Source organism: Anolis sagrei, chromosome 10 (genome assembly GCF_037176765.1).
Source record: "Anolis sagrei isolate rAnoSag1 chromosome 10, rAnoSag1.mat, whole genome shotgun sequence".
Classification (NCBI taxonomy): domain Eukaryota; kingdom Metazoa; phylum Chordata; class Lepidosauria; order Squamata; family Dactyloidae; genus Anolis; species Anolis sagrei.
In genome coordinates, this window is record NC_090030.1 from 24,335,295 (window position 1) to 24,407,383 (window position 72,089).

Genomic DNA, 72,089 nt, shown 5'->3' on the forward strand with positions numbered 1-72,089 from the left:
AGTATCTGGCCACTTGGAGTGCTTCTGGTGCTGCCACAAGAAGGTCCTCCCTTGTGCATGTGGCAGGGCTCAGGCTGCATTGCAGCAGGTGGTCAGTGGTTTGCTCTTCTCCACACTCGCATGTCGTGGATTCCACTTTGTAGCCCCATTTCTGAAGGTTGGCTCTGCATCTCGTGGTGCCAGAGCGCAGTCTGTTCAGGGCCTTCCAAGTCGCCCAGTCTTCTGTGTGCCCAGGGGGGAGTCTCTCATTTGGTATCAGCCACTGATTGAGGTGCTGGGTTTGAGCCTGCCACTTTTGGACTCTTGCTTGCTGAGGTGTTCCAGCAAGTGTCTCTGTAGATCTAAGAAAACTATGTCTTGATTTAAGTCGTTGATGTGCTGGCTGATACCCAAACAGGGGATGAGCTGGAGATGTCTCTGCCTTGGTCCTTTCACTATTGGCTGCTACTTCCCGGCGGATGTCAGGTGGTGCAATACTGGCTAAACAGTGTAATTTCTCTAGTGGTGTAGGGCGCAGACACCCCGTGATAATGCGGCATGTCTCATTAAGAGCCACATCCACTCTTTTAGCGTGGTGAGATGTGTTCCACACTGGGCATGCATACTCAGCAGCAGAGTAGCATAGCGCAAGGGCAGATATCTTCACTGTGTCTGGTTGTGATCCCCAGGTTGTGCCAGTCAGCTTTTGTATTATATTGTTTCTAGCACCCACTTTTTGCTTGATATTCAGGCAGTGCTTCTTGTAAGTCAGGGCACGGTCCAAGGTGACTCCCACGTATTTGGGTATGCTGCCATGCTCCAGTGGGATTCCTTCCCAGGTAATCCTCAGAGCTCGGGATGCTTGTGCGTTCTTAAGGTGAAAAGCACACATCTGTGTTTTAGATGGATTAGGGATCAGCTGGTTTTCCCTGTAATAGGCAGTAAGAGCACCTAGAGCTTCGGAAAAACTTCTTTTCAACCATCTCAAAGCTCCCTGCTTGGGTGGTGATGGCACGATCATTAGCATAGATGAAACTCTCCGTCCCTTCTGGCAGTGGCTGGTCATTTGTGTAGATGTTGAACATGGATGGAGCAAGCACGCTCCCCTGAGGCAGGCCGTTCTTCTGTTTCCGCCATCTGCTTCTCTGGCCCTGGAACTCAACAAAAAAGCTCCTGTTTTGTAGCAGGTTTCCTATGAGGCGGGTGAGGTGGTCGTCCTTTTTGATATACATTTTTCTCAGGAGGAGGCGGTGGTTTACAGTATCATAAGCCCTTGACAAAGGACTATGCTTAAAAGCCTCCAAAGAAGGAGCCTCCACCACACCTGGGGCAGAGAGTTCCACTGCTAAACAGCTCCAACAGTTAGGAAGTTCTTCCTGATTTTCAGATGTAATGAGATGGCTATGAGATCTGTATGTCATTATAAACACTCAAGAGAGTGAAAATGTGGCAAATCTAATTCCAGGACTAACTACAGCATCATACTCTCATAGAATCATAGAATAATACAATCAAAGAGTTGGAAGAGACCTCATGGGCCATCCAGTCCAACCCCATTCTGCCAAGAAGCAGGAATATTGTATTCAAATCACCCCTGACAGATGGCCATCCAGCCTCTGTTTAAAAGCCTCCAAAGAAGCAACCTCCACCACACTCCGGGGCAGAGAGTTCCACTGCTGAACGGCTCTCACAGTCAGGAAGTTCTTCCTCATGTTCAGATGGAATCTCCTCTCCTGTAGTTTGAAGCCATTGTTTTGTGTCCTAGTCTCCAGGGAAGCAGAAAACAAATGATGTCCTAAGGATTGCATTATTTTGTTATAGAGCAACTTGGGCCCTCCAGGTGTTTTGGACCACAACATGAGGAACTTCATTTAGGGGTCACAGCATTAGAAAGGTTGAGAGCCACTGATCTAGAGCAAACTTGCCCAACCAAACAAACTTTAAGCACTGATGGAGTTTTTTGGGTTAGCCTGGCATGATGTGAGTTGTAGTTCACCCACAACGTATTTTCAGTACGCTTTTGCTTTTAAAAAGCAGTAAGTTACTGTTTAAGCAACAAGCAACATTGTCTCCAGATTTAGAAAAAAAGGCAATTAATTGGTAACGAATTCCATCTAAAAAGCCAGATTTTGGACTCTGGACCGAGTAATTGAGAGTGAGGCTATTTCTCTCTGTCTGAACAGCAGGCCAAATGCAAGACCCTCCTGAAGGCCTCTGGAGCACAAAAGGAGACGGGCAGACCCCCAAATTGAGGGGAGGCAGAAATGGGGCCAAATGTATGCCAGGCAGCAATTCCAGGTAAGTCCTGTCAAGGTTGGGAGCGAAGTCTGGAAAGGACGGGAAGGTGGCTTCCCAAGAAAGAGAAGTTGGCTAGGAATTAGGATGGTGGATCCAAGCCTTCATAGGGACCCCACATCATCTCCCCACCTTTCCTTCCCTTGCCCTTCCTCTGAAGAAAGGAAGGGAGGATGAGAAAAGATAATTCCTTTCCCTTCCTTCCTTTCCACTTTCCCTCCCTTTCCCTTTCTTCTCTTGCTTTCCTTTTCCCTTCCCTTCCCTCCCTGTCCCTTTCCTTCCCTCTGAGGAAGCCTGCCACAGATGCAGGCAAAACGTCAGGAGACAATGCTTCTAGGACATGGTCATATAGTCCGAAAAACCTACAACAACCCAACAGGATCGTAGATAAACATTACTAGAGAAGGCTTGAAAAAGTTAGTCACTTCCAACATTCCCTTCCCTCCTTTTTCCTTTCTCTCCCTCCCTCCCCCTTCTATCCTTTCTTTCCTTTCCCTCCCCACTTTCTCTTTCTTCCCTTTCCCTTTCTTCCCCTTCTTTTTCCTTCCCTCTCTTTCTTCTCTTCCCCTTCCCTTATTTTCTTTCCTCTCCCTTCCCCTTCCTTCTCTTCCCCTTTCCTTCCCCTTTCCTCCCCTTTGACTCCTTCCCTCCCTCCCCCTTCCTTCCTTCCTTCCTTCCTTCCTTCCTTCCTTCCTTCCAAGTTCTTCCCCTTCTTTCCATTCCATTTCCTTCCCTTCCCCTTTCTTCCCTTTTTGTTCCTTCCCTTCCCTTTTTGTTCCTTCCCTTTCCTCCCCCTCCCTTCTCTTCCCCTTTCCTCCTTTCCCTCCCCCCTTCTCCTCCTTCCTTCCTTCTCTCCCTCCCTCCTTTTCCCTTCCTTCCAATTTCTTCCCCTTCCTTCCATTCCATTCTTTTCCCTCTCTTTCCGTTCCCTTCCTTCCCTCCTTTTCCCTTTCTTTCCCCATCCTTCCCTTTCTCTCCCTCCCTTCTCCTTCTGTCCTTTCCTTCCTTCCCCTCCCCCTTTCCCTTTCTTCCCCTTCTTTTTCCTTCCTTCCTTCTCTTCACCTTTCCTCCCTTTCCTTGCCCTTCACTTCCTTTCCTCTCCTTTCACTTCCCTTCCCTCCCCTTCCCTCCCTTTCCTTTATCTTGCCTTCCCTCCCCTTCCCTCCCTTCCTTTCCCTTCCTTCCAATTTCCTCCCCTTCCTTCCATTCCATTCAATTTCCTTCCCTTCCCCTTCCCTTCCTTCCCTCCCCTCCCTTTCAATTTCTTCCCTTCCCGTCTTCCCCTTCCTTAATTTCCCTGCCTTTTTTCTGCCTTCCCCTGTCTTGCCCTTCCTTTTCCTTCCCTTCCCCTTTCCTCCCTTTCTCTTTTTTGCCCTTCCCCTTCCTTCCATTCTATTTCCTTCCCATTCCTTCCTCCCTTTTCCTTCCTTCCATTCCCCTTCCTTCCTCTTCTTTTCCTTCACTTTCTTTCCCCTTCCCCTCCCTTCCTTCTCTTCCCCTTTCCTCCCTTTCCTTTCTTTTCCCTTTCCTCCCCTTCTACTCCTTCCCTCCCTTCCTTCCCTTCCCCTGTCTTCCCCTTCCTTCATTTCCTTGCCTTTTTCCTCCCTTTCTCTGTCTTGCCCTTCCTTTTCCTTCCCTTCCCCTTTCCTCGCTTTCTCTTTTTTACCCTTCCCCCTTTCCCTTCTTTCCTTTCCATTTCCTTCCCATTCCTTCTTCACTTTTCCTTCCTTCCTTCCCTTCCCCTTTCCTCACTTTCTCTTTTTTGTCCTTCCTTCCATTCTATTTCCTTCCCATTCCTTCTTCCCTTTCCCTTCCTTCCATTCCCCTTCCTTATCATTCCCTTCCTTCCCCTTCCTTTCTTTCACTTTCTTTCCCCTTCCCTTACTTTTCTTCCCCTTTCATTTCCTTTCCCTTTCCTCCGCTTCCACTACTTCCCTCCCTCCCTTTCCCTTCCAATTTCTTCCATTTCCTTCCCTTCCCTTCCCTCCCTTTCAATTTATTCTCTTCCCCTGTCTTGCCCTTCCTTTTCCTTCCCTTCCCCTTTCCTCCCTTTCTCTTTTTTGTCCTTCCCCTTCCTTCCATTCTATTTCCTTCCCATTCCTTCCTCCCCTTTCCTTCCTTCCATTCCCCTTCCTTCCCCTTATTTGCCTTCACTTTCTTTCCTCTTCCCTTCCCCTCCCTTCCCCTTTTCCTCCCTTTCCTTTCCTTTCCCTTTCCTCCCCTTCCACTCCTTCCCTCCCTCCCTTCCTTCCAATTTCTTCCATTTCCTTCCCTGCCCCTTCCTTTCCCTTCCCTTCCCTCCCTTTCAATGTCTTCCCTTCCCCTGTCTCCTCCTTCCTTCATTTCCTTGCCTTTTTTCCTCCCTTTCTCTGTCTTGCCCTTCCTTTTCCTTCCCTTCCCCTTTCCTCACTTCCATTCTATTTCCTTCCCATTCCCTTCTCTCCCTCCCTCTCCCTCTGCTTGGCCAGGCGGGGCTGCGTGCCTTGAGGGGCCCGCCAGGTGGCGCTGTGGCGCCCCTCCTCCTCCTCCTCCTCCGCCTCGCGGCCTGCGCGCTTTTCCGGCCGCCGTTTACCGTTGCTGCCGCTTCTCCTCCTTCTCGTTCCGTCCTCCTTCCCGCCTTCCCTCCTTCCTTCCTCCCCCTTTCCTTCCGCCATGGAGGCGAGCAACGCCGCCTTCAGCAACCACAGCAGCCCCGGACGAGGCGCCTGCATCGTGGTGAGTGAGTCAGACAGACAGAGAGAGGCATCACCCTTGCCATAGACACATCTCTCTCTATATATATATATTCTCATTCTTTTTGGGGGGAAGAAGCCAGCACCTTAGATTTACCCCTTTAAATAAAGAATAGGGGGGCCCACCTTCCCCTTCTTAAAAGGGCGACGAATCATTTGAAAGTTGGGGGGGAGGAATTTAGGGGTGCTTGACACCCCCCCCTTCTAATAATAGTGGGGTCTGTACTACTTCCATTGAAGGGATAAATAATAGAAAGTGAAGTAATAAGATTAATAAGTAATAATTGATAAATAATAAATAAGAAACAAATAATAATAATACTAATAAATAAACAAATAAGAAATGAAGTAATAAAAATAATAAAACTAAATAATAATAACAACTAAATAATAATAAATGATAATAAGTAGTAAGAAATAATAAAAGTAATAACTAAATAATAGTAATAATAATAATTAAATAATTAAATAAGAAGAAGAAATAAAAAACTAAATAATAGTAATAATAATTAGATAATAATAATGATAAAGAATAAAAATAATAACTAAATAAGAAACAATAAAAGTAATAACTAAGTAATAGTAATAATAATAATATAATACTAATAAGTAATAAGAAAGGAAGTAATAAAAATAATAACTAAATAATAATAAATGATAAGAAATAATAAGAAATAATAAAAATAATAACTAAATAAGAAATAATGATAGTGGGGTCTGTATTACTTACATTGAAGTAATAAATAATAGGAAGTGAAGTAATAATTAATAAGTAATAAGAAATAAGAAACAATAAGACAAATAATAATAATAATAGTAAATAAGAAACAATAAGAAATGAAGTAATAAGAAATATTAAAAGTAATAACTAAATAAATAATAACTAAATAATAAGAAATAAATAAGAAATAAGAAACGAATAAGACAAATAATAATAATACTAATAAATAAGAAACAAATAAGAAAGAATTAAGAAATGAAGTAATAAATAATAAAAATAATAACTAAATAAGAAATAATAATAGTGGGGTCTGTATTACTTACATTGAACTAATAAATAATAGGAAGTGAAGTAATAAGATTAATAAGTAATAATAAATAAGAAACAAGAAACAAATAAGACAAATAATAATAGTACTAATAAATAAGAAAGAATAAGAAATGAAGTAATAAGAAATAATAAAAATAATAACTAAATAAGAAATAATAGTGCGTTATGTATTACATTGAAGTAATAAATAAGGGGAAATAAAGTAATAAGATTAATAAGTAATAATAAATAAATAAGAAACGAATAAGACAAATAATAATAATACTAATAAATAAGAAACAAGAAATAATAAGAAATGAAATACTAACTAAATAAGAAATAATGAATAAGAATAATAAATAAATAATAAGAAATGAAGTAATAATAAATAAATAATAAATGATGTAATAGATAATAAGAAATGAAATTGCAAGTTTTTAAGGAAACCCTTAAAAAGATAGGGGATTGTTTCCCCTTTAAAAAAAGAATAGGGGGGCCCACCTTCCCCTTCTTAAAAGGGCAAGGGATACTTTGCAAAAAAGGGATCATTAGGGGGTGATGGCTTCCCCTTTCAAAGAATGGGGCTCAGTATTATAGAAAAGGGGGGAGGGATATAGGGTGATGTTTCCTCCCCTTTCCATTCATATTCCCTTCTTTTTCTATAACACTGGCCCTTTAAAAAAATGGGGGGTCTCTGCCTTCCCACTCTTAAAGGGGTAAATGATGTCCTAAGGATTGCATTATTTTATTACAGAGCAACTTGGGCCCTCCAGGTGTTTTGGACTGCAACTCCCACAATTCCTAACAGCTTAAGCCGCTGAGTGGGAAAGGGAAAGGGCCTGAGGCTGTTAGGAATTGTGGGAGTTGCAGTTGGTCCATGCGTGTTATATAGTATAATGATTCAGATGGTGATATGCCTCTGAGCATACGCAGAGGGCTTTCCTATCCTCGCCTTTCCCTCTCCTTGTCCTCAAATGACCTCCTTCCATGCTGAGCGTGATTTCTTGTTGTTGTTGTGGTTGTCTAGGTTTTAAATGCTTGTATGTGATTGTTTTATTGTTTATTTTTGTTTTGAGATTTATTTTACTGTTTTGTGTTGATTATTTTGTTATTGCCGTTGTTTTATTGATGTGTTGGTGGGGTTGGCCTCATGTAAGCCACACCGAGTCCCTTGGGGAGATGGTAGCGGGGTACAAATAAAGTATTATTATTATTACTATTTTTATATTATCATTATTATTATTATTATTATTATTATTATTATTATTATTATTATTGGTTTTTTGGGGCTGATGAGAAATCCCAAACCTGGGCTCCAGTCTTATGATGCTCAAGACTTGACCAGACTATTTGTTCTTAAGGTGAAAGGCACATGTCTGTGTTTTAGATGGATTAGGGATCAGCAGGTTTTCCCTGTAGTAGGCGGTAAGGGCTCCTAGAGCTTCAGAGAGCTTCTGTTCAACCATCTCAAAGCTCCCTGCTTGAGCGGTAATGGCACGATCATCAGCATAGATGAAACTCTCTGTCCCTTCTGGCAGTGGCTGGTCATTTGTGTAGATGTTGAACATGGTTGGAGCAAGCACGCTCCCCTGAGGCAGGCCGTTCTTCTGTAGCCCCCAGTGGTGCAATGGGTTAAACTGCTGAGCTGCTGAACTTGCTGACTGAAATGTCAGGTGTTTGAATCCAGGGAGCGGGTGAGCCCCCACTGTTAACCCCAGCTCCTGCCAACCTAGCAGTTTGAAATGCAAATGTGAGTAGATCAAAAGGTACTGCTGTGGCCCACATGGGGGTTCTGTGTGGGAGGTTTGGCCCAATTCTAACGTTGGTGGGGTTCAGAATGCTCTGTGATTGTAGGTGGACTATAAATCCCAGCAACTACAGCTCCCAAATGTCAAGATTCTATTTCCTCCAAACTCAACCAGTGTTCACATTTGGCATATTGAGTATTCGTGTAGAGTTTGGTCCAGATCCATCATTGTTTGAGTGCACAGTGATCTCTGGATGTAGGTGAACTACAACTCCAAAACCAAAGGACACTGCCCACCAAACCCTTCCAGTATTTTCAGTTGGTCATTGGAGAACTGTGTGCCAAGTTTGGTTCAATTCTATTGTCGGTGGGGTTCAGAATGCTCTTTGATTGTAGGTGAACTCTAAATTCCAGCAACTACAACTCCCAAATGACCTATCCTTCTTGCCTTGTCATGCCCAGCACTTTTTAAAAATTTTAACTACTACATTTGGCCCTGCCTCAGATTTTAATGTGTTGTGATGTTTTGTTAATGTTTATTGCTTTGTTTTATGAGTTCATTTATTTTGCTTTATTGTTGTTGTTGTTGTTGTTTTGTTGATGTATTTGGGCTCGGCCTCTTGTAAGCTGCACCAAGTCCTTCGGGAGATGGTAGCAGGGTATAAATAGAGGATTATAATTATTATAATAATTATTATTAATGACAAAATCATAATTTTTTGAGTGATGGTCACTCCTTGTGTTGTGAGACGTTTTGTTGCCAAATTGGGTGTGATTTCGTTCATTGGTTCTTTTGTTTTTAAGGAACTCATTATGCACAGATATATATATATTTATATATATAGATTGGTAAATAAACAAAAACATTAAAACCAAACTTATTAAAAACATATACGTCCTCAAAATGAAAATGCAACAAGATACATTATAAATACCTTGTGGATACAATTTGAAGGGTTTGTTTAGGTTTGTTTTAGAAGAAAGGATGTTACCGGTTTGCGGGAACATGGCCATTCAGCCCTGAAAACTCTCAGCAACCCATTGACAATAAGATCCAGGATTTGAGTGTCGTCTGAAAGGCTTTCCTTTGAGCCTTGTGTCTCATAACCCTGAGGTTTGGCAGTTGAATGCAAACGGGTGGAACAAAGGTGTCAGCGGCCACGTTGTGTGCGAAAGTCTCTTGTTTATGAGACTTTGGAAAGGAAACTCTGAAGCATTGCAAATGTCACCTTGTTACAAAATGGTATTTGGATTAATTAATCTGTAATATCATTTTGCACGCTTTTTCGCAAGGCACACAAACACAGAAAGCATAACCGTGCTCTTGAAAAAGCACAGAAGGAAAATGCTCATGCGTGCGTTGGCCAGGCGGTGCATCTTAACCCGTCACAAATCAGTGGAACTTTTCTCCAAGTCAGTGCATTTGCATTCGGAAGAACACCACGTTGGGAGGGGGAACTTCCTGCTCAGGAAGGCCTCCGGGCACGTGTTTGCATTCGCGAGGCTTTTGCGAGGCTGAAGCGGCTTTGGCTGCAGTGAGTTTGCTAAATCCGAACGTGGGAAGAGCGTGAGAGGCTAGAAAAGGCAACGCCATTTAAGCTTGAGCTTTTCTCCCCATTTGGTTCAAACAATATTTTGCCTTATCTTCCTTCAAAAACATGGGTTTGCAGGGCCAGCTCTTCCTTATATCTCAGTCTAGGGCAGTGATTCCCAACCTTTCTAAATATGGTTCCTCATGTTGTGGTGACCCCTAACCATAAAATTATGTTCGTTGCTCTTTTACAACTGTAATGTTGCTACTGTTACGAATCATAATGTAAATATCTGATATGAAGGGTGTGTTTTAATTGTTACAAATTCAACATAATTAAAGCATTGTTGCAACCCAGAGCAGGAAACTGGACCCTAAGACAACAATCCACCACACTTGACTTCAGGAAAAACAATCCTTTTTATTGATGAGTACAAAATTAGAGGAAAATATGCAAGATAAAAAGCCACAGTAAAAATCAGCAACAAGAAATGTCCATGAACAAGATCAAAAACCCACAGTAACACTGCTAAATACTGGAACCTGTTAGCAATCCACTAACTTGAAGCACTAGAAAAACTCCTTGGAACAAAGCCACTGGAAGCCGGAGAACTGCAAGAGTCTGCACGTGAATCTGAAACGATGCCTGGTCTGAAGATGCATCCAGGCGGGAGGCACTTAAAGCCAAGAAATCTATTACGTGACATGCCTGAAGGCTTTGAAGGCCTTGTTTGCATTTCTCTCAATCTAGCTGACCTTTGTAAACTTTGAGATTCCCCCCTGCTCTGCCAAATCTGCCCTCTCCTATCCTCACTAGAGAGCCCAGGTGTCAAATTCTCTGAAGAGCCAAAAGGGAGTGAAAATTCACCACTTGGCTCTGAAATATTCTCATGGGAATTTGGACTTTCGCTTTCCAAGGCTGCAGAAGTTTCTTCTACATTGACCTCAGAATCAACATCCTCATTGGCATCAGGAAATACATTAGCATCAGGAAATACAATCAGAGAACCAGGTTCAGGTTCAGGTACACACACAGGCTGAACCCCAACAAGCATCATGATTAATCAGAAAAAAATATGGATTTGCAGTACGTTCAGCCGATTCAGCGCTGACTTCCACAGACCACTGAGACCGCCACACAGAACTCCCATGTCAAACTAAATATGTTGGAGGGGTTTGGGAGGAATTAACAGTGATTTAGGGGAGATGTAGTTCACCTACATCTGGAGAGCATTGTTAACCCAAACAACTATGGATCTGGACCATCCAATGCTAGTGACCAAGATGAATGGGCACTGGGGGTTCTTCTTTTGGGATGTCATATTGAATACGGTTTTTCATAGGGAAATGGTTCCCGAGAGACTGCCATCCCATAAGAAATCTCTATTTGGGGCTTAGTAGCAGACAGAGGCGGCCCTAGGTAATTTTCCATGGTAAGCAAACAGTATTTTGGTGCCCCCCCCCCCCCAACCAATCACTGATATATATTTTCTGTTCGTCGTGGGAGTTCTGTGTGCCATATTTGGTTCAATTCCATCATTGGTGGAGTTCAGAATGCTCTTTGATTGTAGGTGAACTATACATCCCAGTAACTACAACTCACATATGTCAAGGTCTGTTTCCCCCCAAGAGCGCCTCAAGAGCGCCCCTGGGCAAAATCAAATATACTGCAAAGGCTTACTTTGTGTAATGGTTGAGCCGCCCCTGGTAACAGATCAGCGCAATTCGAAAACCAGCAGAAGTATGTCCGTCTCCTTTTGATGACTTAGATGAAGAGCTCAAAGGCTTGATCATCAAGTTTGCAGACGACACCAAATTGGGAGGGATAGCCAATACTCCAGAGGACAGGAGCAGGATTCAAAACGATCTTCACAGATTAGAGAGATGGGCCAAAACTAACAAAAACATCCTCATTTTTCCTACTTCCAACAGACCTCACTAACTCTGAGGATGCTTGCCATAGATGCAGGCAAAACGTCAGGAGAAAAATTGCTTCCAGAAGATGGCCATATAGCCTGGAAAAACCTACAACAACCCAGTGATTCCGGCCATGAAAGCCTTCGACAATACATTTTAACAAAATGAAGTTCAACAGGGACAAATGCAAGATACTCCACTCAGGCAGGAAAAACGAAATGCAAAGATACAAAATGGGGGACGCCTGGCTCGAGAGCAGTACGTGTGAAAAAGTTTTTGGAGTCCTCGTGGACAACAAGTTAAACATGAGCCAACAATGGGATGTGGCGGCAAAAAAAGCCAATGGGATTTTGGCCTGCATCAATAGGAGCATAGTGTCTAGGTCCAGGAAAGTAATGCCACACCTGGAATATTGTGTCCAATTCTGGGCACCACAATTCAAGAGAGATATTGACAAGCTGGAATGTGTCCAGAAGAGGGCGACTAAAATGATCAAGGGTCTGGAGAACAAGCCCTATGAGGAGCGGCTTAAGGAGCTTGGCATGTTTAGCCTGAAGAAGAGAAGGCTGAGAGGAGACATGATAGCCATCTATAAATATGTGAGAGGAAGCCACAGGGAGGAGGGAGCAAGCTTGTTTTCTGCTTCCCTGGAGAATAGGACGCGGAACAACGGCTTCAAACTACAAGAGAAGAGATTCCATCTGAACACGAGGAAGAACTTCCTGACTGTAAGAGCCGTTCAGCAGTGGAACTCTCTGCCCCGGAGTGTGGTGGAGGCTCCTTCTTTGGAAACTTTTAAACAGAGGCTGGATGGCCATCTCTCAGGGGTGCTTTGAATGCAATATTCCTGCTTCTTGGCAGAATGGGGTTGGACTGGATGGCCCATGAGGTCTGTTCCAACGCTTTGATTCTTTGATTCTATGATGTTGCTGCTGTTGTTACTAAGGGAGTGACTGCTATTTCTTAAATCATATCGAATACCTGAAAGGTGTTTCTTTTTTTTGGTAGGCCCCTTTCCAGATTCTGCAGGAAAAATGTTCCTTTTTTGACTTTGGAAATGCTAAAAATGAATAGAATTTTGCAGCATGGTAGAAACTGTGAATGGCTCTGCGTAAGCCCCAATTGGCAACGATTGTGTGTCCTTTTTGGAGATGGTTCCTGCACAAGGATGGTAGCCAAGTGGGATTAAGAGGGCTGTTCTCTTCGCTGGAGAGGGTATTTTCCCCAGCCCAGTGACATTTTTCCATAGACAGGAAGAAAAGAAGCAAAGAGAAACACACACAAAGGGAAGCTGCTTCAATGGGGTTTCCTTCACCGAGTTTAATATAGATTTCATGGATTCAGCAGGAAGATTTGTTGGAGAAGCCACCTGTCATCATCCTCTGCTGATGCATTTCTCCATAAGCAATTCAGAGTCAGAAAATATGACTCCCTGCCATGAACATTTCTCTCAACCCCTGCCAATGTCCTCCCCAAATACCATCCTGCCCAACACCCCAGGAATGTTTTCACTCGGGGACAATTTCATCCTAGATCAGTGTTTCTCAACCTTCCTAATGCTGTGACCCCTTAATACAGTTCCTCATGTTGTAGTGACCCCCGACCATAACATTATTTTCATTGATACTTCATAACTATAATTTTGCTACTGTTATGAATCGAAATGTAAATGTCGGACATGCAGGGTATATTTTCAGTCACTGGACCAAATTTGGCAAAAATACCCAATACGCCCAAATTTGAATACTGGTGGGGTTGGGGGGATTGATTTTGTCATTTGGGAGTTGTAGTTGCTGGGATTTATAGTTTACCTACAATCAAAGAGCATTCTGAACTCCACCAACAATGGAATTGAACCAAATGTGGCACACAAAACTCCCATGAAACTGAAAACACTAGAAGGGTTTGGTGGGCATTGACCTTGAATTTGGGAGTTGTAGTTCACCTATATCCAGAGATCACTGTGGACTCAAACAATGATGGATCTGGAACAAACTTGGCATGAATACTCAATATGCCCAAATATGAGCACAGATGAAGTTTGGGGAAAATAGACCTTGACATCTGTGAGTTGTAGTTACTGGGATTTCAGAGCCTTCTGAAATCAGAGCCTTCTGAAGCCCACCAATGACAGAATTGGGACAAACTTCCCACACAGAACTCTCATGACCATCAGAAAATACTTAAGACCACCCAGTCCAACTCCCTTTACCAGGGCAAGAAAACGTAATCAAAGCCCTCCTGACAAAAGAGCCATCCAGTCATAGATATAGGAAGATAGATAGATATGATTCACACACACACACACAGATATAGTATCATAGATTTGAAAGGGACCCCTAAAGAAGGACAATTATGTGTTGCGTGTTCCAGAGTAGGTAAACAAGACACTCTCCACATCAACACTGACAAAGAAACAGCAAGAAATACTGTTTACCCACAAGCAGAAATACATTACATAGATTAGAAACCAACACTTTCTCATTACTTTATTTTCCAGATCACCAGACTGGGCCACAGCAACGCCTGGCAGAGGGGCAGCTAGTATGTGTATGTGTGTGTGTGTATGTGTATGTATATATACATATACATATATACACACACACATACATACACACATATACATACACACACATACACTTACAAACACACACACATATATAAAGCTTTGGATGACATGGTGAAGGGCCAACACTCCTGTGGCATTTGTTTTGCTGTCTGTGCCCTTGTTCAGAAGATTTTGCCTCACTTTTTGTCCCTATGAGAATGGGATTTTGCAAAATGTGGCATGTTGTGGAAACAAGGTTGGGGGGTTAAATTTGAGCAGAGACCCCTTTTCCCCAGGATCATAACTCTTCCAGGAATGGGTTGTCCTTCTAAGGGGAGATTCCTCTCCCTCTTGTCTCAGCCCCATACTTCACTGTGAGTTGTTTGTAAGTCAGAACTGGGGGTGCCCTATATTCTTTTGTCCCGGCAGCAACAACAATGCCAGTCAATTAGAGCATAATCACCCTATTTGCTCTAACAGGAAATGCCAAGGACTGAGCCCCAGGGGTATGAGGAGTGTTCCCAGTGCCAATAGGATGTCAACACTATGTAACATAAGTTGATAAAATATATTCTGTTCCTGGTTTGAAAGTGTTATTTCCTGTTTAGTTGTGCAGTCCTTAATTTGAAAGTAGTTGTTCTACTCCAGAAACTTCGTTTTTGTGGTTGTCACAAACTATTGAATTGGTTGAGACTCTATGAGTAAAGGTAAAGATTTCCCTGATATGGCTGATATAAGCGGGGTAAAAATGATATTATATATATATGTATATGTATATGTATATGTATGTGTGTGTGTGTGTGTGTGTGTGTGTGTGTATATATATATATATATATATATATATATATATATGTAAAGGTAGTCCCCTGACATTAAGTCCAGTCATGTCTGACTCTGGGATGTGGTGCTCATCTCCATTTCTAAGCTGAAGAGCCAGCGTTGTCCATAGACACCTCCAAGGTCATGTGGCGGGCATGACTGCATGGAGCGCCGTTACCTTCCCACCAGAGTGGTATCTATTGATCTACTCACATTTGCATGTTTTCGAACTGCTAGGTTGGCAGAAGCTAGGGCTGACAGCGGAAGCTCACGCCGCTCCCCAGAATCGAACCTGCGACCTTTCGATCAACAAGCTCAGCAGCTCAGTGCTTTAACCCACTGCGCCACCAGGGGCCCTATCTATCTATCTATCTATCTATCTATCTATCTATATTGTCAAAGGCTTTCATGGCCGGAATCACTGGGTTGTTGTAGTTTTTTGGGGGGCTATATGGCCATGTTCTAGAGGCATTTTCTCCTGACGTTTCGCCTACATCTATGGCAAGCATCCTCGGAGGTAGTGAGGTCTGTTGGAAGTAGGAAAGTGGGTTCATATATCTGTGGAAAGACCAAGGTGGGACAAAGGACTCTTGTCTGCTGGAGCTAGGTGTGAATGTTTCAACTGACCACCTTGATTACAGGTGATTAGATGTCCCTGATTGTTTCCTCTCTGTTGTTTTGCTGTTGTAATTTTAGAGTTTTTTAATACTGGTAGCCAGATTTTGTTCATCACAACCAACATGTCAGACTACACAGAGAAGCCATTGAAATCCACAAGCATGTGAACAGTTTCAACAGAAAGGAGGAAAGCATGAAAATGAACAAAATCTGGCTACCAGTATTAAAAAAAAACACTCTAAAATTAAAACAGCAAAACAACAGAGGGAAAACAATCAGGGACATCTAATCACCTCTCAACAAAAGATTGCCCCAGGCACTGCCAGGCTATCAAATGCTAATCAAGGTGGTCAGTTGAAACATTCACACCTAGCTCCAGCAGACAAGAGTCCTTTGTCTCACCCTGGTCATTCCACAGATATATAAACCCATTTTCCTAATTCCAATAGACCTCACTACCTCTGAGGATGCTTGCCATAGATGCAGGCGAAACGTCAGGAGAAAATGCCTCTAGAACATGGCCATACAGCCCGAAAAAACCTACAACAACCCAAATAAAAAAAGTAAATAGTTGTGATGCTCATCTCCATTTCTAAGCCGAAGAACTGGCGTTATCCATAGACGCCTCCAAGGTTATGTGGCCGGCATGACTGCATAGAGCGCTGTTACCTCCCTGCCAGAGCGGTACCTATTGATCTACTCACATTTGCATGTTTTCAAACCGCTAGGTTGACAGAAGCTGGGAGCTCACCCTGCTCTCTGGTTTCGAACAACTGACCTTTCGGTCAACAAGTTCAGCAGCTCAGCAGTTTAACCCGCTGTGCCGTCAGGGACTCTGACTCTATGAGGCATTCATTGAGAAACGATCACAAAATGTGCTGCAGTTTTTGCAGTCTGATACACTTTTTTCATGTTTTGATGATAGAACCAATTAGGAAATGAGATTTATAACCCAGGAAGAGACATCACGTTACATAGGGTACTTACTTACTTAGGCGATCCCTCGTTGGACGAGTAAGATGGTCTTCCATGATGGGTTTCCTTGTGGATCCGAAGGTGGCTGTGGAGCCCTATTCTTGACCCTCATCTTCTCCCACAGTGAAGGCATTGGTTTCCAGGTGGAAGGCGGTCTCGGTCGGGATTGGCTTGACGCGCCTTCCTCTTGGCACGTTTCTCTCTTTCACCCTCCACTCATGCCTCCTCGAATTCTGCAGCACTGCTGGTCACAGCTGACCTCCAGCTGGAGCGCTCAAGGGCCAGGGCTTCCCAGTTCTCAGTGTCTATGCCAGAGATTTTAAGGTTGGCTTTGAGCCCATCTTTAAATCTCTTTTCCTGTCCACCAACATTCTGTTTCCTGTTCTTGAGTTCGGAGTAGAGCAACTGCTTTGGGAGATGTTGGTCAGGCATCTGGACAACGTGGCCGGCCCAGCGGAGTTGATGGCAGAGGACCATTGCTTCAATGCTGGTGGTCTTTGCTTATTCCAGCACGCTGACGTTTGTCCGCTTGTCTTCCCAAGAGATTTGCAGAATTTTCCGGAGGCAGCGCTGATGGAATTGTTCCAGGAGTTGCATGTGACGTCTGTAGACCACGTTTCGCAGGCATATAGCAGGGTTGGGAGGACAATAGATTTATAGACAAGCACCTTGGTATCCCTACGGATGTCCCGGTCCTCAAAAACTCTCTGCTTCATTCGGGAAAATGCTGCACTCGCAGAGCTCAGGCGGTGTTGTATTTCGGGTAACCTTGCCTTGTGGGGCTGGTTTGTTTCTTTCCTCTCACCTTCTTCCTGACCCTTTTTCCTTTTTGCTTTCCAGATTGGAGACGACGAACAGGGCTACGATCTTGACTTATTCTGCATCCCCAAACATTACGCGGACGACTTGGAAAAGGTCTACATCCCGCACGGCCTCATTATGGATCGGTCAGTTGGAGCAGCGTTCAGAACATGACTCTCTTTCAGGACTAGATCTATGCAGTCATATAATGCAGCTCACATGGCATCACGTGTTGTCAAAGGCTTTCATGGCCGGAATCACTGAGTTGCTGTGAGTTTCTGGGATGTATGGCCAATGTTCCAGAAGCATTCTTTTCTGATGTTTCTCCCACATCTATGGCAGGCATCCTTAGAGGTTGTGAGGTCTGTTGGAAACTAGGCAAGTGAGATTTATATATCTGTGGAATAATGTCCAGGGTGGGAGAAAGAACTATCGGAACACAAGTATGAATGCTGCAATTAAACTTTAATGGCCTTGTAGCTTCAACGCCTGGTTTATTGCTTTCTGGGAGAATCCATTGCTGGGAAGTATTTGCTGGCCCTGACTGTTTCTTGTCTGGAATTCCCCTGTTTTCTCAGTGTTGCTTTTGATTTACTGTCCTGATTTTAGAGGGTTTTTTTCAATACTGGTCGCCAGATTTTGTTCATTTTCATGGTTTCCTCCTCCCACTATTCTTAACTTGTCCACATGCTTGTGGATATCAGTGGCTTCCATGTGTAGTCTGACATGGTGGTTGTGAGAGTGGTCCAGCATTTCTGTGTTGTCAGTTAATATGCTGTGTCCCGGTTGGTTCATCATGACGGACTTCTCTGGTTGTGTTAGCCTACAGTGCCTTTCATGTTCCTTGATCCGTGTTTGGGCAATGCTGTGTTTGGTGGTCCCTGTGTAGACTTACAGCTCAAATTCATGGCCATAATCACTATGTCCACATCTATGGCAGGCATCCTCAGAGGTTGTGAGGTCTGCTGGAAACTAGGCAAGTGGGGTTTAATTATCTATTATTAATTATTATTATTAATTAATTATATTATTATTATTAATTATTATTAATTAATTATCTGTGGAATAATGTCCAGGGTGGGAGAAAGAACTCTTGTCTGTTGGAGGCAAGTGTGAATGCTGCAACTGATCACCTTGATCATCTTGTCTGAGTTTTTAATTAGTTGTTTTTAATAATTACATGTAGCCCTCCCATTGTCTCTGTGTCTGTTGTAATTCTTATATTGTTATGTATTCATATCCTCTATGTAATTCTGATGTTGTTTATTGTTTGCGTTTTCGGTTGTGTTTTGGTTCTTTTTATTGTAATTGTTGTTCGGGCCTGGCCCCATGTAAGCCGCTCCGAGTCCCCATTAGGGAGATGGTGGCGGGGTACAAATAAAATTTATTATTATTATTATTATTGATTAGTCCCCGGTGGCGCAGTTGGTTAAACTCCTGTGCCGGCAGGACTGAAGACCGACAGGCTGCAGGTTCAAATCCAGGGGGAGGCGGATGAGCTCCCTCTATCAGCTCCAGCTCCTCATGCGGGGACATGAGAGAAGCCTCCCACAAGGATGATAAAACATCAAAAAATCATCTGGGCATTCCCTGGGCAATTTCCTTGCAGACGGCCAATTCTCTCACACCAGAAGCGACTTGCAGTTTCTCAGGTTGCTCCTGACATGACCAAAAAAAAAAAAAAAAAAGCATTGCTGCAGTTGCATCATGCAGTGATGCAGTTTCGAACTGCAGCATATGGCAGTGTAGATCCAGCCTCAGTCAAGGAAGCCTCAGACTTGGATTTACCAAACTTGAGCCGGTCATTCTAATAAGGCGATTCGGAGGTCTTTCATTCTTAAAAATCAACTCAGTGGGAATTAATATCAGGCAATGATGCCTTTATGACAGCCATAAGGCAATGCAATATTTATATATACATCTGACACACATATACAAGAAAGAAATTTTGGGAAATACAAACAGGCCATGTTGGGAGGCCTGGGCAAACTTCAGTCCTCAAGGTGTTTTGGACTGCAACTCCCACTCTTCTAAACAGCCTCCGACCCTTTTGCTTTTCTCCCTCAGCTGCTTAAGCCACTGATGTTAATGTTTAAAACGTTTCGAACCTCTGGTCTGAGACCATAATAGGATTCATTCATATCTTTCGCAAGTTGTCCAGTAACTAGGCAAAGGCCGGGCTTTGTTTTGGCAAAGGAAGCTTGGCAGCCGCAGCTATTAGATTAACCTTGACAAGTGAGAAAAACCAGAAATGTCACTGACCAGTATATATAGCCCTATTCACTGGCAGATGGGCACCCAATGCACACTGCTCAATGAACGGGCCGTGTTTGTCTTGGCCTGTTCATTTCCTAGCATTGGGCCTAGGCCTCCATATGAGTCACGGATTATGAAGAAAGCACTAGATGTAATACAATTTCTGCTCCTGATAAATAAATAAATAAATTAATAATAATAATAATCTTTATTTATACCCCGCTACCATCTCCCCAAGGGACTCGGTGCGGCTTACATGAGGACGAGCCCAAAGTACAAAAGCCAAAGACCATCAGAAAATATAGTATTTTCTGTTGGTCATGGGGGTTCTGTGTGGGAAGTTTGGCCCAATTCTATCCTTGATAGAGAACAGAATACTCTGATTGTAGGTGAACTATAAATCCCAACAACTACAACTCCTAAATGTCAAGGTCTATATTCCCCAAACTCCACCAGTATTCACATTTGGGCATATGGAGTATTTGTGCCAAGTTTGGCCCAGATCTATCATCGTTTGAGCCCACAGTGCTCTCTGGAGGTTGGTGAACTATAACTCCCAAACTCAAGGTCAATACCCACCAAACCCTTCCAGTATTTTCTGTAGTTCATGTGTACCAAGGTTGGTTCAATTCCATCATTGGTAGAGTTCAGAATGCTCATTGATTGTAGGCGAACTATAAATCCCAGCAACTACAACTCTCAAGTGACAAAATCAATCCCCCCAACCTCATGTATTGGGTATTTGTGCCCAGTTTGGTCTAGTGAATGAAAATAAATTCTGCATGTCGGATATTTACATTACAATACATAACAGTAGCCAAATTAGATGTAGGTGAACTACAACTCCAAAACTCAAGGTCAATGCTCAGCAAACAATTCCCATATTTGCTGTTGCTCATGGGAGGTCTGTGTTCCAAATTTGCTTCAATTCCGTTGTTGGTGGAGTTCTGAATGCTCTTTGATTGGAGGTGAACTATAAATCCCAGCAACTACAACTCCCAAATGACAAAATCAATCCTCTCCACAACCCCACCAGTATTCAAATTTGGTTGTATTATTGGATATTTGTGCCCAGTTTGGTCCAGTGAATGCAAATATATCCTGCATATCGGATGTTTACGTTACGATTCATAATAGGAGCACAATTACAGTTGTGAAGTAGCAACGAAAATAATGTTATGGTTGAGGGGCACCACAACATAAGGAACAGTATTAAGGGGTCGTGGCATTAGGAAGGTTGAGAACCACTGAATCCTCATATTTTATTAGGCTCCAATGGGCTTTACGTCCGTCTTGACATGACATCAGTGTGTCTACTCAATCCTCGGAATTATATTATTTTTCCCCTCCAACAGGACAGAAAGGCTGGCGCGGGACATCATGAAGGGCATGGGAGGACACCACATTGTGGCCCTCTGCGTCCTGAAAGGCGGCTACAAATTTTTCGCGGACTTGCTGGACTACATCAAGGCCCTGAACCGGAACAGCGACAGGTCCATCCCGATGACGGTCGACTTCATCCGGTTGAAGAGCTACTGCGTGAGTAGACGAGCGCTTATCTTATTGTATGTTCACACTCATGCATATGACATAACCCATCTTGGATCGAGTCTCATGCGCCATCTAATCTGATGCGTATATGTGGCTGGAGTGACCACTTTCACAGACATGCTCCTGCCTCCACATATAGCTATAGCTATATTGGGAGGGATAGCCAATACTCCAGAGGACAGGAGCAGGATTCAAAACGATCTTGACAGATTAGAGAGATGATTGGCCAAAACTAACAAAATGAAGTTTAACAGTGACAAATGCAAGATACTCCACTTAGGCAGGAAAAACGAAATGCAAAGATATAGAATGGGGGACAATGCCTGGCTCGAGAGCAGTACATGTGAAAAAGATCTTGGAGTCCTCGTGGACAGCAAGTTAAACATGAGCCAACAATGTGATGTGGCGGCAAAAAAAGCCAATGGGATTTTGGCCTGCATCAATAGGAGCATAGTGTCTAGATCTAGGGAAGTCATGCTACCCCTCTATTCTGCTCTGGTCAGACCGCACCTGGAATATTGTGTCCAATTCTGGGCACCACAATTCAAGAGAGATATTGACAAGCTGGAATGTGTCCAGAGGAAGGTGACTAAAATGATCAAGGGTCTGGAGAACAAGCCCTATGAGGAGCGGCTTAAGGAGCTGGGCATGTTTAGCCTGAAGAAGAGAAGGCTGAGAGGAGATATGATGAGGGCCATGTATAAATATGTGAGCGGAAGCCACAGGGAGAAGGGAGCTTCCCTGGAGACTAGGACGTGGAACAATGGCTTCAAACTACAAGAGAGGAGATTCCATCTGAACATGAGGAAGAACTTCCTGACTGCGAGAGCCGTTCAGCAGTGGAACTCTCTGCCCCGAAGTGTGGTGGAGGCTCCTTCTTTGGAAGCTTTTAAACAGAGGCTGGATGGCCATCTGTCAGGGGTGATTTGAATGCAATATTCCTGCTTCTTGGCAGGGGGTTGGACTGATGGCCCATGAGGTCTCTTCCAACTCTAGGATTCTATGATTCCACTTCTCAGAAGACACCAAAGGCCCTCTTTCCAATGACATTGCCAGTTATAGTGAGGGCCATGGACATGTCCAAGACCTTGCCAACAAGGTCATGTGGCCGGCATGACTGCATGGAGTGCCATTAACTTCCCACCGGAGCGCTACCTATTGATCTACTCAGGGGCGGCCCTAGGTAATTTTCAACATTAAGCAAACAGTATTTTGCCCCCACCCCAACCAATCACCGATATATATTTTCTGTTTGTCGTGGGAGTTCTGTGTGCCATATTTGGTTCAATTCCATCATTGGTGGAGTTCAGAATGCTCTTTTGGATTGTAGGTGAACTATACATCCCAGTAACTACAACTCGCATATATCAAGGTCTATTTTCCCCCAAGCGCACCTCAAGAGCGCCCCTGGACAACATCAACTATACTGCAAAGGCTTACTTTGCATAATGGGTTGAGCCGCCCCTGCCAATATCCTTCACCATCACCATACTGAAGGCTTCCATATGGGGACAATTTCATCCTAGTGTTGCAACTCAGAGCAGGAAACGAGACCCTAAGATAACCATCCACCACACTTGACTGTAGGAAAAACTATCCCTTTTTATTGATGAAAATGGTTACAAAATAGAGGAAAATGCACAGTCAAAAAGCCATAGTAAAAATCAGCAACCAGAAATTTCCATGTACTGGATCAAAAACCAAAAGCAACACTGCAAAATCCTGGAACCTGTTAGCAATCCACTAACCGTACTTGGAGCACTAGAAGCCTCTTGGGATGAAGGCCATGGGAAACGGGGGATCTGCCAAGGTAATGCCTCAGTTTAAAATGATGCCTGATCTAAAGAGTCAACCCGGCGAGAGGCACTTAAAGCCGAGGAAACTGTTTCGTGACACGCCTCCAGGCTTTGAAGCCGTTGTTTCTCTTTCTTTTAATCTGCTTGACCTTCGCAGACTCTGCGATTCACTCCTGCTTTTCCAAATCTGTCCTCTTCTCTCCTCATTAAGGATCCCAGGCGTTAGCTTCTCTGGAGAGCTATCACCACTTGACCCTGAAACATTCTCAGGAGAATGTGTACTTTCAGTTTCCAAGCCTTCCAAGCCTGCAGGAGTTTCTTCTACACTGGCCTCAGAATCGACATTTTCATTAGCATCAGGAAATACATTTTCATTAGAATCATTTTCAGTAGCATCAGGAAATACAATCGGAGAAGCAGGTTCAGGTTCAGGTTCACACCCAGGCTGAACCCCAACACCTAGATATTATGTGTTTCCTCCACCACAGACATCCCAGTGTTTCTTATTCTCTCCGTTGGTGTGGAATTTACATGACCCCGTGCACTGCCTCTCCCTTAACTCTTTCCCGTTCTTTCCTATGGCACGCAGCAAACAGAGGAATTGGACCTGGACCAAACTTGGCACACAGAACCCCACGACTAACTCAGTTACTGGAGAGGTTTGAGGAGACTGACACACTATAGTGGGAGTTGTCGTTTACTCTACAGCCAAAGAGCACACTGAACCCCACCAATGACTCGCCCAGAGCAAACTTGTCCAACATAACAAACTTTATGTACTGATGGAGTTTCTTGGGGTTAACCTGGCAGGATGTGAGTTGTAGTTCACCCACAACCTTATGCATTTTGTACCCAAGATGATGATAATAATAATAATAATAATAAGAAGAAGAAGAAGAAGAAGAAGAAGAAGTTGCTGGGTGTCAGGATCTGGTCTTTGAGCTTGTCAACAAAAGCTGGAATCCTCCCTCCTGACCTGATAAGGGCCATCTGGCCAGGAAGTAATGCTTTGTGTTCTTTGGGAATGGAATGTAGTCATAAACCAAGATAAGGGGGGAGGAAAGAGGGGTGTGAATCGGGTGGGTAATATACCACTGGTTTGGAAAGAAACATTCAGATCTAACTTCGTTTCATCCTGGCAAGACTGAATAATAAACATGTATCCAAGGAATCTCCCTTGTGAGCATGGTTTTGTTCTAAGATCTGCCTGGAGCTGACATAAAGTTAGATCTCACAAAATTCCTGCTCACCCCGTGAGCAACCTACTGTCCGGTGAGAGCACCATGTCGGATGAGGAATCCCAGTCACCCATGGGGGCTGACGTCTCAGGGAGTCCAGAGGCCAGCGTGCAAGTGACCTCGGTGTCGGGGCTCGAGGAGGACCTATATACAAGAGAGTGACCTGGAGGAAGGGCACCCCACCACCTGGCCGCAGATGACGACCACCCAGATGCCTTCCCAAAAAGATATAATGGTGAGACGGAAATTGCCCATGTCCGAGGGGTGGGAGATGCTAGGAGAACCCTCTTCGGAAACCAGGCGGTTGGAGAAGAAAGTCAACGCGATGGAGCATATGTTGCAAACTTTCTCCTTCCAACTGGGAGAAACGAGGAAGGAAGTGGCAGAATCGTGGAGAGCCACCGTGGAGGAGAGATAGCAGAGGCGATCGCACATGCAAGGAACTGCCTATCGGCCTTCAGGCCAAGTGGGTTTTGTGGGAGATGGGGACTACCCGCCACCCCAAGGTACGTCAGCTTTCACCATGGGACTGTTGGGGAGAAATCAGATGCAAGTCGCACCCGGACGGGGAGAACTGTGCGTCAAATTTAATGGCGACCCGAAGGAGCTGTCTTACTTCATTACTAATGTGAAGCATTATATGGAGGACTATGGTGATACCTTCCCCTCAGAGGGGGCAAAGATCCATGCGGTGGGGGCAAACCTAAAAGAAGCTGCTGCCGACTGGTTGATGCAGATGTACGACACTCGAGCACCTGAGCTGAGAAGATTGAACAATTTTCTCAGGGCCCTCCGAGAAAGATTCCAGGACCCCTTAAGCGAAGAAAAAGCCAAGGGACAGCTAAAAAGGATATACCCGGGAATCAAGACTGTGTCTGAGTATGTCCTGGAGTTTAAGGCAGTAGCTGGCCGAATACGAGACTGGTCAGAGACTACCAAACTAGAATATTTCCGTGCTGGGTTAAGAGCGGATGTGCTGGACTGAGCCATGCTTCGGGGCAACCCAGACAACCTAGATGATTGGATCATACTGGCCAGGAGAGTCGAATGTGACAAGGAGCAAATGCCATGACTTTCCTGGCAAACAAACTAGTCCAATGTAGGCTAGGCAAAACTACGGTGAGGTGGATCTGTGATTGGTTAAATGGACGAACCCAGAGGGTGCTCACCAATGCTTCCTCTTCATCCTGGAAAGAAGTGACGAGCGGAGTGCCTCAGGGTTCCGTCCTGGGCCCGATCCTGTTCAACATCTTTATTAATGACTTAGATGAAGGGTTAGAAGGCAGGATCATCAAGTTTGCAGATGACACCAAATTGGGAGGGATAGCCAATACTCCAGAGGACAGGAGCAGGATTCAAAACGATCTTGACAGATTAGAGGGATGATTGGCCAAAACTATCAAAATGAAGTTCAACAGTGACAAATGCAAGATACTCCACTTAGGCAGGAAAAATGAAATGCAAAGATACAAAATGGGGGACAATGCCTGGCTTGAGAGCGGGACATGTGAAAAAGATCTTGGAGTCAACAAGTTAAACATGAGCCAACAATGTGATGTGGCGGCAAAAAAAGGCAATGGGATTTTGGCCTGCATCAATAGGAGCCTAGTGTCTAGATCTAGGGAAGTAATGCTACCCCTCTATTCTGCTTTGGTTAGACCACACCTGGAATACTGTGTCCAATTCTGGGCACCACAATTCAAGAGAGATATTGACAAGCTGGAATGTGTCCAGAGGAGGGCGACTAAAATGATCAAGGATCTGGAGAACAAGCCCTATGAGGAGCAGCTTAAGGAGCTGGACATGTTTAGCCTGAAGAAGAGAAGGCTGAGAGGGGATATGATATCCATGTATAAATATGTGAGAGGAAGTCACAGGGAGGAGGGAGCAAGCTTGTTTTCTGCTTCCCTGGAGACGAGGACACGAAACAATGGCTTCAAACTACAAGAAAGGAGATCCCATCTGAACATGAGGAAGAACTTTCTGACTGTGAGAGCCGTTCAGCAGTGGAATTCTCTGCCCTGGAGTGTGGTGGAGGCTCCTTCTTTGGAAGCTTTTAAACAGAGGCTGGATAGCCATCTGTCAGGGGTGATTTGAATGCAATATTCCTGCTTCTTGGCAGAATGGGGTTGGACTGGATGGCCCATGAGGTCTCTTCCAACTCTTTGATTCTATGAGGTCGAACCAGGCATCCTGCAGCAGAACATCCCAGGGGGACAAGGCGCCCTTCCCCGAGAGGGAGGTCAGCCAGCCGAGAGAGGAAGGGAAGGCGAGGAGCGTGTTTCACTTGTGACCGTGAGGGTCACCGAGCGGCCGAATGCCCAAGAGGGTCCAGCGTGACCAAAGCTGACAAGCCTCCGCCGCAGAAACCAACGCCCCCGACCAAAGCCTCCACGGCCATGGAGACAGCATTAGCCCCAGCCGGTTTCCTGCCGAAGAGGTTGAGCTGGAAGAAGGAGAGAATTGTACCCTTCTTCCTGCAAGTGGATTTATGGAATTTTGTATAACTTGTTAATATTATGTTACATCCCCAAAGTTGAAAAATCTTGCTTAAATTTTAACTTACTACTATTTGCCATATAAATAAGGCAGAAAAAGGATGCTTTCTTAACACCGGGTGGCCCAGTTCATCTCTTGGCAGCCACAATGTGAGATGGAAAGCCTTGCCTTAATTACAACTCGGATTTAATTTTCACTCTTAAGGTTTTATTTCAGATGCAGAATATTTATTTCTGCTTGAATCATCAGAGTGGGTATTGATGACAATTGTAGCCAGGGTTTGTTTGCGTGTTCTAGGCATTTATGAGCTGTCCCACAGCAACCCATTTGCCACTGGACCAAAACAAATCGCTCCAACCCCAAAACTGTAAGGGAAAAAAAAACCCCTAATTGTTGCAAGGCACTGTCTGGAAAGCATTATTTCTCCAATTTGGGGCATTTTACCTCTACGATTTCTCTCTCCCCTTCACCTATGGACCTGATTACAGTATTGGGCAAAGGAAATGATTGGAGGAAACAGACAAATTGGAAACATTATTCCATAATATGACTGAATTGACTGTGAAATAAGCAATTACTGGTAAGTTGTTTATTGGGGAATCGGGTATCGATGTTCCGTGAACCACCAATCTTTGTTTCTTTTGGACTTTATGGAACACAGGATATGTTTTCAAAAGAGTCGCTTTGTTTTTAGTAAATGTTGGCTGGAGAGCTGGAAATGAGCGCTTTAACTTGGTTGTCCTTCCTTTCTCAAACCAGAACGACCAGTCAACAGGTGAAATAAAGGTCATTGGAGGGGACGACCTCTCGACCTTGACTGGGAAGGTAGGTGCCCTTCTTTCATTCCTCCCTCCTTCCCTTTTTCCTTTTCCTTTCCTTCCTTTCCTTCTCCTTTCCTTTTTCTTTCCTCTCCATTCTCCTCTTTCTCTCCCTTTTTCCTTTTCTTTTTCCTTGCTCCTTCCCTTCCATTCCGTTCTTTCCCTTCCCTTCTCTTTCCTACCCTTTCTCCTCTCTTCCCTTCTTTTCCTTTCAACTTCTTTCTTCCTTCATTTCTTTTCCTTTGCTCTCCTTTCTTCCTTTCATCTCCCTTCTTTCCTTTCTCCTTCCCTTTCCTTTCCTCCCTTTCCTTTCCCATCCCTTCCCCTCCCATCCTTTCTCTTTCCCCTCTTTTTCCTTTCTTTCCTTTTCCTTCTTTTCTCTTTCCCTTCAATTCCTTTCCAATCTTTCCCTTCCTTCCTCCCCCTCCCCCCTTCCTTCCCTCCTTTTTTCCTCTCCTTTATTCCTTTCATTTTCTTCCTTTGCCTTTCCTTTTCCTCCCCTTCCTTTCTCTTTCAGTTCCTTTCCTTATCCATTCCTTTCCCTTCTTTCCTTTCTTCCTTCTCTTTCTTTTTCTTTTTCTTCACTTCCCTTCTCTTTCCATCCCTTCTCCTCCCGTCTTTTCTCTTTCCCTTCTTTTTCCTTTCTTTCCTTTCCTCATTTTCTCATTCCCTTCCTTTCCCTTCCTTTCTCTTTCCTACCCTTTTCTTTCCTTTCTCCTCTCTCCCTTTCTTCCTTTTCTTTCCCTTTCCCTTCTTCCTTTCATTTCACTTTCCTTCCTCTTTCATTTTCCTCCCCCTCCTTTCTCTTTCCCTTCCCTTCTTTTCCCTTCTTTCCTACCTAATACTCTTCCTTTCTCATTTTCTTCCCTTCTCTTTCCCTCCTTTCTGTCACCACCCTTTTCTTTCCTTTCTCCCCTCCCTCCTTTCTTCCTCTCCCTTCTCTCTCCCTCCCTTCTTTCTTTCCTTCCTTTCTCATCCCCTTCCTTTTCCTTTCCTCTCCCTTCTTTCCTTCTGCCCTTTTTGTCATTCTTTTCCTCTCTCCTTCCCTTCCTTTGTCTTTCCTTTCTCTTCTCTCTTTTCTGAAAATTGTACTGTGTCTTACATTAACATCATAGGGTTTTTTTTAAACTGATATAATAAACATTTTGCTCAGAGCCCAAAAGCATGCACTAATGAGCATTCGAGCGATTTAACCACAAGGCTCTGTTTGAAGCCATTTTTTTCTGTTTTTTTTTTTTTTGCTTCCTGAACTTCCCCCTATATTTCTATACCGGGCACAATTCTATAAAGCTTTGGCCTATAAAGCACTAAATGGCCCTGGCCCAGTTTACCTCCTTTTACAAACCACTATGGAAGCTAAGATCTTCTGAGGAGGCCCTGTTCTCAGTCCCGCCACCATCACAGGTTCATTTGGTAAGGACAAGAGACAGGGCCTTCTTGGTGATTGCCCCCCGGTTATGGAACTCCTTTCCTGACAATATTAGATCAGCCCCCTCCTTCAGAAGGATGGTGAAGACCTAGCTGTGTCACCAAGCCTTTGGGGCAGTGCAGTGAGGCAAAATGGCATCCTGAGATTGTTTTTAAGCAACTTTTAAGGTGGATATAAGTGATTTTAATGTTTGTATATATTTATGGTTATATGTCCCGGCATTGAATGTTTGCCGTATATATCTTCAGGCTCTTACGAAAGGAGGGGAGGGATGGGGCCTGTCTTATTTCTCTATGGCAGATATAAATGGAAAGCCACATTTGACTTCAAAAAATTCATCAATGTTTTTCTTTCTTTCTTTTAGAATGTCTTGATTGTAGAAGTAAGTATGTCTTTCCTTCTTTAATGTGGTAGTTAATTACTGTGTATTGATTCTTATGACATCCTTGGCTTTATTCAAGAATAACAACAATTTCTAAGCTGTAACTTGGATTTATTTCCTGTATTTTTGTTGTTGAATAGACTCTGTTAAACGCCATTCATTTGACTGAAGCTGATAATATTTTCTAAGGAAATTCTTTCCTTCTTGCGAAGGCCACGTTAAGAGATTGTTTAGCTTGTATCCCTTTCTATATTTATGATTACTTTATTTACCATTTGTTCCAATGTGAGTTCCGTGTGTGTGTTTCTCCATCAGGATATAATTGACACTGGGAAGACCATGAAAACCCTCCTCTCGCTGCTGAAGCAGTACAACCCAAAGATGGTGAAGGTGGCCAGGTAGGTTTGCGTTGGTTGGCTTTTTCAAGAAGAGACCCATCTACACTCATTTAACTTACTTCCTTACTTAGGCGATCCCTCGTAGTCCGAGGATGATGGGCCTCCAAGAGTGGTAACCTGGAGGTGGGTCCGGAGGTGGCTGTGGAGCCCTATTCTTGATCTGCATCTTCTTCCACAGTGAGGACATAGGTTTCCAGGTGGGAGGCGGTCCCGGTCGGGGTTGGCTTGTCACGCCTTCCTCTTGGCACATTTCTTTCTTTCACCCTCCATTCATGCCTCTTCAAATTCTGCAGCACTGCTGGTCACAGGTGACCTCCAGCTGGAGCAGTCAAGAGCCAGGGCTTCCCATTTCTCAGTGTCTATGCCAGAGTTTTTAAGGTTGGCTTTGAGCCCATCTTTCAATCTCTTTTCCTGTCCACCAACATTCCATTTTCTGTTCTTGAGTTCGGAGTAGAGCAACTGCTTTGGGAGACGGTGGTCGGGCAACCGGACAACATGGCCAGTCCAGCAGAGTTGATGGCGGAGGTCCATCGCTTCAATGCTGGTGGTCTTTGCTTCTTCCAGCACGCTGACGTTTGTCCGCCTGTCTTTCCAAGAGATTTACAGGATTTTCCAGAGGCAGCGCTGATGGAATTGTTCTAGGAGCTGCATGTGACGTCTGTAGCCTGTCCACGTATAGCAGGGTTGGGAGGACAATAGCTTTATAAACAAGCACCTTGGTATCCCTACGGATGTCCCAGTCCTCAAACACTCTCTGCTTCATTCAGAAAAATGCTGCACTCGCAGAGCTCAGGGAGTGTTGAATTTCGGTGCCCATGTTGACTTTGGTGGAGAGGTGGCTGCCAAGGTAGCGGAAATGGTCAACATTTTCTAATGTTACACCATTAAGTTGTATTTCTGGCATTGGAGAAGGATTAGCCGGAGACTGCTGAAACAGCACTTTGGTTTTCTCGATGTTCAATGACAGGCCGAGCTTCTCGTAAGCTTCTGCGAAGGTGTTTAGAGTGGCTTGCAGGTCTTCTTCTGAATGAGCACAGACGTTGTCATCAGCATACTGGAGTTCGATAACCTTGGTTTTGGCTTTCAGTCTGCTGAGGTTGAATAGCTTGCCATCTGTCCAATAGATGATTTCCACTCCAGTGGGTAGCTTCCTGTCAACAAGATGAAGTATCATAGCGATGAAGATGGAAAATAAGGTTGGGGCAATAACACATCCCTGTTTGACACCTGATTCCACCTTAAATGGGTCACTTTGGGAGCCATTTAACCTAGTTTGGAGCTAGCTTCAAAGTGTAGTGGCCAGACAACAGGGTTGGACTAGATACTCTCTGGGGATCCCTTCCTGCCCAAGCCTCTTCTGCGGACGATGCAGGAGTCCGCCAGCTTCACCTGGTCCTGTCTCTTTCACAACTAAGTGAGGGTCAGAGGACAAAGTGGCTCCTTGAGTGTTCTGTTGCCATAACAGGGGCCCTTGGAAGCGATGTTTGGCCTTATCAGCCTGACCTTGAGAGGTTGATCAGGGTCCTTTGTGCCTGAAATCAACCAAATGCTTTCAGAGGAGGTAGCCCTGCCCTTTGCATGTTTCATGGGAGGATAATCTTCCAGACACAGAAGGGAGACAACATGGCTCCTTGGCTGAAGGAAGGAGGGTAGATAAGGTCGGCTCAGAAGCAGGGCTCCACCTCATAACATGAATCAGTGGGGAGAAAAAGAGATGTAGTCTCCCCCTTTGTCATGCACAAAGACAGGAAGAGGATTCCTCCTGACGCTACCTAACCATCCATTTACCACACTATCAGAGGTGGCCCTAGGTAATTTTCAATGGTAAGCAAACAGTATTTTGCGCCCCCCCCCCCCCAAACCAATCACTGATATATATTTTCTGTTCATCGTGGGAGTTCTGTGTGCCATATTTGGTTCAATTCCATCTTTGGTGGAGTTCAGAATGCTCTTTGATTGTAGCTGAACTATACATCCTAGTAACTACAACTCGCATATGTCAAGGTCTATTTTCCCCCAAGAGCGCCTCAAGAGCGCCCCTGGGCAAAATCAACTATATTGCAAATGCTTACTTTGCGTATGGGTTGAGCCACCCCTGCATACTAAGTTCACTTTTTGGCTCTGTTTTCTGGCAGCTTGCTGGTGAAGCGGACGCCTCGAAGTGTCGGATACCGGCCTGACTGTAAGTGGATTTTATATGCAATATCCTAAAAGTATTTTATAGATCTCACACATCAAAAAAAAAAAAAAGGTGAAGATGTTTCTTAAATGGAGAAGAAAGGAATGATGGAAGAAAGATGGAGAAATATCTCCTCTGTCTCCAAAGTTTGTTGTACTTTGAGTTGCAAGGAAAGACGGGTAGCAAATTATTATTATTATTATTATTATTATTATTATTATTATTATTATTATTTTACTGACACCAAAACACAGTTTGTCACAGCAAACAAGATCTATATGCTGGATTTCGTATCACAAAATCACAAGTCAAACGCTTCCCAAGCATCTAGGACTGTGTGATGTATTTTCGAATGATACGTGCAGATCCAAGTCAGGTGGCCCTTTGCAGTTGACAGATCGTTATTTTGTCAATGTTTATTGTTTCCAAATGCCGGCTGAGATCTTTTGGCATGGCACCCAGTGCGCCCATGACCACTGGGACCACCTGTACTGGTTTATGCCAGAGCTTTTGCAGTTCAATATTGAGGTTCTGATAACGGCTGAGTTTTTCCTGTTGTTCTTCCTCAATGCGACTGTCACCCGGTATGGCGACATCAATAATCCAAACGTTTTTCTTTTCCACAATTGTGATGTCTGGCGTGTTGTGTTCCAAAACTTTGTCAGTCTGGATTTGAAAGTCCCACAGTATTTTTGCGTATTATTTTCCACTACCTTTGCAGGTTTATGATCTCACCAGTTATTATTATTATTATTAAGTTTATTATTATTATTATTATTATTATTAGTGTACTTCTTTATGGCATGCTGTAAAATGTAGTACAGATTGAGCATTCTGGAATTCCGAAACACTCCGAAAGGAGGCCTTCATTTCCTGATCGTTCCTGCAAACTTTGTCTCGTGCACAAAATGATTTTGAACATTGTGTGTAAAATTACTTTCGAGCCATATGTACCCAAAGTCTGTGAGGTGGGACTTTGTTTGTGTTTAGACTTGGTCCCCATCTGCAAAATATCTCGTTAGGTATATGCAAACGTTCCTAAATCCAAAGAATGAAGATAAGCATTTCGGATAAGAGATACTCAACTTTTAGTACAGGCAATCCCCAAGTTACGAACAAGAGAGGTTCTGTAGGTTTATTCTTAAGCTGAATGTAAGTGTAACGTCAGCCATATATACGCACGCGCACACACACACACAGGTCCACTGGTGGTGCAGCGGGTTAAACACTGAGCTGCTGAACTTGCTGACCAAAAGGTTGGCGGTTTGAATCCAGGGAGCAGGGTGAGCTCCCACTGGTAGCCCCAGCTTCTCCCAACCTAGCAGTTTGAAAACATACAATGTGAATAGATCTATACGTACTGCTTCTGCGGGAACGTAATGGCACTCCATGCAGTCATGCTGGCCACATGGCCTTGGAGGTGTCAACAGACAACGCAGGCTCTTTGGCTTAGAAATGGAGATGAATACCACCCCCCAGAGTTGGAAATCTTTACCTTATATCAGTGGTTCTCAACCTGGGGTCCCCAGATGTTATGGGCCTACAACTCCCAGAAATCCCAGCCAGTTTACCAGCTGTTAGGAGTTCTGGGAGTTGAAGGCCAAAAACATCTGGGGACCCCAGGTTGAGAACCACTGCCTTATATAAATATATATATATACACACACATATACATACATGCATGCAAGCTTTGGATGGCATAGGTAAGGCTGAACGCCCCCTGTGGTGTTTCCTTTGCTGTCTGTGTCCCTGTTTAGAAGATTCCAACTCACTTTCTGTCCCTGTGGCAATTGGACTTTGAAATATTTGGCTTGTTGTGAAAACAAAGATTGTGATAAAGCTTCAGCAGAGACCCCTTTGCCTTCCTTGAATTTTTCTTCCTTCCAAGGAGCAGATTTCTCTCACTTCCTGTTGTCTCAGACCCATTCTTAACTTGGAGTTGTTTGTCAGTTGGATGCTTGTAACTCGGGGACAGCTACATTTAAGTGGCAATAACTTAAAAAGCAGAGTGACCCAAGAGTGTCATCCTATCTACCGAGACCAGGGGTGTCAAACTCATTTTCATTATGGTTGCCTTGGTGGCGCAGCGGGTTAACCCCGAGCTGCTGAACTTGCTGACTGAAAGTTTGGCAGTTCAAATTCGTGGAGTGTGGGGAGCTTCTGCTGTTAGCCCCAGCTTCTGCAAACCTAGCAGTTTGAAAACATGCAAATGTGAGTAGATCAACAGGTACTGCTCCGGCGGAAAAGTAGCGGCGCTCCATGCAATCATGACCTTGGAGGTGTCTACAGACAACGCCGGCTCTTTGGCTTAGAAATGGAGATGAGCACCAATCCTCCAGAGTCTAACACAATGTTAGGGGAAACCTTTACCTTTACCTTACTGCCTTCCATTGGAACCATGGAAGGAGAACCCATGGAAACAGTGGGCCAACTATATATATTTGTAACAATGTCTAGTTTTTCCCCAAGTTTGGTCCTCAGCTATTATTGAACGACCACTTGCATCATTTTGGATTACCCAGCGTATGGACTGGGAATAATGGAAATTGCAACACAACAGCCCTGATGGTGCTGAGGATCAGAAGAAAGGGCATAGGATCAGAGGTCATATCCACAAGCCTTATAGCTCAATCTAAACTCTACTCCATCTTGTAAATGTGACTATCCCAGCTCTACATCTCTCCTGCTCCTCGTTTTCCTACATTAAAAGGCGCTGTCATGGGTATTTGTGATTCCAAATAAGGTGTGTGGTGCAGTATTGACAGAGAAGGGTTAAGTCAGTGGCCAGTTGTCGATGTTGTTCCTTTAACACTCTGATGAATTCTTGGTGTGTGTGTGTTTTTTTTTCAGTTGTCGGATTTGAAGTGCCAGACAAGTTTGTGGTGGGATACGCTCTAGATTACAATGAATACTTCAGAGATTTAAATGTAAGTATTGGTTAAGGTCAAGGGTCTAGAAGCCAGGAATCCCCTGAGGAGCTGGATCTGTTTAGGCTCCAGAAGGCCGAGAGAAGAAGAAACAGGTTTATATATCCACCTTAATATTAGGAAGAACTTCCTGACATTTAGAGCTTTTTGATGTGCTGCTTCCCTGGGAGTCTAGTGGAGTCTCCTTCTAGGGAGGCTTTCTAAGCAGAGGCTGGATGGCCATCTGTTGGGAGGGCTTGGATGGTGTCTTCCAGCCTGGCAGAAGTGAGTTGGACTGGATGACATTTGCGGTCCCAACTCTAGGATTCCATGATTCAATAATCTGTCTATCTACCAGGGTTGGATGATCCTTGTGGTCCCCTTCAACTCTAGGAATCTATGATCCATCCTTCCAATCTACCTATCTATCGGACTGAATGGCCCTTGGAATCCATTCCAACTTCAGTATTCTATGGTACAACTATCCATCTATCTATCTACCTATCTATCAGTTGGACTCAATGGACCTTGGAGTCCATCCCAACTTCAGTATTCTATGGTTCAACTATCCATCTATCTATCTATCTACCTATCAATTGGACTGAATGGACCTTGGAGTCCATCCCAACTTCAGTATTCTATGGTTCAACTATCCATCTATCTATCTATCTACCTATCAATTGGACTCAATGGACCTTGGAGTCCATCCCAACTTCAGTATTCTATGGTTCAACTATTCATCTATCTATCTACCTATCTATCAGTTGGACTGAATGGACCTTGGAGTCAATTCCAACTTCAGTATTCTATGGTTCAACTATCCATCTATCTATCTACCTATCTATCAGTTGGACTCAATGGACCTTGGAGTCGATCCCAACTTCAGTATTCTATGGTTCAACTATCCATCTATCTATCTACCTATCTATCAGTTGGACTGAATTGACCTTGGAGTCCATCCTAACCTTAGTATTCTATGGTCCGTCCATCCATCCATCCATCCATCCATCCATCCATCTATCAGCTGGACTGAATGGATCTTGGAGTCCATCCCAACTTTAGTATTCTATGGTTCACCCATCTATCCATCCATCCATCCATCCATCCTTCTATCTATCTATCTATCTATCTATCTATCTATCTATCTATCTATCAGTAGGACTGAATGGACCTTGGAGTCCATCCCAACTTTAGTATTCTATGGTTCACCTACCTATCTATCTATCTATCTATCTATCTATCTATCTATCCATCCATCCATCCATCCATCATCTATCAGTTGGACTGAATGGATCTTGGAGTCCATCCCAACTTTAGTATTCTATGGTCCGTCCGTCCGTCCGTCCGTCCGTCCGTCCGTCCATCCATCCATCCATCCATCCATCCATCCATCTATCTATCTATCTGTTGGACTGAATGGACCTTGGAGTCCATCCCAACTTTAGTATTCTATGGGTTGGACTGGATAGCCTTTGGAGCTCCTCCAACTCGGGGATTCTATTATTCTAGTCTGTGTTTTGCCGCATTATGACCGCTGTGCCACTTTCGGTGAGGCCTGAGTGGACATGGATAGATATTTGCCCTTCTTTCATCTAGCAGTTTTGCCATTTGCTTATATGGGAGAAAGGAAGGCAACATGTTCCAGTGTGCTTAGACGTTGGGAACAATGTGACTCAGAGCTGCATTTTAGTCTTCTGCTTTCCCTCCAATGGCATCCGGTTCGTTTGCTCCCTGTGTCCCACAAGTAGACGATGACATGACTTTGAGAACAAACCTCTGAAAGGCCGGCATTCTCATGTGCACTTTGTGTTTCCTGTCTTTTCAGCACATTTGCGTGATAAGCGAGACTGGGAAGCAGAAGTACAAGGCGTGACGAGCACTGGTTTCTCCAGCCGACTTCCACGGCGTCCATCTTCCATGGCCTTCGGCTCCGGTCACCTGCTTCCCGTTGTGGCGTGTCATTTTGCTTGCTCTAATTTATTGCGTGTACAGTATGGGAACCGTGTCTTTCTCATCCACATCTGAGAAACAGACAGAGTGCAATTGTTTGCCCCTTTCTTCCTTCCTTTCTCCCTTCTATCCATCCTTCCTCTCTCTCTCCTTCCTTCCTCTCCTTCCTTCTTTTTTTTTTTTAAATTTGCACTAAATGAGGCTCCTGGTTCTCACTCCTTTCCTTTTGAAAAATTTGCTCCAAGTTCAGCTCTCCAAGGCATCCTCACCCTTTCTTTCAACCTCATCAGCTCAGAACTGAAATAGTTATATAAGTACTGTAAATGTATAAGGCATTTTAAGATGGGAAAATCTATATTAGTAATATTTTTTTAAGGAAAAAACACAAATAATTTAAGTTTTATATATTGCAGTGAATGCAGGAATCAGGGGTGAATAGGGGATGGCTGCTATGCCCTTTGAAAGAGGGAGTCGCCGTGGTTTTGGAGGGAGTCTGGACACTGTTCTGCTCGACGGCTTTCCCGAGAGTTGCCTTACTTGCCTCTTAAGTGGAGTATATATCGAAAGAACAAGTGACGAAACTGAATGTTTTCCAAGCAGTTACCAAGCTTTAGGAATAATAATAATAAGAATATTAATAAGGGCACAGCCCACTCCTGCAAATCCTGTAGATGGAAACGGGCATTAGTTCCCCCACTTTGGTGGATTGTGTCTTAGTGTCTCCTCGTTCCCTGCCTCTGTCAGCTTTAGCAGAGATGCCTTTCACATCTAAGAACCACCTTTCCGTGTGAAAAAAAAAAGTGATTGTAATGTCGTACAAAGTGCACCGAAAACAACGCACTTTAACAATAAAGCCTGTCTCTCCAACGGTTTGTACTTGAGAGTTGTGAAAGCCTCTTCATACACAATGGATGAGCCTCTGCAGATTTGTCCCCTTCTCAACTTCTCCTTCCTTCCAACCTTCCTTCCAGACCTACATTCAGATGAGGTCTTGGCCTTCTGGGGAAATGACACTGTTTGTTTTGCTCTGATCAGGTCCGTCGCAAAGGCGTTCATTAAACGCAGTTGTGCGGATGAGCAAATAATTGGCCCCATGGCTCTCTTTTTATTTATTTGAGTGGGTTTTTTTTTCAAAATTAGTAGGTGTGTTCCCTCCTGGGCAAGGCGGCATTCCTTGGCAAACAGTGCTGTGAGATATAGTCGGACAGTCATTTCTCTCTCTCGCTCCATTTTTACAGGGAACATTGCCCTCTGCTGACCAAGCAGCTTGCTACAAAAGCAGTTTTTATTTATTTATTTATCGTGTCAGGAGCAACCAGACATTTGTATTACATTTTTAACAAAACAAACAAACAAAAAGACAAAACAGCAGCAGAGTAGCAAAGTGCAAGGGCAGATGTCTTCACTTTGTCTGGTTGTGATCCCCAGGTTGTGCCAGTCAGCTTTCGTATGATATTGTTTCTAGCACCCACTTTTTGCTTGATATTCAGGAAATGCTTCTTGTAGGTCAGAGCATGGTCCAAAGTGACTCCCAGGTATTTGGGTGTGCTGCAATGCTCCAGTGGGATTCCTTCTCAGGTAATCCTCAGAGCTCGGGATGCTTGTCTGTTCTTAAGGTGAAAAGCACATGTCTGTGTTTTAGATGGATTAGGGATCAGCTGGTTTTCCCTGTAATAGGCAGTAAGAGCACCTAGAGCTTCGGAAAACTTCTTTTCAACCATCTCAAAGCTCCCTGCTTGAGCAGTAATGGCATGATCATCAGCATAGATGAAGCTCTCTGTCCCTTCTGGCAGTGGCTGGTCATTTGTGTAGATGTTGAACATGGATGGAGCACGCATGCTCCCCTGAGGCAGGCCGTTCTTCTGTTTCCGCCATCTGCTTCTTTGGCCCTTGAACTCAACAAAAAAGCTCCAGTTTTGTAGCAGGTTTCCTCTGAGGCAGGTGAGGTGGTAGTCCTTTGTGATATTATACATTTTTCTCAGGAGGAGGCAGTGGTTCACAGTATCATAAGCCGCTGACAGGTCTATGAAGACAGCTCCTGTGATCTGCTGCCTTTCAAAGCCATTTTCTATGTGCTGAGTCAGGTTCAGCACTTGCGATGTGCAGCTTTTGCCTTTCCTGAAGCCAGCTTGCTGTGGAATCAGACATTCCTTATTACAAGAGAAAACTACACTTTTTTCAATGTGCTGGTTTTCAACCCGTTGGTTGTTTCCCTCTGCTCCTCTTAACAGCAAGGTGCAGTACTTTTTAGTGTTTGATTGGGATTTGAATCTGTCCTTTGGGTTTGAATCTCTGCTTGGCCATGGCAACCCCATTAAGTCTCCTAGCCCATATACAGGAGGGAAGGGAAACAGGAATCTGGATTGTTGTGAATTGTATGTCCTAGAAGCATTCTCTCCTGACATTTCTGTCTGCATCTATGGCAGGTACCCTCAGAAGTTGTGAGGTCTGTTGGAAACTAGGAAAATCTATCTATATATATAAATATAAATGTTCTGTGCCTCGTGAGTACATTAAAAACAAAAGAAACAATGAATGAAATCACACCAAATTTGGCAACAAAACGTCTCACAATGCAAGGTGTGACCAACAATAATAAAAAGAACTTAGGTAAAGGTAAAGGTTGTCCCCTAACATTAAGTCCAGTCATGTCTGACTCTGGGGTGTGGTGCCCATCTCCATTTCTAAGCCGAAGAGCCAGCGTTGTCCATAGACACCTCCAAGGTCAGCATGACTGCATGGAGCGCCATCACAAAGAACTCACAAATCCTAAAAAAGAGAAGATGCCACTGGGCATACGTACAGGGATGGGGATGTGTGCACGCACACACAGGAGAGCTCCTCCATCGTCTGGTGGCGGAGCCTGTGCCATCAACGGCTTCTAGGCCACCTGGAGCCAGCCTCGGTTCCTCACGGTTGTCCTGGAGAGGAAAGGCATGCACCAGCCTGACCAACGGAGGTGGAAGCAGAGGGGCCTCTTCCCTACTCCTCCTCCCTTGCTCAAGGTCTGGCGGAGCAGTGCCAAGGCTTGAGCCACAGAGCAGAACCAGGAAGAAGCTTCTCTGCCTCTGCCGTCGTGCTGCTGGTGCCGGCACTGGTTGTCATGTTGACTGTGCCTGGGCAAGGCCTGGCCCGCCTTTCCCAGGCACAGTTGCAGGCAGAGAAGCTCCTTCTCCTCCTCCCTGGCACAAGGGAGCAAAAAGGAAACACGTGTGGAAGGAGAGTGAAAGGCCCGCCACTCCCCCAGCTGAGTTCAGACTGCGCTTTGATTACAGGTGAACTATAAATCCAAGCAACTCCCAAATGTCAAGGTTGTTCCAAAACTCCATCAGTGTTCAAATTTCTTTGTTTCGGTTCACAGTGCTCTCCAGATGTAAGTGAACTTTTATTATTACTACTACTACTACTATTAAGCAGAGGCTGAATGGCCATCTGCCAGGAGTGCTTTGATTGTGCTTTTCCCTTATGGCAGAAGGGGCTGGACTGGATAGCCCTTGGAGGTCTCTTCCTAATCTAGGATTCTGGTACTACTATTCTTATTGGGTTGTTGTAGGTTTTTCACAACCACCATGTCAGACTACACAGAGAAGCCATTGAAATCCACAAGCATGTGAACAATTTCAACAGAAAGGAAGAAACCATGAAAATTAACAAAATCTGGCTACCAGTATTTAAAAACTCTAAAATTACCACAGCAAAACAACAGAGAGTAAACAATCAGGCACATCAAATCACTCAACAAAAGATTTTCCCCAGGCGCTTCCAAGCCATTAAATGCTAATTAAGGTGGTCAGTTGAAACCACCAAGAAAATCCAACAAATGCTACGTTCAGCAAAGGACAAGAGGGATCCTCTCACCTCTGCAGGAGTCTACCGTATACCATGCAGCTGTGGACAAGTCTACAGAGGGACCACCAAACGCAGCATTGCCCAGACACGCATCAAGGAACATGGAAGGCACTGCAGACTACTTCAACCAGAGAAGTCAGCCATAGCAGAGCACACGATGAACCAGCCTGGACACAGCATATTATTTGAGAACACAGAAATGCTGGACCACACCAACAACCACCATGTCAGGCTACACAGAGAAGCCATTGAAATCCACAAGCATGTGGACAATTTCAACAGAAGGGAAGAGACCATGAAAATGAACAAAATCTGGCTACCAGTATTTAAAAACTCTAAAATTACAACAGCAAAACAACAGAGAGGAAACAACCAGGCACATCTTAACACCTCTCAGCAAGAGATTTTCCCAGGCTCAGGCAGGCCTTCAAATGCTAATGAAGGTGATCAGCTGAAACATTCACACCTAACTGCAGCAGGGAAGAGCTCCTTGCCCCACCCCAGCCATTCCACAGATATATAAACCCATTGTCCTAATTCCAACAGACCTCACTACCTCTGAGGATGCTTGCCATAGATGCAGGCGAAACGTCAGGAGAAATGCCTCTAGAACATGGCTCTATAGCCCGAAAAAACCCACAAGAACCTAGTGATTCCAGCCATGAAAACCTTCGACAATACATTATTATTATTATTAAGCAGAGGCTGGGTCGTAATTTCATGAGAGGGCTTTATTTGTGTTCCATTATGACACAAGGATGGTGGATTGGGTGGCCTTTGAGGATCCCTCTCAACTCTAGGGATGCTTTTCCAGCATGAGGGCAGAAGAAGAGGGTTGGACTGCATGGCCTTCAGAGGTCTCTTCCAACTCTAGGTTCCTAGACCTCCCAAACCCATCCAGTATTTTCTGTTGCTCATGGGGGTTCTATGTGCCACGTTTGGTCCAGATCTGTCATTTGTAGGGGTCTCAATAGTCTGTGGAAGTCAGAGCTGAATCTGTTGTAGGTACTGCAAATCACATCATCCGTCATCCATACCCTTCCAAACCTATTATCATGTTGAGAAACAACAACCAGCCAAAACTATGCAACAGCACACACCTTGCAGTCAAACAATCTCATTGAAGCAACAATCCTAACGGGACCATTTAAAGAAGACATCCTCATCCCACACATTCCAATGATTCCTACAGATGAACTCTTGTCTGTTGGAGGTTGGTGTGAATGTTCCAATTGACCACCCTGATTAGCCTTTAATGGCCTAGCAGTTACGGGAATCTCCCAGATCCCAAAAGCAATCCTGTACATACACCCTGCCGTTTATATTCTCATTGCAATACTCTTTTGAGTCAAGTGTAATGGCAAATCTGTGAGGGTTGGTAAATGTGAATAAGCCGAAGCTTTACCACAGTATTTAAACCAAGATATACCCTGCAGTATAATAAAATGTCACTCAGGATTGTGAAACAAGTAACAGTAGTGTGCTGTCGCACGCTGGGCCTGTGCATCAGATTGTAGACAGGACATAAATTCTGTGTACCCAATGGGGCGCAGGGGCTGCCTCAGATTAAAAACCTTTGGATTTTCTTAAAACAGAGTCTCTAGATGGCTCAAAGGTTCAACAAAGTTCTTTATTAATGAAAACAAACAGGTACTTCAAAGCTTTCTTAACAGTCTATTGGCTCTCTCTCAGTCTTGTCCACAGGGAACAGGCACTATCTTCATAACTGTAACTAATGGGGAAATCCTTAACTTCTAATCTGGGCAGTCTGTCTTTGCCTCTGTCGGCGTGGAGCCCCTGCACCCGGTACCAACTGCTTCTGGCTTCCGCGAGAAACTCTTACCAAGCAGAACTTTGTAGACTTCCAGGGAAAAAGGAGTTCAGGTTTCAGTGATGGCTGACTGAAGTCCCTCAGCGAAGGAGCTGTAAGGCTGTATATCTTCCGGCCAAGCTGTGGGGCTGTATCTCCCCGGCCAAGCCGTAAAAGACGAAGCTTTCCACAGGAGCTCTTGGTATTATGTCCTGCATGAAAGGCTTCTCTGTGTGGACTGAACTCAAAATGGCTCCTATTCCCTCTAAAACCCAAAAAGGGGGCGGGACCTGGGAACCTAACTATAATTGACAGGTGGCTTGCCCTATGATTGCAGCCAAAAGAAGCCACCTATCTACAGAGTCCCTGAAACTTAGGACTATAACAAACATTAAATGCAAAGCAAACAAAATTGGAGCTCCTGGTACAGTTGTACCTGCACAAGTAGTTTAGTACAAAGGTTCAAAAAGGGTAAAAATATATACATTAGTCTCTTTGAATTCAGGCAGAGATCAGAGGAATAAAATAGTCCTTTTAAATAGTTTTAAAATAAGCCCCATGCCTTAAAATGATCAGCCTTTTAGATAGTTGGTAGCCAGCAATTTCTCTTCACTGTCCAAAGTTAGAAAATGGCAGAATGACAGTTAGAACCGTTGGTCTCAGCAGCTAGCCAGAGGCAGCAGCCAATTGGAATCCTGGCTCTAGGCACACTCAGCCAATGAGGCTAACTTCAATGTATGGCGGCAACACACCATACATTCGATGCTGGTGGTCTTTGCTTCTTCCAGCATGCTGACATTTGTCTTCCTGCCTTCCCAAGAGATTTGCAGGATTTTCCAGAGGCAATGCTGATGGAATTGTTCCAGGAGTTGAGTGTGCTGTCTGTAGACAGTCCACGTTTCGCAGGCATATAACAAGGTTGGGAGGACAATCTATATATATAAAAATGCTCTGTGCATAATGAGTATCTTAAAAAAAAAAGAACCAATGAACGAAAACACACCAAATTTGGCAACAAAAAGTCTCACAACACAAGGAGTGACCATCACTCAAAAAAATATGATTTTGTCATTTGGGAGTTGTAGTTGCTGGGATTTATAGTTCACCTACAATTAAAGAGCATTCTGAACTCCACCGACGATTGAATTGAACCAAACTTGGCACACAGGACTCCTCTGACCAACGGGAAACACTAGAAGGGTTTGGTGGGCATTGACCTTGAGTTTTGGAGTTGTAGTTCACCTACATCCCGAGAGCACTGTGGACTCAAACAATGATGGATCTGGACCAAACTTGACAGGAATACTCAATATGCCCAAATGTGAACAAAGATGGAGTTTGGGGAAAATAGACCTTGACATTTGGGAGTTGTAGTTATTGGGATTTATAATTCACCTACAACCTGGGAAGCATTCCGAACCCCACCAACAATAGAATTGGGCCAAACATCTCACACAGAACCCTCATGACCAACAGAAAATACTGTGTCTTCTGGTGGTCTTTGGTGACCCTTCTGACACCCCCCCCCCCCGGGTCTTTACTTCCCAGGTTGAGAAATGTTGCCTTAAGGCCATCCAGTCCAACTCACTTCACCAGGGCAAGAAAACCCCTCCTGACAAAGGGCCATTCAGCCATTCACACATACACACATATGTATATGACAGATGCAGTATCAAAGATTTGAAAGGGGACCCCAGAGTAGGCAAACCAGACAATCTCCACATCAACAATCCCACTGGAGCATTGCAGCGCACTCAAATACCTGGGAGTCACTCTGGACCGTGCTCTGATCTACAAGAAGCACTGCTTGAATATCAAGCAAAAAGTGGGTGCTAGAAACAATATCATACGAAAGCTGATTGGCACAACCTGGGGATCACAACCAGACATAGTAAAGACATCTGCCATTGCGCTATGTTACTCTGCTGCTGAGTATGCATGCCCAGTGTGGAACACATCTCACCACGCTAAAAGAGTGGATGTAGCTCTTAATGAGACATGCCGCATTATCACGGGGTGTCTGTGCCCTACACCACTGGAGAAATTACACTGTTTAGCCAGTATTGCACCACCTGACATCTGCCGGGAAGTAGCAGCCAATAGTGAAAGGACCAAGGCAGAGACATCTCCAGCTCATCCCCTGTTTGGGTATCAGCCAGCACGTCAACGACTTAAATCAAGAAATAGTTTTCTAAGATCTACACTCGCTGGAACACCTCAGCAAGCGAGAGTCCAAAAGTGGCAGGCTCAAACCCAGCACCTCAATCAGTGGCTGATACCAAATGAGAGACTCCCCCCTGGGCACACAGAAGACTGGGCGACTTGGAAGGCCCTGAACAGACTGCGCTCTGGCACCACGAGATGCAGAGCCAACCTTCAGAAATGGGGCCACAAAGTGGAATCCACAACATGTGAGTGTGGAGAAGAGCAAACCACTGACCACCTGCTGCAGTGCAACCTGAGCCCTGCCACACGCACAATGGAGGACCTTCTTGCGGCAACACCAGAAGCACTCCAAGTGGCCAGATACTGGTCAAAGGACATCTAATCAACTATCAAGCTTGCAAACTTTGTATTTTGTCTGTTTGTTTGTTTTGTTCTGTTAGAAATGTAATACAATTGTCTGGTTGCCCCTGACACGATAAATAAATATTAGGAAGGTTGAGAAATACTGCTCTGCTGCCAAATAGGTGTGCATTTCCTCTTTTCCAACCCCATAAAAGTAGCCAGTGGAGGAAAACCAGCTTCAGGTTGGAAGAGAACCCCAAAGGGAAACCAATGCTCCTCCTTGGCAGCATCTCACCTCCTTCCGACTTAAGGGGAAGGCTTATTGGGAGGAAATTGGGCATCTCTGCTTTCTCCATCAAAGCGGAGGATCTAGATCTTTCTCCTAAGGCAGTGGTTCTCAACCTTCCTAATGCCGCGACCCCTTAATACCCTTCCTCATGTTATGGTGACCCCCAACCATAAAATTATTTTTGTTGCAACTTCATAATTGTAATTTGGCTATTGTTATGGATTGTAATGTAAATATCTGAGATGCATGATGTATTTTCATTCACAGCACCAAATTTGGCCCAAATACCCAATATGCCCAAATTTGAATACTGGTGGGGTTGGGGGAGAGTATTGATTTTGTCCTGTGGGAGTTGTAGTTGCTGGGATTTATAGTTCACCTACAATCAAAGAGCATTCTGAATTCTACCAACAATTGAATTGAATCAAACTTGGCACACAGAACTCCCATGAACAACAAAAAGTACTGGAAGGGTTTGGTGGGCATTGACCTTGAGTTTTGGAAGTTGTAGTTCACCTACATCCACTGAGCACTGTAGACTCAAACAATGATGGATCTGGACCAAACTTGGCACGAATTCTCAATATGCCCAAATATGATCACTGGTAGAGTTTGGGGGAAATAGACCTTGACATTTGGGAGTTGTAGTTGCTGGGAGTTCACCTACAATCAAAGAGCATTCTGAACCCTACCAACGATTTAACTGGGCCAAACTTCCCACACAGAACCTCCATGACCAACAGAAAATACTGAGAAATCCTGTCCTAAGGCATCCTCCTCCTCTCCCTCCGACGCAAAATTGGGAGGAAAAGGAGGATAAAGCTGGGTTGTTGTAGGTTTTTCCGGGCTATATGGCCATGTTCTGGAGGCAATTTTTCTCCTGACGTTTCGCCTGCATCTATGAGAAAAATTGCCTCCAGAACATGGCCATATAGCCCGGAAAAACCTACAACCCAGTGATTCCTGCCATGAAAGCCTTCGACAATACGAGGATAAAGCTGCTTTTGCGCCTTTTACGCACTCCTCGCCCTTCTTTTTCCCACGATTTCCCGGAAAAGAAAGCCAAAGGCTAAGCTTTCATTCGGGATCAGCACGCGAGAAGCAACACCCGAATGGGACCCAGCTTTTCCGACACGGAAAGCTTTTCCGACAAGCGGCTCCAAGGCTTCCCTTTCCAGGGAAAGAGGGAGCAAAGTTTGGGCGCTTTCCTTGTTTTGCGCATTAGAACCGGCTGGCGCTTTGCAATCTCAGGATTGAAACGAGGAAAACGTCTTTCCCACAGCCCTAAATCCCAGGGAAAAATCCCTAAATCTATTGGAAGGAGTCCAAAGGGGAACTAGAGCTCGTGCCCAAAAGATTGTCGCCCACATTGAACGCAAAGTCGCCACAAAAGGAAAAGCCGGGAGGGGCGCGTCAGAGCGCAAATGTGGAAAAGGGAAGCAGGTTCCTCTCCAAAAGAGAGCCCAAAGCCAAGCTTGGATCCCATGGGATCAGGAGATCCCTCGCCTCCAGGTCTTCAAAGGAAAAGCAGGGCTATCAAGGAAGAGGGAAAGAGGCAGCTGAGGTTCTGCACTTGTCTTTTGGGCTTAAACGCAAGAGACAAAAAGCACTTTTGTGTTGCAAAGCTGCGGATGGACTCCTTTGGAATGTCTCCTTTGGAGCCCTTTAATCAAAATTTTGGATGGTCATTTGTCGGGAAGGCTTGGTTAATGTCTCCCTTCCCCATCAGGAAAAAGGGCTGGACTAGATAGCCTTTAGGGGATTCCTTCCAATTGTATGAATTGTCCTTTGGTTTCCCTTGCTCTCCTTAATCTATATAAATAAAAATGTAATGTTCGTTTGTAGGATTAACAGAATTCAAAAACCACTGGATGAATTGACACCAAATTTGGACACAAGACACCTAACAACCCAACGTATGTCCTTCACTCAAAAAAAAATTGATTTTGTCATTTGGGAGTTATACTTGCTGGATTTATAGTTCACCTACAATCAAAGAGCATTCTCAACCTCACCAACGATGGAATTGAGCCAAACTTGGCACAGAGTTCTCCCATGGCCAACAGAAAATACTGAAATACTCTCTGCCCCGGAGTGTGGTGGAGGCTCCTTCTTTGGAAGCTTTTAAACAGAGGCTGGATGGCCATCTGTCAGGGGTGATTTGAATGCAATATTCCTGCTTCTTGGCAGGGGGTTGGACTGGATGGCCCATGAGGTCTCTTCCAACTCTTTGATTCTATGGTGGGCAGTGTCATTTGGTTTTGGAGTTGTAGTTCACCTACATCCAGAGAGCACTGTGGACTCAAACAATGATGGGTTTGAACCAAACTCTGCACAAATACTCCATATGCCCAAATGTGAACACTGGTGGAGTTTGGGGAAAATAGAATCTTGACATTTGGGAGTTGTAGTTGCTGGGATTTATAGTTCACTTACAATCACAGAGCATTCTGAACCCCACTGACAATAGAATTGGGCCAAACCTCCCACAAAGAACCCCCATGTGGGCCACAGCTACTCGTGGCAGTAGACGGCTAGTTTTAGATAAGAGATATACATAGTTATAGAGACAGACAGATATAGCAATAAATAGATAAGAGATATAAATATAGTTATATGTATTGTCAAAGGCTTTCATGGCCGGAATCACTGGGTTGTGGTGAGTTTTCGGGGCTGTATGGTCATGTTCCAGAAGCATTCTCTCCTGATGTTTTGCCTGCATCTATGGCAGGTATCCTCAGAGCTTGTGAGGTCCTCATAACCTCTGAGGATGCCGGCCACAGATGCAGGCAAAACGTCGAGACAATGCTTCTGGAACATGGCTGTACAGCACTGAAAACTCACAACAATCCAGTTATAGTTATAGTTACAGAGATAGAGAGATGGATATAGATATATAGAGATTGATAGACAGACATGGGGGGGGGGTGCACATGTGCACACACACACAAAATGGATATATACATAGATATATATTTAGCTATAGAGATATAGACAGACATAGTGATATAGGTAGAGATAGATTCAGACACAGATTGTTCTAGAGATCGAGATAGATTTAGAGATCGATATAGAGATTTAAAGATAGACATAGTTATAAAGATTTAGATATAAAAAGACAGGGACAGTTATAGAGATGTAGATTTAGATATAGACAGACACGGAGACATAGGAATAGCAATAGAAATATAGATATAGCGATAGAAATATTAGATACAGACATGGTTATAGACTACTGGGAGTTGTAGGCCAAAATATCTGCGGACCCACAGGTTGAGAACCATTGCCTTAAAGGAATGCCACTTTCCTCAAGTAAGGAAAGACCTTCCCACAAATCCACATCTTATTATACCCTCCCCAAATTGGGGGAGATGTCAACAGACTTGCTTGTGGTTGAAAAGCCCAAACGGTTAATTCAAAGGCTCTCAGGGTCGGAATCACTGGGTTGCCTTGAGTTTTCTGGGCTGTATGGCCATGTTCCAGAAGCATTTTCTCCTGGTGTTTCACCCACATCTATGGCAGGCATCCTCAGAGGTTGAGGGGTCTGTTGGATGACTGCCAATAGATGTGGGCAAAATGTCAGGAGGGAATGCTTCTGGAACATGGCCACAGAGCCTGGAAACCTCGAGGCAACCCTGTTAATTTATTAGATGTGTATATCCTGCTTTACTATTCTCTCCGTTTTGCACAAAAGACCCTCATATGGTGTTTTAGGCCTTGAAATTCAGCAAACTCTTAATATGGATGGAGTTTTGGATTTTAATAGGTTTTCGAGAAAATATACACCAAATTACAAACCGTCCCTCATGCGGTGCTTCTCTGTGGCAAAGAGAAAAAGCCAACCATGAAGGAACCTCTGAGTTTTCAGACCTTTCTCCATTTGGGAGGACTTCCTTCTACTGACAAACCATCGCAAACCCAGGAGAATGTAACCCAAAACCACCAATTTCCATCCTTTAGCCTACAATTAAATTATGTTTTCATAAAAAGCCGCAAACGTATTTTTAGGTTGGGGGCAGAGTGCCGTTAACATCTTCGCAAGTGAATTCACATCTATGGGAACGAACACTGGAGAGTTCTGTAATGTCTGGATCCAGGATTTAATGTCCCTTAAAACCATTCCAAGTTGATGCTTTTGATCTTACTGTATTTCGATGCAACAGATAGTGTTGGTCTAATTTTACCCATTTTTTGTGCAGATATTTTGCTTAACCTTTGGTTTCATTACATCTTTACACATGGATCTTTATTGCTATAACAGGCTATTAGGATCCCTTTGTTGTGAGGTACCTTTGGTTTTGATTTATGGCCACTTTCTCCTAGTTGTCTCGCCTTCTCCTGAGGCTGAAAACAGTTCGATGTCTGGATTGGAATCTCGCTCTTTAAGTTTGAATCAGAAATGCAAACCAAATCCAAGACATTGGCAATGTTTGGTCAGAAAGAGCTTGCTATTGCCTTCTTTTGAGGCCGAGAGTGTGTGACTTGCCCAAAGTCCCCCAATGAGTTTCCATGCCTGAGCGCAAACTCCGAAGCCTTCTCAAACAATTACACAAGCCAACAAGATAATTTTTTTTTGCAATAATCAGAAATGAAAGTAGAACAGTTTAAATCAATTTAAAATTTTAAATATGTCTTTATTTTTTCCATCATGCCAACTTTTTAAAATATGTGACGGGTTGTACATTACAGCACACTGTAAAGTCTGCACATTTTGCATCACATTCGTGTAACAAAAGCCAACATGTATTTGTCATCAAATATAATTTTAGGAGTTTTCTGCATTAAATTCAGATCTGTGTTTATTTTTTCTCTATCACGTGTAGGTTTTGCAATTATGCTAATCAAAATCAATGCATTTACACACTGATATCAATAGAATGTAATTAACCACAAGCCAACAAGTATTTTTCATCAGATATGATTATAGGTCATTCTTATAGATTTTTGCACTGAATTCAGATTTATGTTTATTTTTTCACTGGGTTGCTGTGAGTTTGCTGGGTTGTAGGGCATGTTCCAGAAGCATTCTCTCCTGATATTTCACTTGCATCTATGGCAAGCATCCTCAGAAGTTATGAGGTATTTTTGCTCTATCACATGTAGTTTTTGCGAGAAGGCTAATTGAATAATTAATGCATTTACACACTGATTATCAATTAGATTCTATTGCTATCAGTGCATAAATGAATAAATTATTCGATTCACCTCATAGCAAAAACTACACGTGATGGAGAAAAAATAAACACAAATCTGAATTCAGCATGAAAAACTCCATAAGAATGACCTATACTCATATCTGATGAAAAATACTTGTTGGTTTGTGTTATTATTATTGATAGAGACATTATCATAATAGACATAATATCTATTATTGATAGATATTATTGGACAAAGAATGAGCCCTTTATAACAGCCACATTAAGAATAGCCTTAATAACAAGAACAACAAGAACAAGAACAACACACTTAGACTAGCTTTGAGTTAGCTTTAGATCTTAAAAAGGTTTAATTTTCCCCGCAACCGGTGTATACATGTATGTGTGTGTGTTTATATATCGTTCCTTTAGTCTGTGGCAGGACGGCATTAGTGTAATGTTACACCAAACTGTCCCAAAGAGCATGGGTCAGAAGGGGATTTAAAGGGGCCATCAACCCACAATAAAGCAATAAACCAAGATGCGAAGGATGGATAGATAGATGGATGATGAGGCTGAGGTTCAATGGAGCTGTTTCTCCCCAATCAACAAACAGGCCAACGCAAACAAACCTTTTCCACTCCGACCGGTGCCAACATCGAACCCGATTAAAGCAGCAAAGCAATACTGGAGGGCAAACGTATTATCCTAGACTCCAGTATTTACGTGCTGCTAGAGCCGGGTGGACAAACGCATCCCTTTCTAGTTCTGGGAAGCTTTAATATGGGGTTTACATATCAGAGAGAGAAGGGATTAGACATATATATATTTGGGTAGGTTTCCTTGCTTCCTGAACACCAAAGATCCTAAAATCGAGAAATCAATTTTGCACAAATTATTAAAATTATATATATTCAAATAATATTTTAAGGGCACCCCAACTTTTCCCCTTAAACTCCAGAAAATTGGGTTGTAAACCCAAACTCTTCTCTCCCTCTTCTCAAACTCAGATAATCTTTTTCTCCCTTTCCTTAAGATAATAAGAATATGTTTTAATAATATTTGGAGGGCAATATTTCAACCCCCTAAGCTTTTGGAAGTTTCCTCTTTTCCTCAAACTCTCAAAAAACAAAATGAGTTTGAATCTCTCTCTCTATTTTTTTTTTGGAGCCACCTTTTAAAACCTCTCAAATGAAAATAAAATAAAAGTAAAATAAGATAAGATAAAATAATAATAAAATAAAGTCACGTACATTAAAATAAGATAAAATAAAGTAAATAAAAAGAAAATAAAAAGACAATAAAGTCAAGTAAATTAAAATAAGATAAAATAATAAAATAAAGTCAGGTGAAGTAAAACAAAATAAAATAAAGTTGAATAAAATATAAAACAAACAAAATAAAACCACAACAGATACCAAGACCCTTCTAGAATGCAAAGGGATCTTATAGTGCCTTGGGCTGTATCTGCACTGCCATATAATACAGTTCGAACAGCATTAAAGTGCCGATGAAGACCGTTTAGACTGCATTACACGGATCTACACTGACTTTATAATACAGTTCAATAACTCAGCTTTCATGGTCTAAATCTACCTTGTCAGAGGAAGCGTAGCCTTTTTCTCTTAGTTTCAAAGGGGACTACAAAGGTGCAGTTGCGTACGGAATCCTATTGAGTTCAATGGGATATTTCAGATTCAGGGTGAATCTACACTGTAGAAACAGATGCAGCTTGGCACCCCTTGAGCTCAATGGATCTATGAAAGTACAGTTTTGCAATGAGGTGCAATTGATCTGCCAAACTACAACTCCCAGGATTCTGGAGAATTAATTTGACTGAAAGGGAAACCAACCGTGATACTTTCCCCTGCTTTTCCCCTCTGTATTTGTTTTCTCAAAGTGAGAGGGGACGGTGCCGTTTCAAGCCATAAAGTGCCCAAGAACCTACCTGACGGTCCTGGCGATAGAAGAGGATCTCTTTTTGCGTCTTAATCCCAAAAGGTAATGAGGCAGCCCAGAACGGTCTGTATCTTCTGTGTCCCTACAAACCATGTTGTGCTGCTACATCACCTCCGGGCCAAAAGGACAATCCCAAGACAGGAGACTCTTGGCAAATTGAAGCCCCCCAAAAATCCAGGACGATTTGGAGCATATCCTCCTCCGTTCATACGAGAGAAAAAAGAGTGAACCCGGAACTGGGAGGCATTTGTCACAAGAGGAAAGGCAAGAGAGCTGAAATCCATGGCCCTGTGAAGTGAAAGTACGTCTACACCAGTCATGGGCAAACTTTGACCCTACAGGTGTTTTGGACTCCAACTCCTACAATTCCTAACAGCCAGTAGGCTGTTTAGGAATTGTGGGACTTGAAATTCAAAACACCTGGAGGGCCAAAGTTTGCCCATGCCTGGTCTAAAATGTAAAATGAATGTGGTTTGGCACCACTTGCTCCTTGCTATTGAATACTGGTTGTCGTTTTTCGAGGCAGAGAAGGCTGCAGAGCTTATCAAACTGCAACTCTTGGGATTCCATAGCATCGAACCATGGCAGTTAAAGTGCTATGAAACTGCCTTAATTCTAAATTGTATATGCACCCCTAATCTAATAGTCATAATAACATAGTATTTTGCTTTATAGATAGGTAGATAGATAAAAGATAGCAAATAGAGACAGATAGATAGATGCACAATTAACAATAAAGATAGACAATTAAATTAGTTAGATAGATAGATATATAGATAGCAACAAAGACAAATAGATGGACAGATAGACAAATAACTATATCGATGATAGATATAAAAACAGATTAAATTAGATAGGTAGCAATAAAGACAAATCGACTGATAGATAGACAAATAACAATATTGATTGATAGATAGATAGATAGATAGATAGATAGATAGAAGCGAAAGACAGAAAAAGAGGGTGCATCTACACTGTATAGTTAATGCAGTTTATTACCACTTTAACTGCCATGGCTCAATACTAAGGGATCTTTAGCATTCTCTGCCACAGAATCCCAATGCTTCACCAAACTGCAAATCCCAGGTTCCTACAGGACTGAGCCATCACAGTTAAAAGTGCATCAGTTCTACAGTGTGGATGCACCCACCACATGAGACGCTGATGGGCCAAAAGTAAATCTTAAAAGTACCTCATGCACAAAACCGTTGGGTAATTTAGTTTTAGCGTATGCTGTGCTGATGGGTTTGATAGTCCAACACCACCCACAGAGCCCCAATTTGGCCAGAATTTCAACATTTATGATGCCGAAAGGCAACATATTATTCAGCTCCGTCTCCTTGCAAACAATGGGCTCAGAACAGATTTCTGCTTTGACAATGACCTCCATTCAATACAAATCTTGACATTTGGACACTTACGTCCATTTCCATAAATTTACAAATCGGTCCAGTGAAATTATTAACCCTCGGCCTCCCAGCTTTGACATTTCTGGTTTTACTTTGTATTTTACCGGTTTTGGTTCTAAAGGCAGGATAGAATAAGAACTAAGATTTGAATCTTAAAGCCGTTAGAACCTAAATCTAAGCACGTTTAGCTTATTATTGTTATTATTTAACATTAATATTTAGCATTATTATTATTATCCTTATTATTATCGTATTATTATTATTATTATTATTATATAGTTAAACATATAACAACATATTTCAGTGCAGACAATGCAATTAAGGGGATAGTCATTTATGGGTTTGGCATGCAGATATTTGAAAAGTATTCTGTAGTATTAAATTATTTCCCATATGAATGATAACATTGCTAAGGAATCTTCTAACACCATTGCAATGTATTATTATTTGCAAATGGAAAAACTCCTTTGAAAGAATCGCCTGCTATAGAAGACTTAGGGCCCAGCTTCTTGGTGGATGATGGGAGCTCTAGTCCAAAATACAGCTGATGCAATGTAAAAACTTAAAGGTGGAATGGCCCTCCAAAGGTTATTCCATCATTCCCAGATAATACAGTCAGAACAATGTTATATTTTAATCTTATCTTGGATGGAAAGGGCAAAGAAATGTCTTAGAAACTGCTGTGATTTATGCACTAATTTCTGAAAGAGGCATTTTGAGCATCAAAGCCTCTGTTTTTCTATCATGACAAGCAAATATATCAATATATTCCAACTTTGCTTTGGGTACAAAGAACATCTACACCAGGCAAACTTAGGCCCTCCTCAAGGTGTTTTGCACATAAACTCCCACAATTCCTAAAGCCGGATCTACACAGTGGAATTAATGCGGTTTAACTGCCGTGACTCAACATCGGCCATTGTAGTTTCACTAGGCCTTCCCTGCCAAACTACAACTCCCAGGACCCCATAGCATTGAGCGGTTAAAGTGGTGCCAAACTGCATTCATTTCGCAGTGTGGACACACCTTGCAATCCTCACCTTTGAAACAAACGTACCTGCAGAGAACGAATACAAGGCAAAAGCCACTGGATCTTTAACTGTCGCAGGAACTGAAAAAAGAAGAAAAGACACTATATTTGAGATTATTATATGTGAGATGTCTTGTTTTTTATTTTCCAAACCCATTTGCATTACGAACAAATAACAAAGATGGATGGAGGAAGCGGAGCTCGCTAACCTTTTCTCAAAATGGGGAAAACCCAGTCTCCCCCAGAAAAGCAAAATACATAAAAAAGATGGAGACATCTCCCTCTTGGCTCAACCTTTTCATAAAATCTAGTTATTATTACTAGTTATTGTTGTATTATTTTATTTTATATTACTGCAATTGTTATATTATCATTATTATTATATTACTATTGTTATTAGTACTAGTTACTATTAAATTATATTACTATAATTGTTGTTATTACTATGTTATATGATTACTATTACTACTACTGTTATTATTTACATTATTATTAGCAGCTTTTTCTCTTGAAAAGCAACAATCCTGCAGATGTGTAAATTCGACTTCTGACGAATGCACATCCAGGCTGCATCTACACTGCAGAATTAATGCCGTTTGGCACCACTTGAAACTCCCAAGGTTCAATGCTATAGGATTCCTGGGAGTTGTAGTTTCCCAAGGCCCTGAACTTTGTTTGCCCAAGAGACCTTGAAAAACTACATCTCCCAGGATCCCATCGCACTGAGCTACAGCAATTCAAATGATGCCAAACTGCATTAATTCTGCAATGTAGATGCACCTTAGCTACCAGAATGTTTTTTTTTTCAAAAAGAGGGGAAGTATTTACGTTCCCAAATAAATGTGAGGAAAACATAGAAAAATACGAATACTTCTACCTTCAGAAGTCAGAGACAATTTGTCTCATCACACGGCAGACAGATGGATGAACCAACCTGCCAAGAGAGAAAAAAACAAGTAGAAATAAAAACAATGTATAGCCTTCAATTACAACTCAGATAAATAGCAACATTTTGTAATGCTGTAAAAATTGGTGTGATATTTCTTGCTCATTATTGCAACGGAGGAGCCCAAGTGTTACACTTCCTGGGAAGTGCATCCACATCATAGAATTAATGCAGTTTGGCACCACTTGCGAAGTGGCACAGCTCAATGCAATGGGATCATGGGATTTGTAGTTTTGCAAGGTCTTCTCTGCAAAAGAGTGTCGGTTTGGGGTTAAGGGGAGCTATCCTTTGCGTCTACACTGCCGAATGATTATTGCAGTTTAACCCTCGCTTTTCCGTGGCTCAATGCAATCGCAATTAATAGGAGTTGCAGTTTCACAAAGCCTTCTCTGGTGCCCCCCACCCAAGCTACAGATCCCAGGATCCCAAAAACTGAACCAAAAGGCAACTTTTTCGTGGCCTCTTTTGGCTCTGCCTCCTTTGCCCAAAAATCTGTATCTGAATTATAGTTATGCATTGATGTCTATTAAAAAGAATTATTATTAATAATAAATCCAATTACATTAAAAAGGAAATCAATGCATACTTGTAATTGGATTTAAATTAAACTCGTGGCCCCTCTCCTGTGTTTCTATAACCTTGCATTTTGTGGCACTGCACTTTGTTTGTGATCATAGAAATTTCATGCAATACATATTAGAAGTCAACAAACTTGGGTCTTGAAGCCCTTTTGACATACGGCTGCTACCACGGGAGCATCTACACTGCAGAGTTAATTCAGTTTGATACTGCTTTAGCTGCTAATGGCTCAGTGCTTTGGAAACCTGGAACTTGTAGTTTTCCAAGGCCTTTGCTGAAAGAGGGCTGATGCAAACTAAAAGTCCTAGGGCTCCATAGCACTGAGCCATTAGCAGTTAAAACAGTACTGAACTGAATTAACTTGACAGTGTAGATATTCAACATGTAAATCAATACTTAAATATAGAGCATACATGTTAATCAAATTTTGCAAAGTTACTTTTTGGGGGGACAACCAATCCCACCTGCCAGGACAGGAAGCAGCTATGATAGGGGATTCTGGGAGCTGCAATATGTTTTTTTAAATTTTACAAAAATCCCATAGTGTAAGAAATATGAGTAACACAATGGTGTTGTTAATGTAATTAGCAACAGAAAGTAATTAGTTACATAATTAGTTACTCACAAAATGAGTAATGTAACACGAGTAATGCAATTAAAAATGCCTTTTGTTATTAATAAAATTAGTAGTGTAGAATTACTATTGTAATGTAACTAGTAATGTCCTTTGTTACTCCTAAAAGCGTCAATATTTTTGCAGGTTGGTTGTGATGCTTCATTAAAGCAGGATTCATTTTGGTAAGTTACACAACTCACCATTTAAACAGCTGTCAAAACCATCATCAACACCTATAGTTTGAAAATATATCAATTTAATATATTTCTATTTGACTAGGATAAATCTAATCTTAAAAATAGTCTAATTTCCAAATAAGACAAAGTCGAGACATGATTAAAAATATCTATTTTCAAAACGAATGGAAAGACAACACTTGAAGATTATCTGTGTATTTATATGTGTGTGTGTATATATATAATTAACTTTATTATAAAGAACATACCTATTTGATAGATGAACTGGCATTTATATTCTGTCTTAAATCACACCAAAAAGAGGCAGGAAAGTTAAAGCAAAAGCCGAACCAATTAACATGTAGAAGACTTGATCGCAAAATTGCTTTGAAAGCTTTAAAACGGAACAAAAAGTTTTTGTTTTTAAAAAAAAAGATATTGACGGAACAACAAAAGTCCGTTAGAAAAAAGAACAATAAAAAGCGCTGACAAAGAATAGAATCGGGGACAGCTTTCTGCATCGAAAAAAAAAGGCAAAACGACAGATCTTCAACCCGCATTTCTTGTCTTCAATAAAAAGGCCATATATTTTCACAAAAACGTCAGACTAGCAAGGAACAAGGGTATCGCCGGCATTTATTCCTTGCTAGTTGCATTTAATGAGGAAAAGGGTCTCTTTGCAAAAATGTTTTCCAGAGTTGGGGACTTTCTCTTGTCCCCTCCCCCCCCCCTAGTGAATTTAACCCTTTGTTTCCTCCTTCAAAACAGATGCCAAATAAAACAGTGCATTTGATAGCCTTTTCTAAGCCTCGGAAAAGGAGGAAAGAGAGTACGAAAGACCCACATTATTTCTTGGTGCAGACGTTCATAATTACTGTTCTTTTCAATGCAAAACAGGTCAATAAAAATGCAGGAAAATAACTACATAATAATTCAATAATGGTAATAATAATCAGAATAATAATTTCCCTCTCGAAGTCTAGAAAGTTTTATTGTTATAGATTTTGCTGAATTTTCATGATGCAGCCTATTTCTTAAAATAAAAGCAGACAGGTTGTTATTGCAACTAATTCAATTTTTTTAATGATACTAAATTACTTTTAATTTTATGGCATTTTCTCCTCTCTCTCTCCCAAAAAATATTATAAAGCCATAGAAAACCAAAACAATTTAATTTATGTTAAAATAATGAAAAATTATTATGTGCATAGTTACTGTGGGGAGGGAGACTATGTAGAGTGGTGTATTAACATTAAGATAAATACTTAATGTTAATACTAAAAAGGCTAAACCAGTGGTTTTGGAATTCAAAATATAGTGGAAATTTACTGTTTAAATTTGCTGATCTTTTTTTCACACTGACAAGGTGTCATATTTATATTTATTCTGATGAGAAGAAAATTTTCATGTTAAAAAAGATGAGTATTAAAGTTTAAAAAATAGGATGAAATAATTTCTTGTAAAAATGGGTATTTAATGTGTTGTCGATGAGTAAAAAAGATGAGTGTTTAATGTTAAAAAAAGGATGATAGTGAACTTTTCTGCAATGTTTCCTGCATTTCCATTGAGGGACAACATCCAAAATAAAACTGTTTTCAGTGTAATCAAATTAACAGATGGCGACATTCGTTAAACACAGGGCAACTAAAATGATTTGTGTTAATCCAAATATCTAGAGTACACCCCCCAACCCCCACCCCCACTTCTACTTCCAAAATGACGCAGCATTTAATCTGACAAGTGTCTTTGGTTCAATGCTTTGCATAGCAATTCACTTTGGAGTTTTGGTGTTTGTTTCCTTTTTTCTCTAAAAAGTGGGGTTTAAGCTACATATCTAATTGGCATTGTAGAAAATTATATAATTTTAATTTAATCTGTCTGTCTTAACCCTTTTAAGCCTTGCAGCTTTATTTCCAGTACATATATATAATGGAATTGCAGAAAATTGTAAAATACACAACACACACACACACCCTCCAAAGCCTCACAACTTTATGCCCTGTAAATAAAATGGAATTGCGGCCGGGGGGGGGGGGGGGGGGGAGAGGGGATTAATAGACTTGAAAAATATAGGTGTGTGTGGAGATATATCTAGATATATATAGATATATATTCTGAAATTCTGTGCAAAGCTTAAAGGGTATGCACATCTATGTATAAATATATAGAATTGCAGAATACACACATACACAGATATATACACTGCTCTCTCTCTATATATATAGTTATATAAATTTCATTGGGTTGCAGTATATATACTGATATACACACAAACATTTCTGCAAGGCTATGCAAAGCTTAAAGGGTTAAATTATACATACACAGTTCTGCAATTCCGTACAAATGTTAAATTTTATATATTTTTGCAATTGCATTTCTCAAGGGAAGCAATGTAAGCAGGCATCTTTTAACCTTTGCATGCCTGAATGGTGTTATAACGGTTTTTAGCCTTAGATTTTCCTTGGGGTGGAAATGCAAAAAAGCTTAGGGGCTCTTTGAAACTCCCCCTCCCCTTTTATAACTTACTTTTTAAATAGACTTTTAGTGGGATCCAATTTACAGAGACTGCATTACTATCCTCCTCAGTTGGCAGCCTCAATTGTCTTTAAGAAGTACTAAAATACCCCTCAAAGGTAAAGGGGGGGGGGGGGGTAATCTCCTTTAAAAAAATAAATAAAAATCAAACTTCATCAACTTACTGGGCAGAGTTGCCACTAAAAAACTATGCCACTTTCAGCTAAATATGGGCGGGTGGGGGGATAATAAAAAAGTACAATAACACATCATATGCCGTATATACAGGAAATGAAATTACATTACCCCCCCCCCCCCAAAGTTATTAAAACTTCAAATGCGTTGGTGACTTTTATATGTAAGGAGAGTTTCTCTCTATTTAGATAGATAGATAGATCTATTTCCCAAATTTCAATTGACTCCTTTGGAAAGTAAAATATAATAATAAATAAATAATAATAATAATAATAATAATAAATTAAAGTAAAATAAGATACAATACAAAAGTGAAATAAAATGAAGCAAAATAAAAAAGGATAAAATAAGATATGACATAAAGTAAAAAAGTAAAGTGAAATAAGATAAAATATAAAGCAAAATAAATTGTAAAATGAAGATAAACTAAGATATAATAATAATAACAATAATGTAAAATAAAATAGGATAAAATATCAAGTAAAATAAAATATAAAAATAAAGTGAAAGTAAATAAAAACAATAATTAAATAAAATACAGTAATATTAAATGAAATAAAATAAGATAATATATAATATGAAGTAAGAAAGTAAAATGAAATAAGATAAAATATAAAGCATAATAAAATGTAAAATAAAATTGGGATAAAATAAAATAAACCAAGTAATAATAATCATAAAAATCATATAAAATAGAAAAATACATAAAATAAAAATAATGTAATAAAAGAAAGTAATATTTAGATGTAATAAGATAAAATAGAAAAATAAAGTAAAAATTAAAATACGGTGATAAGACAAAATATAAAGTAAAAATAGAAAGAATAAAAAATAAAATAATTAAATAAGATAAAGTAATATTAAGATAAAATTAAAATAATACAAGAGAAAAATAAATTGAAAATTTAATCAATAAAAAGACGAGACAAAACATAATGCTAAATAAAGTAAAAATATAGTGTAATATAAAGCTAAAAATAAAATTATTTTAATAAAATAAAATATAAAATTAAATATATTAAAAAGTATGTGTGTGTGTGTGTGTGTGTGTATATATATATATATATATATATATATAAATTTAACCAAATAAAACAGTAATAAAAAAATGGAAGAAAATGACATATAAAGTAAAAATAAAATATAAAGTAAAAATAAAATAAAATAAAAAGTAAAATAAAGCAAATAAATAAAAATAACTTAATAACGAAATAAAATATATAAAATCAAATTAAAAAGTAAAATAAATAATTAAAAGAGTAATAAAATAGGACAAAATAAAAAGTAAAATAAAGCAAAATAAAATATAAAGTAAAAACAAAACAAAATAAAAAGCAAAATAAAGCATAATAAAAAAATAACTTAATAACGAAGTAAAAATATAAAATCAAATTAAAAAGTAAAACAAATAATTGAAAGGGTAATAAAACAGGACAAAATATAAAGTAAAATAAAATAAAATATAAAGTATAATAAAGCAAAATAAATAAAATAACGTAATAAAATAAAGTAAAATAAAAATATATAAAGTAAAATAAAGTATATATATATATAAAGTAAATAATAAATAATTGAAAGGGTACAAAAATAGGACAAAACATAAAGTAAAATAAAATGTAAAATAAAAATAAAATATAAAGTAAAAAACAAAATAAAATAAAAAGTAAAATAAAGCATGATAAATAAAAATAACTTAATAACAAAGTAAAAATATAAAATAAAATTAAAAAGTAAAACAAATAATTGAAAGGGTAATAAAACAGGACAAAATATAAAGTAAAATAAAATAAAATATAAAGTAAAATAAAGCAAAATAAATAAAATAATGTAATCAAATAAAGTAAAATAAAATAAAAAATATAAAGTAAAATAAAGTAAATATATATATATAAAGTAAATAATAAATAACTGAAAGGGTAATAAAATAGGACAAAATATAAAGTAAAATAAAATGTAAAATATTAAGTAAAATAAAAAGCAAAATAAATAAGATAATAAAGTAAAAAAAATTAAAGTGAAGTAAAGTAAAAAAATAAAGTAAATAATTTAACCAAATAAAACAAAATAATGATTTAATTTTTTTAAAAAAATAACTTAGCCCAATAAAAGGAAATATATATTTTTTAAAAGTCAAATAAAAAGTGGGAAATATGAGGTAAAATAAGTGAAATAACCCAGCGTCCTTCCCTGACAGGCCCCCTCTCCTCAAAATAAGGGAGCAGCCCTGCAAACGGCCTTTCCCTCGGAGGGCCCCTCCCCCTCCCCCTCCCCCACTCCCTGAGGCGCCTTCCGCCCTTTGGGGGCCCCCCGGAGGCCCCCCGCTCTCCGGATCCCCCCAGAAGCCTCGAGAGGATTTTTAGGGATTTTTTGGGGTATTTTCCGGGGGGCCCCCTCCCCTCCGCGGCCCTCGGGGCGGCCCCCTCTCCCCCGCCCTACCTCCGACTCCACTCGAAAATGGCGCCGAAACCGAAAAAACTTTGCAAATTTCATTGTCGCGCGCGCGGGGCATGCTGGGAAGGGCGCGCGGGGGAGGGGAGGGGGAGCGGGCGAGCGAGGAGGAAGAGAGGCCCCGCCCCTTTCTGCCCCGCCGCTGGCCACGCCCCTTCCTCCTCCTCCTCGACATTCTGACACAAAGCCACGCCCCCCTTGGTGGAGACTCGGCCCCGCCTCCTTTCCCTGCCTTCTCCTCAGGGTTGCAAGTGCTGAACCTGACTCAGCACATAGAAGATGGCTTTGAAAGGCAGCAGATCGCAGGAGCTGTCTTCATAGACTTGTCAGCAGCTTATGATACTGTGAACCACCTTCTCCTCTTGAGAAAAATGTATAGTATCACAAAGGACGACCACCTCACCCGCCTCGTAGGAAGCCTGCTACAAAACAGGAGCTTTTTTGTTCAGTTCCAGGGGCAGAGAAGCGGAAACAGAAGAACGGCCTGCCTCAAGCAAGCGTGCTTGCTCCATCCATGTTCAACATCTACACAAATGACCACCCACTGCCAGAAAGGACAGAGAGATTCATCAATGCTGATGATCGTGCCATCAACGCTCAAGCAGGGAGCTTTGAGATGGTTGAACAGAAGCTCTCCGAAGCTCTAGGTCAGTGTTTCTCAACCTGGAGGTCGGGACCTCTTGGGGGGTCACGAGGGGGTGTCAGAGGGGTCGCCAAAGACCATCACAATACACAGCATTTTGTGTTGGTTGTTGGGGTTCTGTGTGGGAAGTTGAGCCCAAATCCATCGTTGGTTGGGTTCAGAATGTTCTTTGATTGTCGGTGGACTATAAATCCCAAATGTCAAAGTCATTTTAAGGTGCAGGTGCTTACCTACAAAGCCCTGAACGGTTTGGGACCACCCTACCTGCGTGACCGCATCACAGTCTACGAACCCACACGCTCACTCCGGTCATCAGGAGAGGCCCTGCTCGTCATCCCACCCGCGTCGCAGGCGCGTTTGGTGGGGACGCAGGACAGGGCCTTCTCTGTGGTGGCCCCCCGCCTCTGGAATGCCCTCCCGAAAGATCTCAGACAGGCCCCTACTTTGGCGGTTTTCAGAAAGAACCTGAAAACCTGGCTGTTCCAATGTGCCTTCTCAGATTAGGAACCCCACTACCGAAGCCCAGAAGCACTTTAGTAGAGTCAAGATCACCCTCAAAGCACACTGCACTTATATTTTAATCCCATATCCCTCCGACACTTCAGCACTTTTTAATCCTGTACCCTACTCCGGCCGGCTCAGTTTTTAATAATGTCCTGTTGTACTGCTTTGTTATTGTTTTCTGCTTTAACTGTTTTATTTGCCATGTATTGTCTTGTTGTATTGTGTTGGGCTCCGGCCTGTTGTAAGCCGCATCGAATCCCTTGGGAGATGCTAGCGGGGTACAAATAAAGTTATAATAATAATAATAATAATAATAATGTCAATTTTCCCCAAACTCTACCACATTTGGGCATATTGAGTATTCATGCCATATTTGGTCCAGATCCATCATTACTTGAGTCCACAGAGCTCTCTGTATGTAGGTGAACTACAACTCCAACACTCAAGGTCAATGCCCACCAAACTGTTACAGTATTTTCTGTTGGTTATGGGAGTTCTTTGTGTGAGGTTTGGTTCAATTCCATCGTCAGTAGAGCTCAGAATGCTTTTTTGGTTGAAGGTTAGCTATAAATCCCAGCAACTACAACTCCCAAATGACAAAATCAGTCTCCCCCCAACTCCACCAAATTTGGGTGTATTTACTATTTGTGCCAAATTTGGTCCAATGAATGAAAATACACCCTGCATATCAGATATTTACATTACGATTCATAACAGTAGCAAAATTACAGTTGTGAAGTAGCAATGAACATAATGTTATGGTTGGGGGTCACCACAACATGAGGAACTGTATTAAGGGGTCGCAGCATTGGGAAGGTTGAGGAACACTGCTCTAGGTGCTCTTACTGCCTATTACAGGGAAAACCAGCTGATCCCTAATCCATCTAAAACACAGACATGTGCCTTTCATCTCAAGAACAGACAAGCATCCCAAGCTCTGTGGATCACCTGGGAAGGAATCCCACTGGAGCACTGCAGCGCACCCAAATACCTGAGAGTCACTCTGGACCATGCTACTGAATAACAAGCAAAAAGTGGGTGCTAGAAACAATATCATATGAAAGCTGACTGGCACAACCTGGGGATCACAACCAGACACAGTGAAGACATCTGCCCTTGCGCTGTGCTACTCTGCTGCTGAGTACGCATGCCCAGTGTGGAACACATCCCACCACACTAAAACAGATGTGGCTCTTAATGAGACATGCCGCATTATCATGGGGTGTCTGCGCCCTACACCACTGGAGAAATTACACTGCTTAGCCAGTATTGCACCAACTGACATCCTCCGAGAAGTAGCAGCCAATAATGAAAGGACCAAGGCAGAGACATCTCCAGGTCATCCCCTGTTTGGGTATCAGCCAGCACGTCAACGACTTAAAATAAAAAAATAGTTTTCTTAGATCTACAGAGACACTCGCTGGAACACCCCAGCAAGTAAGAGCCCAAAAGTGGCAGGCCTAAACCCAGCACCTCAATCCGTGGGTGATACCAGATGAGAGACTCCCTCCTGGGCACACAGAAGACTGGGCGACTTGGAAGGCGCTGAACAGACTGCGCTCTGGCACCACGAGATGCAGAGCCAACCTCAAGAAATGGGGCCACAAAGTGGAATCCACGACATGCGAGTGTGGAGAAGAGCAAACCACTGTCCACTTGCTGCAATGCAACCTGAGCCCTGCCACATGCACAAGGGAGGACCTCCAAGTGGCCAGATACTGGTCAAAGGACATCTAATCAACTACCAAACATTTTGTATTCTGTCTGTTTGTTTGCTTTGTTCTGTTAGAAATGTAATATAATATGACTGGTTGCCCTGACACGACAAATAAATAAATAAATCCTCAGGGTTCTTGTTCAAAGCCACGCCCCTTCCTATCCCTGCCGGCTCCGCCCCTTTTCCAGCCTGCTCTAATATCTTGTTCAAAGCCACGCCCCTTTTCCCCGGCCGAACTCCGCCCCCCTTTCCTGCCTTCTCGGAGTTCTGTCCAAAGCCACGCCCCTTTCTGTCCTGCTAGCCCCGCCCCCTTCCTGGCTTCTCAGTGTTCTTGTCCATAGCTTTGTCCTTTCTTTCCCGTCGGCTCCGCCCCCTTTCCTGCCTTCTAAAGCCACGCCCCTTTCTACCCCGCTGGTCCCGCCCCCTTCCCTGCATCTCAATCTACAAGGTTCTTATCTAAAGCCACGACCCTTTCTATCCAGCTGGTCCCGCCCCCTTTCCTGCCTTCTCTGAGTTCTTCTCCAAAGCCACGCCCCTTTCTACCTCTCTGGTCCCGCCCCCTTTCCTGCCTTCTCAATCTGGGTTCTTATCCATAGCCACGCCCCTTTCTACCCCGCTGGTCCCGCCCCCTTCCTTGGCTTCTCGTTTTCCTCCAAAGCCACGCCCCTTTCTACCCCTCTGGTCCCGCCCCCTTCCCTGCCTTCTCAATCTACAAGGTTCTTATCTAAAGCCACGCCCCTTTCTACCCAGCTGGTCCCGCCCCCTTTCCTGCCTTCTCTGAGTTCTTCTCCAAAGCCACGCCCCTTTCTACCTCTCTGGTCCCGCCCCCTTCCCGGCCTTCTCAATCTACAGGGTTCTTACCCAAAGCCACGCCCCCTCTGTTAAGAGTCAGAATATTTCGGCGCTAGGACCCGCGCGGAAGGACTCTGAGCAATCCTGTCCTACTCCATGGCTCTGAGTGAGTTCCAGCTATAGCCATGCCCCGCTTTGGGAATCAGCCCCGCCCCTTTCTTCCTTTTGTATTGAAAGTCAAGAGAAGAGGAGGACGATTGAGAAAAAGGCGGCGCTAGGACCCCGCGCGGAAGGACTCCAAGGAATCCTGCTCTCCCCAGCTAGGAACAGCTGGGGAGAGCAGGATTCCTTGGAGTCCTTCCGCGCGGGGTCCTAGCGCCGCCTTTTTCTCATTCCTCCTTGGCTCTGAGGGAGTTCCAGCCGTAGCCACGCCCCCTTTTGGGAGTCAGCCCCGCCCCTTTCTTCCTTTTATATTGAAAGTCGTGTCTAGAGAAGAGGAGGGAGAAAAAGGCGGTGCTAGGCCATAGCCACGCCCCCTTTATTTATTTATATATATTTTTATCTATTTATTTATATTTATATTTATTTATATTTATATTTATTTATTTATTTATATCCCACGTTATCTTTCCATACTGAGACTCAAAGCGGCTCACAATCATAAACATTACAACTTCAAATATAGAAATATACAATAAAACAATATATTATATATTATTATTAGTAATTATATTTAATATATTAGTTATCTCTTCATACTGAGACTCAAAGCAGCTCACAATCCTAAACATTACAACTTCAAATATACAATAAAACAATATATTATATATTATTAGTAACTATATTTAATATATTAGTATTACTATGTTATAATATTATTATGTAATATAATATATTGTATTATTTTTGGTATTAGATATATTATTATCAATATTATATGTATGTATAATATATGATATTATAATTAATAATAATTAATAACTAATTATATTTAATAGTATATTAGTTATCTCTTCATACTGAGACTCAAAGCGGCTCACAATCCTAAACATTACAACTTCAAATATACAATAAAACAATATATTATTATATATTATTAGTAGTAATAATTATATTTAATATTTTAGTATCACTATGTTACAATATTATATAATATATTATATTGTATCATTTTTAGTATTAGATATATTATTATCAATATTATATGTATGCATAATATATGATATTATTAAAATTAATAATTATTAATAATTATTAAAATTAATAATTATTAATTATTATTAAGCCGTATACCACTATACTGCAAAAGTATTAGTAATATTACATAATATTATATGTAATATATAATATACAATTAATATATATTATTATATTGTACTATATAATATATAGGGCAAGGGCAAGATGGATGGATGGCATCCTTGAAGTGACTGGACTGACCTTGAAGGAGCTGGGGGTGGTGACGGCCGACAGGGAGCTCTGGCGTGGGCTGGTCCATGAGGTCACGAAGAGTCGGAGACGACTGAACAAATGAACAACAACAAACTATATAATAATATTGTACTATACCACAATATATATAATGCACTACCCGTTCTATTAGTATTATACAATATACTGCATATATCTTTATGCTTGTGGATAAACAGTATTTCTTGTTTCTTTGCCACTGTTGATGTCTGGTTTGCCTACTCTGGAACATGCAACATATCATTGTCCTCTTTAGGGGTCCCTTTCAAATCTATTATACTATATCTATCATATACATATGTGTGCGTGTGTGTTAATCATATATATCTATATCTATGGCTGGATGGCTCTCTTTGTCAGGAGGGCTTTGATTATGTTTTCTTGCCCTGGTGAATGGAATTGGACTGGATGACCTTAAGGCAGTATTTCTCAACCTGGGAGTCGGGACCCCGGGGGGGGGGGTTGCAAGGGGATGTCAGAAGGGTTGCCAAAGACCACCAGAAAACACAGTATTTTCTGGTGGTCATGAGGGTTCTATGTGGGAAGTTTGGCCCAATCCTATCATTCGTGGAGTTCAGAATACTATAAACTATGAACTATAAATCCCAGTAATGACAACTCCCAAATGTCAAGGTCTATTTCCCCCAAACTCCATCTGTGTTCATATTTGGGCATATGGAATATTCGTGCCAAGTTTGGTCCAGATCCATCATTGTTTGAATCCACAGTGCTCTCTGGATGGAGGTGAACTACAACTCCCAAACTCAAGGTCAATGCCCACCAGACTCTTCTAGTGTTTTCTGTTGGTCATGGGAGTTCTGTGTGCCAAGTTTGGTTCAATTCCATCGTTGATAGAGTTCAGAAGCGGAGCCCCCGGTGGCGCAGTGGGTTAAACCCCTGTGCCAGCAGGACTGAAGACCGACAGGTTGCAGGTTCGAATCTGGGGAGAGGCGGATGAGCTCCCTCTGTCAGCTCCAGCTCCACAAGCGGGGACATGAGAGAAGCCTCCCACAAGGATGATAAAAACATCAAATCATCCAGGCACCCCCTGGGCAGCCTGGACAGCCAATTCTCTCACACCAGAAGTGACTTGCAGTTCCTCAAGTCGCTCCTGACACGATAAAAATAAAAAAGAGTTCAGAATGTTATTCGATTGTAAGTTATTCGATTGTAAGTGAACTATAAATCCCAGCAACTAAAACTCCTAAATGTCAAGATCTATTTCCCCCTAACTCGATCTGTTTTCACATTTGAGTATTCATGCCAAGTTTGGTCCAGATCCATCATTGTTTGAGTACACAGTGTTCTCTGGATGTAGGTGAACTACAACTGCCAAACTCAAGGTCAATGCCCACCAAACCCTTCCAGGGTTTTCTATTGATCATGAGTGCCAAGTTTGGTTCAATTCCATCGCTGATGGAGTTCAGAGTGCTCTTTGATTGTAGGTGAACTATAAATCCCAGCAACTACAACTCCCAAATGACAAAATCATAATTTTTGAGTGCTGTTCACTCCTTGTGTTGTGAGACGTTTTGTTGCCTAAATTTGGTGTGATTTCGTTCATTGGTTCTTTTGTTTTTAAGATACTCATGATGCACAGAGCATTTTATATAGATATAGATAGATAGATAGATAGATAGATAGATAGATTGTACTATATCATAAGTTGTAGTGCATATAATTTATATCATATTAGTATTATTACATTATAATGTTATTGTTTCTATATATTATTATTTTGTATATATTGAGGAGCTCCTAAGTGTTGTTGGCTCTGATAGAGTTCCAGCCATAGCTCCGCCCCTTTTAGGGAATAAGCCCCGCCCTATTCTTCCTTTTGTATTGAAAGCCGTGTCAGGGAACAGATGTAGGCGGAATTAGGACCCTCCCTGACTCTTAAGAGTTCCAGCCATAGCCACGCCCCCTCCTCCTCCTCCTCCTTCAAATTGTATAAAACTTGCAGTAAAGTGAGTATATAGATTTTAATAATTATTATTTCAATTGTTTTAATTCCTAATACCCTTATAGAATCACAGAATCCTAGAGTTGGAAGAGACCTCATGGGCCATCCAGTCCAACTCCCTGCCAAGAAGCAGGAATAATGCATTCAAATCACCCCTGACAGATGGCCATCCAGCCTCTGCTTAAAAGCTTCCAAAGAAGGAGCCTCCACCACACTCCGGGGCAGAGAGTTCCACTGCTGAACGGCTCTCACAGTCGGGAAGTTCTTCCTCATGTTCAGATGGAATCTCCTTTCTTGTAGTTTGAAGCCATTGTTCCACTGCGTCCTCATTTCCAGGGAAGCAGAAAACAAGCTTGCTCCCTCCTCCCTGTGACCTCCTCTCACATAATTATCATGTCTCCCCTCATCCTTCTCTTCTTTGGGCAAAACATGCCCAGCTTCTTAAGCCGCTCCTCATAGGGCTTGTTCTCCAGACCCTTGATCATTTGAGTCGTCCTCCTCTGGACGCATTCCAGCTTGTCAACATCTCTCTTGAATTGTGGTGCCCAGAATTGGACACAATATTCCAGGTGTGGTCTAACCAAGGAATAGAGCATGGGGAGCATGACTTCCCTGGATGTAGACACTATGCTCCTATTGATGCAGGCCAAAATCCATTGGCTTTTTTTGCCGCCACATCACATTGTTGGCTCATGTTTAACTTGTTGTCCACGAGGACTCCAAGATCTTTTTCACACGTACTGCTCTCGAGCCAGGCATCGTTCCCCATTTTGTATCTTTGCATTTCGTTTTTCCTGCCAAAGTGGAGTATCTTGCATTTGTCACTGTTGAACTTCATTTTGTTAGTTTTGGCCCATCTCTCTAATCTGTCAAGATCGTTTTGAATCCTGCTCCTGTCCTCTGGAGTATTGGCTATCCTTCCCAATTTGGTGTCGTCTGCAAACTTGATGATCCTGCCTTCTCACCCTTCATCTAAGTCATTAATAAAGATGTTGAACAGGACCGGGGCCAGGACGGAACCCCGCATGTGGCACTCCACTCGTCACTTCTTTCCAGGATGAAGAGGAAGCCTTGGGGAGAATCACCCTCTGGGTTCGTCCATTTAACCAATTCCAGATCCACCTCACCGTAGTTTTGCCTAGCCCACATTGGACTAGTTTCCTTGCCAGAAGGTCATGGGGGACCTTGTCGAAGGCCTTCCTGAAATCCAGGTACGCTCCATCCATGGCATTCCCTGCATCTTCCCAGCTTGTAACTCTTTATGTGTGAGTCCATTTTAATGTTTACCTGTTTCTAGTTCTACATTATCTGTTGTATTGTTTTTCCCATTGTTAGCTGCTTTGATTCTCTTTTCAGGGAGAAAAAGCAGGATATATACATCATATATATGTAAATATACAGAGGGAGAGAGGAGTGTGTATATAGGTAAGCATGCATGTGTGCGTATATATACTATATGTGTATGAGTTGTTGCATAGTTTTGTCTGTGTGTGTATGTATATGGGCATACATAGGCCCAAAGCCTGGACCCGTATGCCCCGGGCACTTTGGGCCTACGGGTGAAGGGCTCTGGGCCTATGTATGCATACACACACATACATACACACACACACATATATATATGAATGAGTGATGGTGTATGACTTGAAGTAACCCCAATCACTTCCCGAGACCGCTGTGACCCTCATCCAATAACCGATCAAGACCAAACTTGGCACACAGAGCCCCCATGACCCACTCTTCATTCTGGTGCAGTTTTGGGGAGGATGGACCACGGATGATGGGAATTGAAGTACCTTCAGTCAATTACTGAGAGCACCACGCCCTTCATCCAATGACAGATCAAGACCAAACTTGGCACACAGAGCCTCCATGACCCACTCTACATCCTAATGGAGTTTGGAGGTGGGCGGACCATTGATGGGACTTGAAGTACCCCCAATCACTTCCCGAGACCGCTGCGACCCTCATCCAATAACTGATCAAGACCACACTTGGCACACAGAGCCCCCATGACCCACTCTTCATTCTGGTGCAGTTTTGGGGAGGATGGACCACGGATGATGGGAATTGAAGTACCTTCAGTCAATTACTGAGACCACCACGCCCCTCATCCAATGACAGATCAAGACCAAACTTGGCACACAGAGCCCCCATGATCTACTCTACATCCTAATGGAGTTTGGAGGTGGGTGGACCATTGATGATGGGACTTGAAGTACCCCCAATCACTTCCTGAGACCCCTGCAACCCTCATCCAATAACTGATCAAGACCAAACTTGGCACACAGAGCCCCCATGACCCACTCTTCATTCTGGTGCAGTTTTGGGGAGGATAGACCACGGATGATGGGAATTGAAGTACCTTCTGTCAATTACTGAGACCACCACGCCCCTCATCCAATGACAGATCAAGACCAAACTTGGCACACAGAGCCCCCGTGACCTACTCTACATCCTGGTGAGGTTTGGGGGAGGACAGACCATGGATGATGGGGCTTGAAGTACCTTCACTGACTTCCTGAGACTGCTGCAACCCTCATCCAATGATTGATCAAGACCAAACTTGACCGGTGCAGTTTGAAGGAAGTGGGCCATGGATTATGGGATTTGTAGTACTTTAAAACGCTTGGGTGACCACAGATTACTGCGGCCCCCACCAATGACAGATTATTATTATTATTATTATTATTATTATTATTATTGTTAACTTTATTTGTACCCCGCTAACATCTCCCGGTGCAGCTTACAAAGGCCAAGGCCCTCAATAAAACAACAGCATAACAAATACAACAATAAAATCCATAAAACAAACCAATAAACATTAAAGCAATAACAGTAAAACGTTAAAACAATAACATCATGACACATTTAAAAACTAAGGGCCAGGCCAAATGTAATGAATATAATTAAAAGTGCTGGACGTGACAGGTGAAATGTAAGGATTTACACCAAACTTGGTAGGCTGTTAGGAATTGTGAGATTTGGAGTCCAAAACACCTGGAGGGCCAAAGTTTGCCCATGCCCGATCTATTGCATCCTTTCTGACACTTGTAGGGCTTTTCCAGCTTGATCCGTCGACTTCTGAGTCCAGAGGGTGTTGTCTGAATGTCCCATCATTTCAACCCAGTTGTTGTGTATTT

General features: G+C 42.4%; 1 protein-coding gene and 1 long non-coding RNA gene across 2 annotated transcripts; one reads left to right on the forward strand and one right to left on the reverse strand.

Annotated features, from left to right (window-relative positions):
- Window positions 1-4,790: 4,790 nt before the first annotated feature.
- Window positions 4,791-37,261, forward strand: HPRT1 (hypoxanthine phosphoribosyltransferase 1). Its single transcript, XM_060756060.2, has 9 exons — window positions 4,791-4,989; window positions 17,032-17,138; window positions 20,604-20,787; window positions 27,092-27,157; window positions 28,944-28,961; window positions 29,277-29,359; window positions 31,495-31,541; window positions 34,389-34,465; window positions 36,270-37,261. The coding sequence occupies exons 1-9, from the start codon at window positions 4,927-4,929 to the stop codon at window positions 36,315-36,317; spliced, it is 693 nt and encodes a 230-aa protein (XP_060612043.2). The 5' UTR covers window positions 4,791-4,926; the 3' UTR covers window positions 36,318-37,261.
- A 17,118-nt stretch (window positions 37,262-54,379) lies between these two features.
- LOC137097652 (uncharacterized) lies at window positions 54,380-61,881 on the reverse strand. The gene is made up of 3 exons (XR_010910324.1): window positions 61,846-61,881; window positions 55,261-55,317; window positions 54,380-54,464 (listed from the first exon to the last, which is right to left on the reverse strand). It is a non-coding gene; the product is annotated as an uncharacterized lncRNA (long non-coding RNA).
- Between the last annotated feature and the right edge of the window lie 10,208 nt (window positions 61,882-72,089).

Coding starts and splice junctions, on each gene's coding strand:
- HPRT1 (XM_060756060.2), top strand. CDS start 4,927: ATGGAGGCGAGCAACGCCGCCTTCAGCAACCACAGCAGCCCCGGACGA. Junction 20,788..27,091: donor TCCGGTTGAAGAGCTACTGC/GTGAGTAGACGA, acceptor TTCTCAAACCAG/AACGACCAGTCAACAGGTGA. Junction 29,360..31,494: donor AAGATGGTGAAGGTGGCCAG/GTAGGTTTGCGT, acceptor GTTTTCTGGCAG/CTTGCTGGTGAAGCGGACGC.